At 40.1% G+C, this 56,021-nt stretch overlaps 2 protein-coding genes across 3 annotated transcripts; both read right to left on the reverse strand.

Moving 5' to 3' along the window:
- On the reverse strand, positions 7,929-29,432 carry LOC109829051 (nuclear transcription factor Y subunit C-2-like). Of its 2 annotated transcripts, none has more exons than XM_020396118.1 (6): positions 29,289-29,432; positions 29,048-29,162; positions 11,142-11,209; positions 10,727-10,828; positions 8,458-8,559; positions 7,929-8,221 (listed from the first exon to the last, which is right to left on the reverse strand). In XM_020396118.1, exons 1-6 carry the CDS (start codon positions 29,370-29,372, stop codon positions 8,219-8,221), a joined length of 474 nt encoding a protein of 157 aa, XP_020251707.1. In that variant the 5' UTR covers positions 29,373-29,432; the 3' UTR covers positions 7,929-8,218. The 2 variants fall into 2 exon arrangements, with proteins under 2 accessions (XP_020251707.1, XP_020251706.1); XM_020396117.1 differs by having other exon boundaries at positions 10,727-10,918.
- On the reverse strand, positions 44,891-55,112 carry LOC109829052. The gene is made up of 6 exons (XM_020396120.1): positions 55,004-55,112; positions 54,840-54,915; positions 54,689-54,753; positions 54,463-54,611; positions 51,446-51,653; positions 44,891-45,264 (listed from the first exon to the last, which is right to left on the reverse strand). The coding sequence occupies exons 1-6, from the start codon at positions 55,004-55,006 to the stop codon at positions 45,097-45,099; spliced, it is 669 nt and encodes a 222-aa protein (XP_020251709.1). The 5' UTR covers positions 55,007-55,112; the 3' UTR covers positions 44,891-45,096.

The raw sequence follows: 56,021 nt of genomic DNA on the forward strand, positions 1-56,021 counted from the left end.
ACAAGCCATAAGAGTTATCAGATTGACATTAACTCGTAATATTACATTCAATATTGCGAAGGAGAAGACCATGACGGGTCTTATGGCAACACTACATCCAAATAAATCTAACCTAGCTATATTACCTGGGTACTTCTATTAGGAAGCCGTATCCATACTCGTACTCATACCCATGCATACCCGTACCTGGACCCAAACATCTTGAACACTTCTTACTATATGCATGTGTTTATTTGGATGTAATACTCAATTTTATAATGCATGTTTTAATTTAAAACAATCCTCATACACTTCTTGAATTCTATACACTTCACATCTATTTCTTACATATTGATTTTATGTAAATTATTGGTTTTCATACATATAATATACATAACATGTATATATGTAACCATGTTCCCGTACTACCCTTTATAAATTCGCCATGTCCCGTACCCCCACCCACACCCATGCCAGTAGCCGTAGACATGCAGCCTAGGGTACAATGACCACATTAACTTCTTAGTGAAGATAAAGAGATCACACATTGAGTGCCTACCACTCATAAATTACTTGTTGAGTATTCTGTAACTTCAGACTCATCCGTGAACAACCTACTAAGCTTTTCATTGGCCCATGAGATCAATACCATGAACGGAAAATAAGGTGCTACTCAGCGGTGGTTTTTGTTTCATATTATCAAACCCTAGCTACTCCTCTCTTGCTATATGAAGCCCTAACATGCACACAAATTTTCGTAAAGTAAATGAGAGGAAGAGGGGAAAGGAAGATAAGCTCCCTGAAGTTATAAGAATGGGTAAATGAGAGGAAAGTCGATAAGAAACTCTAATTATGATAGGAGTTAATCACTCTTAAGTAGTTGGTGATAAATAATTAAGAGTTTATATGTATTTTCCTATATATGTCACCCATTCCGATGATTTCCGATTGCTTCTTCCCTTCCCCATCAACCCTTGCATCTTCCCTTCCCCACCAGCCCTGAAGATCTTCTCAACGTGTGGTTCTTCTACTTATTTAAAATTTATCTACTATTATATATTGGTTGGTTTTAAATTTTATGTATCACTCTATTCTTTCCTTTATTTGGCATATGCATGTTTTTTAATATTGACCTCTAATGATATTCTGTCTTGGTTGTTAAGTAATTTGAAGAATTGTAAGTGCTCTTTAATATAAGAATATGGTTACAAGCTCATAGTAAAATGAAAATAAAATTGCATCCTCTTACATTTAACAAACACATATAGAAGCAAACTCTTTGGTATATTCATATCAACAAGGAGTCTTTGTGGATCAAATGGGTTCATGAGAACTATTTAAGAAATATGGATATCTGGGGTGTTGAGATGAAAAAAGGAGACTCATGGATGTGGAAACAGTTGCTTAAAGCCAGAGATAAAATGATAAATTCTTGTGGAGGAGTTGAGAACCTGAAACAAAAGATTAGTTCATGCTACAAAGTGCCTAACGTTCATATATCAGCTATATCATTGCCTATGTCCAGCAACAGATAAAGTGTCGTGGTATGAAACAATCTGGGAGAAGCTAAACTATCCGAAACATTATTTCGTATTGTGGCTTGCAGTTCAAGATAGGTTGCTTACTCTGTTGGGAGGCGTGTGTGGGGGCCACATGGGCTAGGTCTGCGTGAAAAGATGGCATGATATCTCCTTGTAATTGATTGCGTGTGGGGACCATAAGCTTTGAAGAAGGCAGGATATCTCCTTGTAATTGATTGCGTGTGGGGACCACACCCACAAATGTGAGACCAAGATTCAGAAACCGCACCTAGGCTATAAATAGCTATTCCTCTTCTAGGGTTTTTTGTGTGCAAGTACAAAAAGGGGAGAAAAAGCTGCTGTGTGCAGAGTGCAAAAGCAGAGAAAAGGCGACTGTGTTGAGAGAGAAAAGTAGAGCCGAATTTGAGAGGGGTTTTTGCATTCTTTTTAGAGAGTTTTTTTTTATGAGAGGTTTGAGAGATTATTTGTGGGTTTAGATTTGAGAGATTGTAAACCCTATTTGTATTCTCTTTCCCAACCATGTAAAATTGGTTTGTTTGTGTTTGTGGCCATTGTAATAGTTTTTAGGATCCCTCGACGCGCAGTCCTAGAGCTGACGAGAGGAAGAGCTAATATCTCACTTTGATGGGATATTAGGCTTCAGATTCTTGTTCCCTTTGAGAAACAAGAATTCCTATTGATCTTTCTCTCTTATTGTGCACCAGAAACTCTGCCGAAATTTCCGCTGCGCACAACATACTCAAGATAAGCTACAAAGGAGAGGGATAATTTAAATTAACAAATTAATGTTGGTTGTGCTCTGGGGCTGAAACAGAGGATCGTAATCACTTGTTCTTCGGTTGCCAGTATGCGAAGGAAGTCTGGAATGAGATCATGGAATGGCTCAAATTTAATTGGAGGACATGTGAATGGGAGCTACTGGTTAATTGGTTCAGTTACAGGTTGAAGGGAAAAGGTTTTAAACAAAAAACCAAGAGAATGGTGTTTGTTGCAACAGTTTATTGTATTTGGAAATGATAGAATTTTCAATCAAAGGAGCCATAGCACTGTGAGCATAAAAATAGAAGTTCTAACCATCATCCTCAACAGCAACAAGCTGTCGGTTGAGCATAGGGACTGGGTATTATCTCTGTAGAAGGATGTTGTTTTGTGTTTTTGATAGTCATACACAATAGCTATATAGTTTTCTCAAAGTTTTGAGTACTGGGATGTACATTAACTCTACATTGATTTGGTAAATGTGTTGTGCGCCGCGGAAGCCCTAAATTGACAAATCGAAGGCACACACAAGACAATAGTAGACCACAAACCAATGCAAGCCAACCAATCACAGCACAAACACAAGATATACGTGGTTCGGCAATATGCCTACGTCCACGGGGCAAGGAGAGGGAAGCTTTACTATTCAAATCAAAGGGGAGTACAAGTTAGGGTTACAAATCTTACCCAAAACCCTCAAATAAGACCAAAAGATCTCTCAAATAGACTCCAACAATAGAAGCCCTCAAATCTCCCTTTGCTCAGCTCAAAATCGCCCAAACTCTAACCCCATCATGCATTCTGATTCTGACTGAGCCAATCCCACTAATAGGACAAACGTGATCGTTCCCCATGAGCACCACGTCTCCTCTCTTCAACTCCTCAAAGTTGGTAAACCAATCCCTCTTGGGGCAAATAGTTCCTCAACAGGTCCAGGAACAATACTCGAGCTGAAACACGATCTCCCCCAATCTTGATCAACTGATCAAACCGGCTGCATCTAAAGACTGCCTACGTATCCTCTTGCCCAAGGAATCAAGTCGAACGTAGTTCATCCAAATGGCCGCCAACAACCTCAACAACGAAGAATATTCAATAAGCTTAAACAATGACCAAACTTCACACCTGGTACGACTTTGGTCAACATATCAGCAGGATTGTCCTTAGTGTGGACCTTCTCCAACGTGACATCACCATCATCCAATACGTCACGTACAAAATGAAATCTGACATCAATGTGCTTCGTGCGAGCATGGTAGACTTGGTTCTTCGCCAAATAGATAGCTGACATACTATCACAATGTACCTGAATGGTCTCCTGTGCAATCCCCAAATCATCCAACAAGCCATGTAGCCACAAAGCCTCCTTCACTGCTTCAGTCACCGCCATATATTCCGCCTCCGTAGTAGAAAGCGCCACTGTAGACTGAAGAGTGCATCGCCAACACACCGGTGCATTAGCCAATGTAAAAACATAACCTGTAGTGGACCGACGCTTATCAAGATCTCCAGCATAGTCAGAATCCACGTAGCCAACACAATCCTGCCCTGTCTCATCATTCTTCGCAAATATCAACCCAACATCCACGGTACCCTTAATATACCGTAGAATCCACTTCACAGCCTCCCAATGCCCCTTCCCGGGGTTGTGCATGTCCCTAGATACCATGCTCACAGCCTGTGACAAATCTGGCCTCGTACACACCATAGCATACATCAAGCTACCCACTGCGCTGGCGTATGGAACCTTGAACATGTAGTCCCTATCCTCTACTGAAACTGGTGACATCAAAGCTGAAAGCTTAAAGTGGGGAGCTAATGGAGTACTCACCACCTTGGTATTACCCTCAAAGCTGAATTTCTTCAGCATCTTCTGCAAGTAACTCTTCTGTGTAAGCTTCAATCTCCCCTTCACCCTGTCTCGCTCAATCTCCATACCCAATATCTTCTTAGCCTCTCCCAGGTCCTTCATCTCAAATTCAGATGACAGCTCCTTTTTCAATTTCCCAATAGCTGAAGTGTTCCTGGAAGCTATGAGCATATCATCAACATACAATAACAAATAAATGTGCTCACCATCCTGTAGCTTGCGCATATAAACACACGGGTCATAAGGGCTCCTCGTGTATCCTCGGCCAATCATAAAGCTATCAAATCTCTTATACCACTGTCGCGGTGATTGCTTCAGTCCATACAGAGATTTTCTCAATTTGCACACCAAATCTTCTCTTCCTGCAGCTTTAAACCCCATTGGTTGTGTCATGTAGATCTCCTCATCTAAATCTCCATGTAGAAAGGCCGTCTTCACGTCCATTTGGACCAAATCTAAGTCCAGTTGTGCCACCAATGCCAATAGTATCCGAATAGATGAATGCTTCACAACGGGTGAGAACACCTCGTTGTAATCAACACCCTCAAGCTGTGCATATCCCTTGGCAACCAATCTGGCCTTGAACCGAATGTCCCCAATAGAAGATCCCTCCTTCTTAGCATACACCCACTTGCAACCAATAGCTTTCTTACCCTTCGGTAGCTTTGCAAGTTTCCAAGTGTCGTTCTTCTGAAGAGATTGCATCTCCTCCTCCATAGCATTCCTCCACCTAATGGAATCAGGGCTGGACTCTGCCTCCCTGAATGTGGCAGGAATCAAATCATCAACGACCTCCACCGATAAAGCATATGCCACCATGACATCATCATATCTAGCTGGCCGACGAATCTCTCTCCTCGGTCTATCTGCTGCAATGGACCCCTGAGCATGACCCTGCTCCTGAGCCTCACCATCAACTGTATCCTCCAAATGCCCGACTGTCATCTCATCTCCTTCCAGTGCCACCTCTGTAGGAGTCTCAATGGACACAGTGCTGACTGGAGTGGGTGGAGTCACATCATCCTCCACCTGCTGCAATATCCCTCCTGTCTGATCTTCCTCCACCTGCTGAGGAACTCGAGGCTTCATCATGTACACCTCATCGAATGTGACATCTCTGCTAATGATCATCTTCTTATCTTGTGGATCCCATAACTTGAAGCCTTTTACACCTTCTCTAAATCCCACAAAGATAGCCTTCCTCGCTCTCGGATTCAACTTAAACTCGTTAAGAGTTCTCAAACAAACTTGTCACACAAGTTAATTGTTCCAGTGAATCAAGACGGTCGGATCGTCAACGGAGAGCAAGTTCGACACAATCAATCGAAGGAGGCACTCCATCGCTACCAAGAAGAACCCAGTTTTAAACAAAGGGGAGAATCAAATTCATTCTCCTCTCTTTTGTAATCGGAATCCAAATTGTAAATGATTTTGAGAGGAATACAAGTCAATTTTTCTTTCATTGTCTTTTTACTGCAAATTGTCTGAACGAAGAGTCTTCACCTTTCTACCTGTCTGCAGCTCCACTTTCTTCTTCCACTCCACAAATATATCCAGGACCTCATGTTTATGCTTCATGGTATATACCCAATTCCTCCTGGAATAATCATCAATGAAAGTGACGAAATAGTTTGCCCCACCAAGCGATGTGTGCTTAGAAGGGCCCCAAACATCTGTGTGAATGTAGTCTAATATACCTTGGGTGTTGTGAATTGCGGTGCCAAACTTCACTTTAGTCTTCTTCCCAAGTATGCAATGCTCACACATATCCATCTTGCAGGTCTTTGCACCTTTCAATAGCCCCTGTTTTGCCAATGACTGAAGGGACTTTTCACCTGTGTGTCCAAGCCTCATGTGCCATAGTGTGGTAGTGTCCTCCTCTGTGGTAATAGAAGCTGCCAGACCCCCTGTGGGGCAAGGAGAGGGAAGCTTTACTATTCAAATCAAAGGGGAGTACAAGTTAGGGTTACAAATCTTACCCAAAACCCTCAAATAAGACCAAAAGATCTCTCAAATAGACTCCAACAATAGAAGCCCTCAAATCTCCCTTTGCTCAGCTCAAAATCGATTCCCTAGTCACCCCATCATGCATTCTGATTCTGACTGAGCCAATCCCACTAATAGGACAAACGTGATCGTTCCCCATGAACACCACGTCTCCTCTCTTCAACTCCTCAAAGTTGGTAAACCAATCCCTCTTGGGACAAATGTGAAATATGGCTCCCGAATCAAGCATCCACTCCGAAGAGTCGGCATAACAAACTGACGGCAGTACGGGACAAGAATAACCGGAAGAATCTGAATCTGAAATGTCGCCAACAACCTTAGCAACATTAACCTCTGAAGCTTGTACAGCTTTCCCCCTTTGCTTCCCGGCTCTATCCTTCAACTTTGGGCACTCATTCTTCCAATGTCCCTCTTCTTTGCAAAAGGCACATTGATTTCTACCAACACTTTTATGGCCACCCCTATTCTTTGATTTTGAGCGGTTGAACTTCTGACGATTTGGACTACGGCCACGAACTGCTAATGCATCACCCGATGCCTTCTCAGAGGGCTCACCATCATTCTTCCTCAGCTCATTACATTTTTTATTGTTTTTGGATATAAAGAAATGCCGAAGTTTTCAACAAGAAGAACTTCACAACAGATGACCTTGTTGCTTATATTCTTCATTCTCTTCATCTCTGGACGTGCCTCTCTATTAAATAAACATTAGTGAAGCTAAATTTTCTTTTGGATGATCCTCACTTTCCACTCCCCTAGAAGAGGATTGATGGAAATGAGGAGGGAGAGGCAAGCTAGTGGCTCGAGGATGGCGTATAGTAGTCCGATGATACCGAGTACTTAAGTTAGCTTCTATTATTATTATTATCATCTTGATCTCTGTAATTTGTTTGTAATTAATACCTTCTTTTGTTGCCCAGGGGCTGCAGGAGAAGTCTAATTTCTACGTGGTTTTCTATTTAGTGGATTGTCAATTAGGTTGTATTGTGCTTGTGATGAGTGGCGACTATCTACTTTCCTCACCCTCACAGAACTCTTCTTGACGTAAGGTCTTCTATAGGCTTAGAAATTTTGTTCTCCTATCGATTGCTTTGTATGTTTCGAAGTTTAATATACATTGGTGCTTTGCTTTATTTTTACCTCAAAAAATAAAGAAGCTAAATTGACAAATCGAAGGCACACACAAGACAATAGTAGACCACAAACCAATGCAAGCCAACCAATCACAGCACAAACACAAGATATACGTGGTTCGGCAATATGCCTACGTCCACGGGGCAAGGAGAGGGAAGCTTTACTATTCAAATCAAAGGGGAGTACAAGTTAGGGTTACAAATCTTACCCAAAACCCTCAAATAAGACCAAAAGATCTCTCAAATAGACTCCAACAATAGAAGCCCTCAAATCTCCCTTTGCTCAGCTCAAAATCGCCCAAACTCTAACCCTAAAAACGAGTTTAGGGTATTTATACAACTCCCAAGCGAAACGGGTCTGGAAACCTGAACCAACTGAAACCCGCTTCGTCGGTCGACCGGGTCGGTCGACCGCGATCAATTCCGGTCGACCGACCCGGTCGACCGACCACCTCCAGCAGAACCCCGAAAGAATCCAGAGAGCCGTCGGTCGACCGGGCCGGTCGACCGACCTCCTTGTGCACGAATCCGGTCGACCGGACCGGTCGACCGCCACCTGTTTTTCTTGATTCTGCTGCTGATGCTGAAATTCCTTCAAAATGAATATAATTCTTTCATTGACCAAAGAAAAAACATATAGAAGCAAACTGATTATCTCGTATATATTTCATACCAAACCTTAAACATTCTTCTGACACCTCAAGATACATATTGAAACACAAGCATGACTTCTGAAAACCAAAACTAGAATGCACATAATACTACATAAAGCACAAGCATAACTTAACTAAAGCATATAAAGAGACTTTGTTCGATACATGAAAACACAAACATATGACTTGTGAAAACTTATTAGAAAGGTCTAGGCATGACTTTCTCTTCCCATTTCCATCACAATGTGCAGTCATACCCTGCTTCTGAAGCTCTCCTCACTGCAAAAAAAAAAAAAAGTTTAGCTAACCATGAGACTTTCATTTTTAATTTGAGTGCTGGTAAATGTACTGTTAATCTATATTAATTATGATACTGCAACACAAGCATGTGAAAGTACTTCTTAGTGTCTTGCACTATTAAAATAGTACAAAATTTATAATACAATTTACACTATATTAATTTTACATTTTCGAAATGCATGAACCTATATAGCTTAATTAGGTTATAATCTTACCTGCAGAGGGGGTGGAGGAGGAGGCTCGCTTATGATGTAGTCGTCAACATCTGGTTCTTCAGCCATGCCCAACTCTTCAGGGAAGAACATCTTCCACGTGGCCTTCAAATTATATAAAGTGGCAAGTGCATTAATTATCAAAAATTCTTGTATGAAAGATAATCCTCAAGCAAAAGGTTACTCAATTGTTAAAGTTTTAACTCAATTAAAATCTTAAGCTGTTGAATAAGTTCAATCGCTATTGTACACACAATGATTTTCTACATTTGCATAAGTTCGCTATGAGCAAACAATTGGTTCACAACAAAGTAACCTTAAATTAACGTTAAGAAAATAATAGATGTTAAATTAATGTTAAGAAAATAATAGATGTACACCTGTTTTACAAGGTTAGTTAAGATAAATTCAGTCAAATATATATTGATCAATATTTAACTAATGTAAAAAGTGAATATCAGAAATTAACAGTTGAAGTAAGGACGTAGACATTTATACAATATACAATATCACTAGCTAATTAAGCGTCACATTTAACCAAATATAATGTACTATATACTAGCTCAGAGAAAATAGAAGGTAAAAACTGCTACTAAAGTTTATGGACTGCCTCCCTCTCATTAACAAAGTATCAAATCAGTTTCAGAAATGGATGAAATGCAGACCTCCCTCTCATTAACAAAGTATCAAATCAGTTTCAGAAATGGATGAAATGCAGAAATTTATCATATGCTGGAAGAATGGAGGTTATTAAAAGTGTTATACTAGGTGTTCAAATATATTGGACAACTAGTTATATACTTCATGTAAAAGTTTTGCAGAAAATTGATGAATTAAGCAGGAACTTCTTATGGGGTAAAGCAGAGCAAGCTTTTAGAGTTCCACTGGTTTCATGGAGTAAAGTTTGTTTAGGGAAAAAGCAAGGAGGCTTGGGTATTTTTTCAGCTCCAATCTGGAATTTTGCATCTGCTCTTAGAAGTATCTGGTACATTCATATCAACAAGGAGCTGCTGTGGATCAAGTGGATACATGAAAATTACTTAAAAACAGAGATAAATGGCAAGTACAAGCTAGATCAAGTGATTCATGGGCGTGGAAACAGTTGATTAAAGCTAGAGATAAAGCAGTAATTTGCAGTGGTGGTGCTGATAACCTGAAACAAATAATTTCTTCCTATTATGAAAACTCAAAAATCCAGTGTTCTACCCTATATCTTGCACTATCCCCTGCGGCTAGTAAGGTACCATGGCATGATACAATTTGAGAGCGGTTGAATTATCCTAAACACTCTTTGATAAGTTGGTTAACAGTCCAAGATAAACTGCTTACTCAAGACAGATTGCTTCGGAGAGGGATTGTGAATGATAATAGATGTGCTCTGGAGCATAAATGGAGTCAAGAAATTACTTGCTTTTTGAATGTTCATTTTCAAGAGATGTTTGGAATCATATAATGGATTGGCTTCAGTTTAGATGGAGATCTTGTGATTGGAATCTCCTATTGAACTGATATTGTATCAGATTGAGGGGTAAGGGGTTCAGGAAGAAAATCAAAAGAATGACTCTTTCTTCTTCTATATACAAGATTTGGTGCGAGCAAAATTCCAGAATTTTCAAACAGATATGCAAAAGACCTGAGCAGTTGGTTAGAGAAATATGATCATAATTCTTAATAGTTCTTTTTCGGCTGATTACAAAGATTGGATTATCTCTTTGTAAATAGTGAGGTTGTTGTCAGGGCAGTTAACTTCAAATTTTTCAGGAAGTTAACTTCCTAGTTTTTGGGCTCCTTTATTTTTTGTTATCTCATATTGATGAGAAGATTGATGTACTAAACTTTATAGATTGGTGAATGAAAATAAATTCTTCATTGACCAAAAAATTTGCTACTAAAGAGAGAGAAAATTAACTATGTTCATACCAGATTTCCTTCCATGTCTCCATCTAGCTCAACCAATAAATGACAGAAAAATTGTCAGAAAAAATAAAACTATATACAAATTAATTAATTTCTAAATGGTGCTTCAACAAGTGTGCAATATGTATAACACGTCTTTAAAACTCTTGAATTCGAATTTGTTATACATGCATATGATATATAATTATGTTGAAAGAATCAAAGTATTACAATGTGTGGCGGAGTTCATATGTTATGATAATTATGACGAAAGAAAAAAAAACCCACCAAAAGTTTGAATTAATTACGTTTAAATCAATTATCTAGTATTCACATTGAAATTACAGTATCTTTGAGTTTTTTAAAAAAAAATTACCATGGCTTCGGCTGGAACAATATTCTTCAAGAAACTAAGCACCTTCGCACCATGGACGGCGCCAGCAATGTCGCACCTCCTTATCGTCAGCCTCATTTGGTGCTGAGCTTCAAGAAAAGATCGTACAGTAAGCTCCAAAATGAAAAGCTCGCATGCTTTGGCAAACAATGCTGGAGTGTCACAGCTAACCATCTGTCCAAAAATGAAACAATTTTCATGTATACCCTTTGTTGTATTTAATCATGTTGAGTTTTTTATATTTGACCTTCTAGGTGTAGACTCTGACTAATTCAAGAATATTCATCACGTTAAATAACTAGTGCTTAGTTTAATCTTTTAATAGTAAAATTTTTATCTCTATCACTCAAAGACAAGCATGCATTCGTGCGTAATATCATAAATAATATATGCAAACCTTCACTTCTTCATCCAACTTCATGATCCTTTTAATCCTCGCCAGTGGTAGAGAATGTTGCTTCAACTCTGCAAACCATGGGAATTTCTATTAATAAATATAATATGATTACAGAAGTTCACTTCTATTATACTTATGTGATTCTTACATACTGTTAATTGAAGTTCACTACAAAAGAATAGGGAGTAATACTATGAAGAAGAATCGTGGCTATTTGGAAAATAAGTTGTATAGAGAAAAACAAACCCTTCACTATAATATAAATCAGTTAGTTCACTTAGATATTTTAAATTTTACGTTGTAAAATTCATTAAAAAATATTGTGATCATAAATTCAAAAAAAATTAGCATTTTTTAAATTATCAAAAATATTAAAATTAACTTCATGACTATATAAAAATGATGAGTTCTAATTTAAAATGGTAGGAAGGTGAATGTTGGGACAAACTCAGGGTCCAATAGAGCAAGGTCCCAGCGAATAGTAGAGCAAAAGTAATAAAACAAACACACAGATTTACGTGGAAAACCCCCTAAATGAATTTGGGAAAAAAACCACGGGTAAGGATAAAAAAATTCACTATGATAAAAATTTAGGAGTTGCAATCTCTTTTCTCAAGGAGAAACTCTCTCTATTTTTCTCTCTTTCTCTCTTCCTCTCTCTTTCTTTTCACTCTTAATTAGAGATGCTATGATGATCAGAACTTAACGCTAGGGAGAGCTATATTTATGTCAGTTCGTGGTAGGTGCACACTGTTGCTACAGTGTTTGTTGCAGTAACTTTTTATCAATCTTCCACTTGAAGATTAGATTGAATGTCAATCATATCTTCACACTATTATTTCTATCCTGTTATCTTCATGTTGTTCACGTCTTCGATAGATCATAAGATGATCGACACCAAATAAATTTATCAGTATTAACTGCTTTTGTTAAAAAATCTGTTAGGTTATCTTTGGTATAAATTTTCTACATATCTACTATTCCTTCTTTCACTTTCTCACGAACGAAGTGGTACTAAACTCGAATGTGTTTTATCTTTGAATGAAATGATGGATTTCTTACTAAATGTAAAGCACTCTGATTGTCACAAAATAAAGAAATCTTCTTTTGTTCATGCCCGAGTTCCTCCAACATCATCTTTGTTTGCGTCAAAAGTTGACTTTGTCATGGAATTCATTATATCTTCGGTCGATTATAATAAATTCAAAAAAAGAGATAGCTTTTTTATAAGACTCCTTTTACACAACAAAAGGAAAAATTACAACTCTTGAGAAACAAACGCAGAATCGTTGTTTGGATCGCTGCTTGCGTGGGATCTTTGTCTGTGCCGGGAGCGCTTTGACTCGTGGACCACCAAATCGCTGCCGCGCCTTAGCCGCGGTACCTTGGTCTGCCGCGCCTTAGCCGCGGCACCTTGGTCTGCCGCGCCTTAGCCGCGGCACCATGTCCTGCCGCGCCGCCATATGTTGCTTGATGACGTGTATATTGTTCTTCTATATCGTCTTGAGTGGTGTTTGAATGTCTGTAAGCATTTTTTGATGTCTACAGATACCCCCTCCAAAGTATCTCAGACTCATCATTTTTTTAGAGAGGGGTCTGGGACACTTTGGATATGATAAGCTTTCCCTGCAATTTCTCCAGTGCTTTGTTGAGGAAATTGCGTAGAATGGTTTGTGAATGGCTTCAATCCTTGACTTCTTCATCTTTTAGCCTATTCAGTGCTTTGTAGAATAGCTAAAATTCCTCCGGTGCTGCGTTTATCGCGTGGCCGTTGTCGAAGTCTCAAATTAAAACTGCTGTCGAAGAATTTGAGAAATAGTTTATACTCATATACTATATTGGAGTGTTCGGGAAATAGTTTAACCTCATATACCCGTTGGGAGGTAACCAGGTTATTCTTAAGAATATTTTGAGTAATATTCTCCAGAAACTTCCTGTTGAGATTAGGGAAATAGTTTAGACTCGTATACCTATTGGAGTATTCTGGTCTCTTGTTTGTTGGTAGAGATGAACCCGATGATGGAGAGGAAGAATTTTATATTCTATCTCCTGGTCTCTTGTTTGTTGGTAGAGATGAACCCGATGATGGAGAGGAAGAATTTTATATTCTATCTCCTGGTCTCTTGTTTGTTGGTAGAGATGAACCCGATGATGGAGAGGAAGAATTTTATATTCTATCTCCTGGTCTCTTGTTTGTTGGTAGAGATGAACCCGATGATGGAGAGGAAGAATTTTATATTCTATCTCCTGGTCTCTTGTTTGTTGGTAGAGATGAACCCGATGATGGAGAGGAAGAATTTTATATTCTATCTCCTGGTCTCTTGTTTGTTGGTAGAGATGAACCCGATGATGGAGAGGAAGAATTTTATATTCTATCTCCTGGTCTCTTGTTTGTTGGTAGAGATGAACCCGGAATCGGAGAGGAAGAATTTTATATTCTATCTCCTGGTCTCTTGTTTGTTGGTAGAGATGAACCCGATGATGGAGAGGAAGAATTTTATATTCTATCTCCTGGTCTCTTGTTTGTTGGTAGAGATGAACCCGATGATGGAGAGGAAGAATTTTATATTCTATCTCCTGGTCTCTTGTTTGTTGGTAGAGATGAACCCGATGATGGAGAGGAAGAATTTTATATTCTATCTCCTGGTGTAAAGGAAACTCAAAATGGGATCTCCACTTAGAGAATCTGGATTGGTTTGAATAATCCTAACTGTCATAAGGTTTGATTATCCAATTCAAAAGTAGACCTTTCGTTCACAATGTGAATCGAAACGAGATTATGGTTGTGGTCCTAACTGTAGTAAGGTTTGACCAAGTGGGAGTTTGAGACGATCCTAACTGTTTAAAAGTTTGATCGTTCAATTTGTGGACCTCTCGTTCATGGAACAAATCGAGAGGGGATTTTGGTTTTGGTCCTAACTGTTTAAAGGTTTGACCAAGAGGGAATTTGAGACGATCCTAACTATTTAAAGGTTTGATCGTTCAATTTGTGGACCTCTCGTTCATGGAACGAATCGAGAGGGGATTTGGCTTTGGTCCTAACTGTTTAAAGGTTTGACCAAGATGGGAATTTGAGACGATCCTAACTGTTTAAAGGTTTGATCGTTCAATTTGTGAGGGAAGATTGATCCAACGAAGTGATCGAACCTCATCTCAGCAAAAGAGTATTCGAAAATCACTGTGGGGATGTAGTGTTTAACACTTTGTTTGCAATGATCGGGTTATTCCTAAGAAAATTACATATAGTATTCTTTCGGGAACTTTCGTTACATGAACCATCCACCCCCAGCTTTTCTTGCGAAACTAGGTTTATCATTACGTTTAGCTGTATGATCGGGTTATCCTTAAAAGTACCATGCGTGGCATTCTCTAGGAACTTCCCGTGAAAGAAAGGAAATAGTTTAGACTCATATACCTGTTGGAGTATCGAGGAGCAGTTTATACTCGTATACTCTTCGGAGTGAGATGGAGAAGCAGTTTATACTCGTATACTTATCGGAGTCAGGGAAAATAGTTTATACTCGTGTACCCCCATGGAGTATGGGGTCGTCTTTATTTGGCTTGTTTCGCCATTATGACACCGGAGTCAATTAATGCTTGGATCTTATTTTTGAGTCCAAAGCAAATATTGGTGGGATGAAGAATCCTTCTATGGTATGCACAGTAGTTTGGATCTGTAATCATCTTAGCACCCTCCTGATCTTTAATAGGCGGTAGCTCGATTTTATCATTGGCGATGAGGTATTCCAATATGGCTGGAGCTTCGTCATCTTAGAAAGAATACTCCTTTTGGAACCTCGGATCGAGAGTCGTGTTCACAGCAATTGTAGATGTCGTCGGTTGGCTTCTCTCAGCTTTCTTTCTTTTAAGAAAGTGTTCAGCCTGTTCGCCGCGCATTTTCAAATCTTTCCAAGTTTTGGATGGTACGACCCCCAGGGTTTCTAGGACATCGATGGAGAGATTATTGTGGCATGTTTGCAGGATGAACTCCTCTGTAACAGGGTCTCTGCAATTCATTGCCTTGTTACAGAAACGCTTGACAAAATTGTCGACTGACTCCCCGTCTTTTTGTTTTTTATCCAGAAGGGTTCCGATCGACACTTAGGTGTCATCATCGAAGAAATTGCTGAGAAACAAACTTTCTATGTCATCCCAGCAATTGATGCTCCCTGGCTTGAGACATCGGTACCAATCGAAGGCGGGCCCACGAAGGGTGCCAACGAATGACCGGACCATTAAAACCTCATTTCCAGAGATCATGCCCAAATAAGACTTGAAATAAATCAAGTGCTGAGTAGGCGCGCTCTTCCCGTCAAACGGTGTGAAGTTAATCAGATTGAACTTTGTCGGATACGGTATTGAATCCCATTCTCTTGGATAGGGACATGGAATACCCGTCTTTTTCACTTCTTGAGCCGTCATCAAAGCGTTGATTTTGTTTTCAAGCTCTTGTATTTTCTTGTCCTCATCTTCACCTCTTTCTGAGTGATGTTGAGTAGAAATAATTGGGCCACCCCCAATATTATTTAGCGGTGAAATTGAACCACCCCCAATGTTGTTATTGGGAGGATCTGTTGAACCACCCCCAGTGTTATTGTCATTGGGAGGTGTATCAGTTATAATGACTTCATCCACTTCTGGATCACTGTCCTCTACAACATTCTGAGTGTGGCGGCTGGATTCAACTCGCTGACTAGACTCAGGAGGTTGAGGTTGTTGAGTTAGCAATTCTCTCATTCGTTGAATAGCTAACTCCATCTCTGTCTTCATCTCAGCTCTGATTTCTTCACGTTGCTTCGCTAGAGCTTCTTGAAGCATTTGAGCAAATTGATCAGAGGTGATCGTGAGTACTTCTCTGGCTTGTCCCGTGCTAGACATTGTACCATCAGAAGCGATTGCAGAACAAGTATCCGAGAATTCATCCTCCGAGGACATTCCTTCTTGCATTCTTTTGTAATCTCTGCGTCTGATGGCTCCTAATTGGAGTCGAGACATCCTTTGAGCAATCTTGGATTGACTTTTCCTCTCGGGGGAAAAGTCAGGATTTGAGTCACTTGAATGCCGCTTAGACTTTCTTTTATCAGCCACGTTGATGGTGACTTCAGGGAATTCATCATCTTGGGCAGCTGATTTTCTCTCGCGGAAATGTCTCGGCTTAGGCTTCGACGATACAGAGACTCTTCGTGGGATGGCTTCTCGTTTGAAACAGTCACATTCTGATAATACTGCTTTAACGAGTCGCGCACAGGAACAATGAGAGTTTATTTCTCGAATAACTCTCTTTCGAAAATTATTCACCACCCCAACTTGATAATATGATTCATTGGTATGATTGCCAAAAAATCGTATCGTCTGTTGGCATGACCTCCCAGGTATGACGATATCATTTGGTGAATGCGTCTTCTTCTGGGGGTGTAAAACCTTGTTGGCATTCTCAGGACAATTTATTTCTGTCTTTGAGCGATCCAAGGTTATGTCAGGAGTCGCACGTTTAAAACCACCCCCTTGCGGGTATGGAGCCTTAACGGGGTCCGAATGCTGATTTTGCATAAGTCCAGACTTTGGAATCCAAACTTGGCAGAGTTTCGGTGATTCTTTGGTCACCGTTTCCTTCTTCCTTTCTCGTCTTTGTTGTAAGAGAGCACGGGCATGAGTAGCGTTTGCACGACGTTTTTGTATACGTTCTTTGAGGGTCGAACGAGCCCTTTTGACAATAGTCCATTCCTCCGTCGTGAGTTTAGCAGAGACATGAGTGATTGGTCGTTGAAACAACTGAACCACTCGATGCCTCCTCGACTCTAAGTCCACATGATAACGAACTCTGTCGGGTTGTTCCAAGGCCTTAGCCATTTGGCGAGCGCGGCGTTGACGTTGTCTCTGACGAGCTCTTTTTGTCAATGCCGGCGGGCTTTGATTTAATAACTCCTTAATTGGAGAAGAGTCATTATGAGCAGAGAGGTTGCGAGTAGAATCCTCAGCAACAATTAAGCGAGAGTCTTCATCTGTAGTGTTTGACAACTTCAACAAAGATGAAATCTTCCTGCATTTGCAAGGCGAGGAAGACTTTACAGATGAGGATGACAAATACTCCTCAAACTTCGCTTGGTCGAACTCGTACTCGACCGTTGATTCAACCAGGATCTTGATGATTGGCTGCGACACGACGGTCTCGGCAGCGAGACCGTTGGCTCCCACTGTGGTCGCCAGCTTGTTTGCGTCAAAAGTTGGTTTTGTCATGGAATTCATTATATCTTCAGTCGATTACAACAAATTCAAAAGAAATAGCCTTTTTATAAGACTTATTTTACACAACAAAATAAAAATTACAACTCTTGAGAAAACGGAAGGATAGTTGTTGGATCGCTGGCTTGCGTGGGTCTTTGCTTGTGGCGGAGGCGTTTTGACTCGTGGACGCACACAAGCAGCAGATTCTGATTGAATCGTGAGGGGTTTGATGATTCTTCGCTCTCGTTTATCGAAAAGTGAGAATTTTGAAGAAGATATTACAAAGTAAGATATCGTTCTTCCTAGATCAATCAAAGCTCGAATCTCAAAGGGATATGCCAGAAGCTCAAGAACTCTGCTTCGTCTCACTCTGGATTGGCTCTGAAGTGCTCAAATGATGCGCCCTCAAAATAGCTTACGGCAGTGTTTACTGTCTCGCTGGGCGAGACAGTGTTTGCTGTCTCGGCCCGCGAGACAGTAAACACTGTCTCGGAAAAGGAATATTCATGGCAGTTTTCACTGTAACTGCCTTTCCACGTTTCAAACTCCGTTATTTTGGCAGTTATCAACGTGATTCTCGTCCACGACGTTTCTCACGTTCTTGAACAGTTAGTGGCCACGTGTTGGCGGTTATGCAAAATAGTTTTGACCCTCTGAGAGCCGTCTCACGTGCGAGATAGTAAATTCTGTCTCGCACGGCGAGACAGTAAAGACTGTCTCCCGCGTGGGCGAGACAGTAAAAGTCTGTCTCGCCCACGAGACAGTAAAGACTGTCGCGCACGCGAGACGGTCTATACTTGTGTTCTTTTTTGACATTTTGGACGACTTCCTTTTGAGCTGTGTTTGGATATCTCTCAGTATTTTTTGATGCCTACAATCTTCAACTATGTCACCTCTTTACTAGCTTGTGTAGCTGCTACATATTCTACTTCTGTTATTAAAGTAGCCACAACTGACTGTAGTTTTAAAATACAGCTCACGGCTCCGTCAGCAAGTAAAAACACATAGCGTGTGGTAGATTCGCTATTATCATGATCACCTGCATAATCAGACTCAATATATCCATTAATTGGCAAAAAAATATGATCCCTCATAACATAATGCAACATTTGAGGTTCCCTTAATGTGTCTTAGGATCATCTTTACAGCATTCCAATGTCTTTACTAGGATTCTCCATGTATCGACTAACCACTCTTACTGTTTGTACAATGTCTGGTCTTGTACAAATCATAGCAAACATTAGACTTCCCACTGCCGATGCATACGATACTCGAGACATCTTCATCCTCTCTTCTTCATGACTAGGACTCATACTGGAGGATAACTTAAAATTAACAGGAAATTGAATAAAAATTAACTTAGAATCTTGCATGTTAAACCGCCGTAAGATTTTCTTCAAATAATTCTTCTGAGAAAGCCAAATCTTCCTATTAATTCTGTCTCGATAAATTTACATCCCTAGAATCTTATTTGTAGATCCTAAATCCTTCATTTTAAATTTTTTAGCCAACTATGCCTTTAATTCTTTGATACGATCTTTGTTGTGACCTGCAACCAACATGTCATCAACATACAACAATAAGATAACAAAGTTATTTTTACCAAACTTCTTAAATATGCACAAGGGTCTAAATTAAGTTTGTTGTATCCGATGCTCATAACGAATGAATCAAATCTCTTGTACCAACACCTCAACGTCTGCTTTAGACCGTACAAAGATTTGTTCAATCTGCAAACTAAATTCTCTTTTTTTTCTTCAAAACCTTCTGGTTGGAGCATATAAGTTTCTTCTTTAAGATTTTCATGAAGAAATAATGTTTTCACATCTAACTGCTCTAGATGTAAGTCAAATATAACGCTCATAGCCAGGACTATTCGGACTGTTGTAAGTTAAACTACAGTAGAAAAATTTTCATTAAAGTCAATACCTTCTTTTTAGCATATTCTTTTACCATCAATCTAGCACGATATCACTCCACTTGATCATCGCCATTTCACTTGTTCTTATCGACCCATTTATTTTTAATGGTCTTTCTTCCTTGTGGTAGTGACACAAGTACCCAAGTCTTATTCTTATGGAGAGCTTTAATTTCTTCCTGCAGTGCTGACATCCACTGATTCTTATACATCATACTCTGGTGTTGCTTCAGAATAATTTGGATCATTTTTTATCTGAACTGCTACAGTCTCTGAGTCATTCCTTAAACTACTTTCTTTTTCTTTATTTTGCAATTGGTTCTCTACAAAGATAACATCTCTGCTGATGATAACCTTACAGGTAGTTGGATCCTATAAGAGATACCCCTTAACTTTGTCAGTATACCCCAAGAATATGTATTTTCATGATTTTAAATCTAACATTATAATTTCTTGGGTATTGTACATTACGTACATTAGACTTCTAAATATATGGGGTTGGCATAATCAGCCAGCTTTGCCGGTCCACATCTCCATGAATGTCTTTAACTGTATTACAGTTAATGGAGAACGATTCACCACATAACAGGTGGTTTTTACTACTTTCGTCCAAAAGTCTTTATCCAGATTTGCAGTTGTCAACATTGTTCTTGTTCTTTCCAACAGAGTTATGTTCATCCACTCCGCCACTCCATTTTGCTGAGGAGTATAAGCATTACTAAATTGTCTTTTGATGCCTTCTTGCTTACAAAATGCAAGAAATTTACTGTTTGTGTATTCTTTTCCATTATCTGACCTCAAGCACTTGATCTTCTTTTTAGATTCAAGCTCGACTCGCGCTTTGTAGGCTTTAAAGATTGAGAACACATTCACCTTCTTCTTGATAGGATACACCTAACATCTCGTGAAGTAATTATCAATAAAGGACACAAAGTACTTTGCTCCTTCTAAGAATGTAACTGGTGCTTGGCATACATCAGAATGAACTAGTTCCATAATATCATTGCTTCTAGAACTCGATGTGTTAAACTTCAGCCGATGCTACTTATTTGTAACACAATGCTGTAGGCAATAAAAATTGTATTTAATCCTTATCAGAGAAGTTCAGAACAAAACTGCTAAAACCTCGCCCGAAATAGCAGAAAGAGGGGAAAATGCAGATAACTACCAAACCGTAAGGAATTTGGCAAAACGGAGGAAGCGAACCGAATCCTTCGGCTCGGTTCGGATGGCTCCATCTCTTCGAGATAGGCGATTTTCATATATAATTCGTCCAATTCCGACTCGGTTCGGATGGCTCCATCTCTTCGAGATAGGCGATTTTCATATATAATTCGTCCAATTCCGACTTACGGTTTGAAAGTTACGGCCTATTCTTCGATCCATGCTATAGAGCTCGCCTAACGGCTTGAAGATCGCCTGCAGACCCAGGTTCGTTTGCAGTCCTCAGCTTCACCTGTAGTTGCAAATCCGCCTGCAGACCCAAGTCTGCCTGCAGTCCCAAATCCGCCTGCAGACCCAAGTCTGCCTGCGCACCTGAGCTCGCCTGCAAACCCAGTTCGCCTGCTAGCTCGCCTGCAGACCCAAGTCCGCCTGCAGTCCCAAACTCACCTGCAGACCCAGTTCGCCTGCAAGCTCGCCTGCAGACCCAAGTCTGCGTGCTCGCCTGCGGTCCCAGCTCGCCTGCAGTTGAAGCTCGCCTACAGCTCGAAGTTTGCCTGCACGATCAAGCTCGCCCGCAGACCCAAGTCTGCCTGCAGTCCCAAGTTTGCCTGTAGTCCCAAGCTCGCGAGGACAAACCTTCCTTATTTTCCGTGATGTGAGGGTAGGGGGGCACAATACTCCAGGCCCGTCAGATGGCCATCCATAGTACGAATGAGCGGACATGCGCCGAAACAGCCTACACCCTCATAAATTCAGCTTACCTCACTTGTCCAATCAGAAGGGAGGGCCGCCGGCGCTCAGTGAGTTGGCCATATCCACTCGAGTATCTGACAGCCGCTGTCACGCATACGAGGATGGGCTTTCCCATTCCTAAGTGACGTGATGTAAAACATGGCTCCTTGAATGACCGCTCCTGTTGCAGGTGAACAACATGATATCTCTGAACGACATGTGGTCACATCCCATAATTCAAGGAGCAGTCAAGCTGTCTCCCTCACCTCTATTAGTGGTCAAATCCCATGAATCAAGGGATGGCCCATGTCATCCCTTGCCTATTAAAACACATCTTCAGCCAGCATGAAAGGGGGATTGGCTGTTGCATATTCGGCGGGCTAATCTCCCAAAGGTTGAACTTGGACCTTTGCCAAAGGCTTCCTCATTTGAGAACTGAAGCTCCGGCAGTAACTTTGATCGGATCGTCCAAGGGAAGCAGACTCGGCACGAGCACCGAGCGAGGCGTCCTATCGCCACCGAGGAACCCACGTTAAACAAGGAGGGCATTCCCTCCGCTTCTGTTGTAAACATTTGATTATTAGTTTGTAATAAACTGTTATTATCAATACAAACGAAGTTCCCTGTTTTCGGGAGATCAAAATTTACACCATACAGAAGATGGCGACCACAGTGGGAGAATCCGTTCATTCAGATGAATTGATGGTGGCGTAGTTTGATGAAGTTGTTGCAGGGACTACTGTTGAGTCCCTTGTGATCAAATTCGAGGGGTACTTACAATCGTCCTCTTCTGACGGCAGTACATCTCGCGATGGCTGCAGAGTCGTGCGGGTGGCCCAGCCCCAAGGGGCCGAGGCAACCAAGCCTGAGGGATCTGCCTAAGCCGAGGCAGGGGGTTCTTTTCCCCCCAAACTAGTTGAGGTCGAGCCGAGATTCAAGAATGCTGGTCTAGGAGCTGCTGGGTGGGTCGATGAACGATCCTCGCAGACCCCTGTGCAAAAGGAATCAACCATTCGTGTCGACGCAGAATACGCCTCCGCCGTCGACATGAACGCTCCTCGTTCAAAAAGATCCAAACAGCGGTGACAAAAAGCTCTCGCTCGTCTCGAGGCACAATCCCTCATCCCCCACGACAGCCTAAATTATTATTCAGGCTGGAGAGGAATCAACCTCTTGAGCCAGGTTCCCATTTTTGGCGAACCGCTCAAATCGGGCGAGCCTAGCAGTTTAGGCGAGCCCAACCTCTTGAGCCAGGTTCCCATTTTTGACGAACCGCTCAAATCGGGCGAGCCTAGTAGTTTTGCTCAATTTTGGCGAACCAAGGGCACCTGGCGAACTCTGCAGTTTAAGAGGGCTTCGTCAAACAAGCGAACTTCACCAAGCTCGCCTGACGGCCCAAGATCGCCAGAAAGGCGAAGCAACAGCTCGCCAGACAGGCGCAGGCACACTGTGCCAATCTCGCCTGACGGGCGAACCTCGCCAGCATGAACCTCGCCAACACGCTCACGCCCAAATGGGGGTGGCCACCTCGTTTGCCTGCACGGGTCTGACGTCCGTCTCTGACGACGACGACGATTGCTCAGCAGTGGCAATGTCGGAGACTTCAAGCTCAGTTCAGGGCAAGCACACAAATGTGCACATGACTGACATCCCTGAGGAGATGTCTAGGAGGCTCGACGAGCAACAAGCAACCATCGACTCCCTGAAGGAGATGTTGGAGCAGCTCCTGAGCGAGAAGAAGAGGAAGAGAGAGAGGACTTCGCGGGCTTCGCATAAATCCTTGAAGCACAAAGAGCGGGTGCCTACTCCTTCTCACTCCTCATCCGAGTCATCTAGAGGAGCGTCATCTTCGGGCCATAACCCAAGAGACAAGAGGTTTGACGATCTCCAAAGTCAACTCGATGCCTTGAAGCTCCAGAAGCATGTGAACAAGCTAGGGGTTGTCAGACCGTATCCAATTGAATGGGATGCGGTCTCCTACCCGGCAAAGTTCGAACCGCTGGACCTCCTACAGTTCAATGGCAAGGGTTCTCCTACCCAGCACATCTACTACTTCCAGGCACAAACTGGACACATAGTGGGAAACGATCCCATTATGACTCGACTGTTCATTGGTACCCTCAAGGGGGTCGCTTTTGAATGGTTTCGCAGATTGGAGCCTGGGTCCATCACCTGCTGGAAGGACATGGAAAGGCTCTTCGTGGCCAGATTCTTCGATGATGACACAGAAGTATCTATGGCCACCCTGCTAACTGTGAAGCAGAGGAGGACAGAGTCTGTAAGCAACTTTGTCAAGAGATTCAGAAACCGATCGCTGCATTCCCGCGATCGAGTTTCCGAGGCCACGCTCATCGAGATGTGCCGGAACAATCTCTCCATCAGCGTTCTGTCCAATATGGGCGCTGTTGAAGCTCGCTCATGGAAAGACTTACTCCGCCAAGGAGAACAAGTCGAGAGCATGCTCAAGCATATGGGTGACGAAGACCCGCATGAATTTCGAGGAGATGATGACCAAGATGTCTTGGTAGTGGAGACCATTTCCTCATATCCTACGATTTCCCCCGTTGATCCTCTTCAATAGGACGGCGGGCCCACGAAACTATCAAGTTAACTGTTACCTCTGATAGTCATTTCTTCATCAGTCTCATTTAACTTGACGATGGATCTTTTAAAACTATCAAATTAACTATTACCTCTGATAGTCTCCCCCAAATTTCCCCCGTTAGTCATCTTCAATAGGACGGCGGGCCCACGAAGCTATCACGTTAACAATCACCTCTGATAGTTCCCTTACACTCCGAAAAGTACACGGGTATAAACTGCTTCTTCTGATCCTCCAACTGGTATAAGAGGTTAAACTATTCCCTATACTTCCACTTCTTGAGCCAGGTTCCTAGTACGGGCAAACCGCTCAAATCAGGCGAGCCTAATAGTTAGGCGAGCCCCGGTTTCCATTTGTGGCGAACCGCTCAAAACAGGCGAGACTAGCAGTTCAGGTGGGCTGCATCAAACTCCCACTTGGTCAAACCTTCAGATAGTTAGGACCAAAGCCACAATCCCCCGCCAATCCTCTTCAATAGGATGGCGGGACCCCCACTGTCATGTTAACGGTCACCTCTGACAAATCAACTTACCAGTCCTCTTCAATAGGATGGTAGGTCCATAGAGTTGCTCAAATCGCAATAAACTCCCACTGTCATGTTAACACTACACCTCTGACAAAATCAACTTACCAATCCTCTTCAAAAGGATGGTAGGTCCTCAAAGTCGCTCCGATCGCGGCAATTCCTATCATGTTAACGATTACCTCTGATAGCCGACATCGTCATTCCCGCAAATGACGTTGTCCGATCAGTCATCATACTCATACGTCCCTGAACGATTTGATTCTCCCAGCACCGTCTTTCCCATAAAAGGCGTTGTTGTTTGATAGTGGCCTACTATGCGATGTGCTGCTATTTCAGGGTTCTTCTTTGCCCCAAGAGAAGACAAAGCAGGGTTCGTCTTCATCTTTTCCCTAAGAGAAGATAAGCTTCCCCCCTAGACTCCAACGGGTATACGAGTATAAATTGTTCCCTCTACTCCAACTGGTGCATGAGTCTAAACTGCCCCCTTATACTCCGACTGGTGCATGAGTCTAAACTGTTCCTACCCTCCGACTGGTATACGAGGTTAAACTGCTCCCTACGCTCTTAATCCAAACGCCTCGAAAGGCTAAGGATAGAGGAGAAATTTTAGCATTGATCCTAAGAGAAACTCCTCGACAACTTATCATGCTAAGGGCAAGAGCATGGCTAGTCCAACTCAAACGGCAGTTGGTAAAGACAAATCAAGTCCGTTGATAGCTGAGGGTTTGCTTAAAATCCTAGAAGGCGATCATCAGCTACAAGCGAAGAGGTCAACTTCACCGAGCTCGTTGGAGGGCTCCTCACTCCATCTGAGCGGGGATCACTTTACGGGTCTTCATATCCAAAGTGTTCCAGACCCCATGCGGCCCGATTCAGGTCTGAAAACTTTGGAGGGGGTTTTGTAGGCAATAAAAATTGCTTTTAATCCTTATCAGAGAAATTCAGAACAAAACTGCTAAAACCTCGCCCGAAATAGCAGAAAGAGGGGAAAATGCAGATATCTCCCAAACCGTAAGGAATTTGTTAAAATGGAGGAAGCGAACCGAAGCCTTTGGCTTGATTCGGATGGCTCCATCTCGTCGAGATAGGCGATTTTCATATATAATTCGTCCAATTCTGACTTACGGTTTGAAAGTTACGGCCTATTCTTCGATCCATGCTATAGAGCTCGCCTAACGGCTTGAAGATCGCCTGCAGACCCAGGTTCGTTTGCAGTCCCCAGCTTCGCCTGCAGTTACAAATCCGCCTGCAGACCCAAGTCTGCCTACAGTCTCAAATCCGCCTGCTATCCCAAGTCTGCATGCAATCCCCAGCTCTGCCTGCAGTCTCAAATCCGCCTGCAGACCCCAAGTCTGCCTGCAATCCCCAGCTCCGCCTGCAGACCCAAGTATGCCTGCAGTCCCAAGCTCGCCTGTAGACTCAGCTCGCCTGCAAGCTCGCCTGCAGACCCAAGTCTGCCTGCTCGCCTGCGGTCCCAGCTCACCTGCAGTTGAAGCTCGCCTACAGCTCGAAGTTCATCTGCACGATCAAGCTCGCCCGCAGACCCAAGTCTGCCTGCAGACCCAAGTTTGCCTGCAGTCCCAAGCTCGCGAGGACAAACCTTCCTTATTTTCCGTGATGTGAGGGTAGGGGGGGCACAATACTCCAGGCCCGTCAGATGGCCATCCACAGTACGAATGAGCGGACAGGTGCCGAAACAGCCTGCACCCTCATAAATTCAGCTTACCTCACTTGTCCAAGTAGAAGGGAGGGCCGTTGGTGCTCAGTGAGTTGGCCATATCCACTCGAGTATCTGACAGCCGCTGTCACGCATACGAGGAGGGGCTTTCCCATTCCTAAGTGACGTGATGTAAAACATGGCTCCTCGAATGACCGCTCCTGTTGCAGGTGAACAGCAGGATATCTCTGAATGACGTGTGGTCACATCCCATAATTCAAGGAGCAGTCAAGCTGTCTCCCTCACGTGGTCAAATCCCATGAATCAAGGGATGGCCCATGTCATCCCTTGCCTATTAAAACCCATCTTCAGCCAGCATGAAAGGGGGATTGGCTGTTGCATATTCTGCGGGTTAATCTCCCAAAGGTTGAACCTGGACCTTTGCCAAAGGCTCCCTCATTTGAGAACTGAAGCTCCGGCAGCAACTTCGATCGGATCGTCCAAGGGAAGCAGACTCGGCACGAGCACCGAGCGAGGCGTCCTATCGCCACCGAGGAACCCACATTAAACAAGGAGGGCATTCCCTCCGCTTCTGTTATAAACATTTAATTATTAGTTTGTAATAAGCCGTTATTATCAATACAAACGAAGTTCCCTGTTTTCGGAAGATCAAAATTTACACCATACAAATGCTCGTTGAATAGAAGAGCTACCGAATTAAGTCCAGGAAGCAGCTTCTGATCAGAGAGAATCTTCAAGCCTCGTTCTGACATGTGGCCTAGTTTGTGATGCCATATCATGGTTTGTTCTTCTCCATGGCTAAGTTGATGTCACACATGAATCAGGTTCCTGCAGGGTTTCTCCTTGAGCATGTATAGATTTGCAGCTATCTTTTTTCTTTTATCACAATAAGTACCCCTCTAACAATCTTCATGATCCCATTTTCTATATGGGTCTTGCATCCGAGCTCAACCAATTGTCCTAAAGATAATAGATTCTTCTTCAAGCCCTTCACATGTCACACATCTTGAATGGTGAGTATTGTACCATCAAACATTTTAATTTTGATAATGCTAATACCAGAAATCTTCAAGGCATGATCATTACCCATGAATATAGGTCCTCCTAAGATAGGTACATATTTGTGAAACTATTCTCTCCGGGAGGTCATGTGTCAGGAGGTTGCTGAATCTAGAAGCCAGACATCAGCAAACCTCATTTTACCTTCATCAACAGTGATTGCTCTACTGTATAAAATTTCACCATTATTTGATATGCTGACAACGCATCCTTGAGATGTTGATGGCTCTGAAAACTTTTTATCACTACTCTTCTTATTATGCCAACACTCCAATTTCACGTGCCCCTTTTTACCATAGTTATAGCATTTAATATTTTTCTTACTTATTAATTTTGATCTATCATGGGTATGACTCTCACAGGAGTCACATTCTGTTGATCTTCCTCTCGTCATCGATAAGGTCTTTGCTTGTTACGAACTTGCATGTCTGTCTTCCTTGTTCTTGCACCAATTTTCTTTCTCCAGAACAACGAACGTTGTTGAAAACTAAATTGTCCGTAATGACGTTGTTTGTTAGGTTGATGATGAGCAAATCATACGAGTCAACTCTGAAATAGAAGTTATGCATGTTCATTCACACCGATTGTATACCCTAATGTTATGACTTTGGAGAACAGTATATTTAGGATGTTGATGTGATCAGTCATCGATGTAGATATCACCATCCTTAGAGTGTAAAATCTTCTTTTTAAGAAGATTTTGTTATGCACAGATTTAGCCTCATATAACTTTGTTAGAATATCCTAAATCTCATTTGCTGTCTTCTTCTCCTCTATGCTTGACACCACCCTATCTGCTAATGCCAGATGGAGATTTATAATATCATTCTTGTCCATCTTGTTCCACTTCTTATCATCTGTGATGTCATCTGATCTTGCACCAATGGCCGTTAGACAATTATCTTTTCTCAAGATAGTCTTTATCTTCAATTTTCACAGTGAGAAATTATTATCGTTGAATTTTTCGATCTCAAACTTCGTCGCCATTGCTTCTACCACGAATAATAATTTCTTAATATTTCACGTAAATAATAAATGTATTTATAAACAGTAACCGTATCTGTAAATAGTACTATACTTGTGAATAATAGTATTGTATTTATGAACAATATCATACTCGTGAATAGTACATGTCGCCTTTAAAAGGTAAATGATAATCTAACTTACTTTCTGATGTGGTATGGAGGATCCACCTTAGGTGGCAGCCACAGAGCATACGATAAGTAGATACATCCACCCTAAGTCAAGCTCGGATACCAATTGTTGGGACAAACCCAGGGCCCAATAGAGCAAGGTCCTAACGAATAATAGAGCAGATGTAATAAAATGAACATGCAGATTTACGTGAAAAACCCCCTAAATGAATTTAGGGTAAAAACCACATGTAATAATAGAAGAATCCACTATGAGAAAAATTTAGGAGTTACAATCTCTCTTCTCAAGGAAAAACTCTCTCTATTTTCTTCTCTTTCTCTCCCCCTCTCTTTTTCTTTTCACTCTTAATTGGAGACACTGGGATGATCAGAACTTAACGTCAGGGAGAGCTATATATAGGTGAGTTTGTGGTAGGTGAGCATTGCTACTACAGTATTTTCTACAGTATTGCTACAGTGTATTTTCATCAGTGAATGCTTTTAGGTAGATCACCACAACACCTAGGAATTCAACAGAATATATAGTTATCATAGTTCTCATGTTTTCTCTATTTTTCTTTCGATCTGGCATTCAAATATGAGCAATACTATCAGGAGACTTTCTCCTGTAAGAGATCAGAATTAAAACGATTGCATTAGATCTAATATGAACTTTTATAAATTTTCATATCAATCAACTTCAACATTATGAATTTAAGAAAGAAAATGGTACGCAAAATCATCCCTCACAAAATAAACATTCTCATGATAAAGATGAGCGCGCATGCACATCACGAAAGAGATTTATAGCATCGAAAATTATTTAAAGGATTCCTCAAAAGTAAACATAAATTTTATGTAATATATACCTAGAAGATGGCAATGATCCACTTCAAACCTCTCACACCACCAAAAGGCTGTGAGATGATCCTCGAGAATTTTCCTCAATTGTTCTTGAGTTTTAGATTGGGGTAGTTGCTCAACCTGTACACATGCAATAATAACAAACAAAGACATAAAACCCACATTAATAATGTCCAATATGTGATTACAATGAAATCATAATTCTACATAACAAAACCTATATCAAATTAAATAAAAAAATAGTACTCTATTATGCATTTGATTTGCCCAGGGAGGTGGAGTAGTAGGAACTTGCATGAAATTGTACATGAAGGGGGCTGCAGGATCCATTAATTGAGTCCTTCAAGACTTGAAGGACTCAAGCTGCTTACTCTTAAAAAGGAATGCTTGTTTAAGATTGAAGCAAGGCAAGGTTTATATAGAGAAAGGAAAATATATGTTTAAACAAGAAAAAATGTTCAATAAAATTAAGAGGGGACCATCTTTTGCCAACTTGTGTGTTGAGAGTGAACAATGCCAAAATTGGTTGTGGTTCATATGGACGTACTCCATAGGGAAAGCTGTAATCTATTAATTGGGGCCTCTTTTTCTTCCCTCCCTTCAAATAGAGGATTGGAATGAAAAATCTCAGACAAATTTGTCATAAATATCCAGAAAATATCTATATTTATAATTTTAGTTTCCTTCTTTTGTTTAACAAGATTGCATCGTAATCTTGAATCTGAGTCATTTTATGACTACTGGCTTCAGACATTTTTATTGACTTGCTTAAATATTTAATAAAATTATGTAGTTATAATAAAGCTATTATTGTTACTGCATGCTTAAAGTTTCTTATATATATGCATCTCAAAGGGAATAATAAAGAGAGATTTCAAAACTATAAAATAATCACCTTAATTTTGTCCAATTCTTTTATATGTTATCAAAAAATTAACAAGCACAGGTAATTAACAAATTTAAATGTTCTTCATTGTGAGTTTAGTAGTAGAGAGTCTTTTTTTAAAATCCTATTGCATCTAGTATTGTCTATAATGATTATCTTTACTGTATTGCTCATATGCTTAACTTTCTTCCCAGATAAAGTATGATTATCTATTTAAAGAAATTAATATTTGGATGCCGATCGACAATATGCAGTCAAATTAATGCTCCATGATGACTATGTCCGATTGAACTAATCATAGATACCTTTAGTTAATTCCTACTTTAAACGGTGAAGGGTTAGAGCTATTTTATGGGAGATTCTAGTTTAGATCAAGAAACAACATGCAAAACAAAAACAACAAAACTGCAAATAAAAATTATGACTTGATTATTTGTGTAAGAATACCCAAGGCGTCTTAACTCTTAAGGGTTGGTGTTGGTATTTGGTGGATTTCTCGAGGTATTTTTTTGTTTTTTTGCATGTAGTATTTTGTATGGTGGAATTTTGACAAAGCGGTAGTTCAGCACTTGGCTCTTCTTTGACACGTTTTACCAAGTTGATGTGCTTTGAGAGCCGAGACGGGTCTAGTATGCGAGGCGGGTATGGATCCATCATTGTGATCCAATAACCTCTAATCGGGTCAGGTATATGGATCCATATAGAGTATATGAGCAGGTACCGTCTCAAAAGAACAGAATCATATTTCTAGTCAAATCTTGGATATCCTTTCTTTTGTCCGATTTCTTAATGGTCAAATCAATCTACAATCGCTAGTTTTTTCTCCCACAGCAATATATCTATACACTTACGTGTGTAGGTATGTATATACAAAATAATGAATATAATGTGACAACTCATCTAGAGATGAACATGTGGTTCTGAAAGTCAAGTTGTATGGATTGCACTATCGTTTTTATTCTGGTAAAAACTGTTCGTGGTGTCGTGTGTGGTGTGGGGGGGGGGTGGGGCGGGGGGGATTTGGATAGGCCTTATTAGGATCTTAGCTAATGATCAACTTATGTTCTCCAACTATATCCATACAATTTTCGTGTAGCACGTTCAAATGTGTCCTACACAGAGTTTATGCATTGGGCTTTTCCAATGCAGATTCATATTTTTAAGCAATTTTTTTAACGCTAAAATATAGATTTCATTTATAGTAAAAAGTTACATGATACCTTCCCGAAACTTTGGGAGCATGTACATCATGAAGTGAGACATCCCTCACAGTATAAAAATATACATAACGTAAAACTATCACAAAAGGTTTTTGAGCTATACACATGGAGCTCCTAAAGAAACAAAATAAACCAAAAGATCGAAATCAAATCCTCGACACCATGTCCAACCAGCACACATTATCGAACCCTGAAGAAATGGTGACTCATCTTATCGAGCCATAGAAGCTTTTGAATCAGAATGGGTAACTTTTCTAGAGCAAAAAAATACTGAGTTTGGAGAAGGGTGTGACCCAGCTTGGAAAGAGCATCTGCTACAACATTTGATTCCCTTACACAATGACGAACATGGATATCTCTAAGTCGGTGATTCATGGACTTCCATAATCTAGTAAGCTGCCATAGTATGCACTCTTTTCCTGTTCTCATGGCTAGGCTTTTAGAGTCAGTGTACGCAATGGAGGGCTGTAATTGTAACTCTGCAATAAATTCAGCTCCAACATCTAATGCGTGGATTTTCCCTTGAAAGCTAGTACCCGCTCCTTTAGGCCCCGCAAATGCGCAAATGAGCTTCCCTTCATGGTACCAAATCACACCCCCAATGGCCATTTGGTTTTCACGACAAGATCCATCAACATTGAGAGCAAACGAATTGGCCTTTGGGGGGGTCCAGGCACACAAAGAGATTTGTTTATCCTTCGGGGCCTTATGGATGATACCTAAAGCAAACAAGGAGTCGATATCATACTTCGATGAATGCATCATATGTTTGAAAAGTTAGTCCACATGTTGCAAAGCATCAATGACAATGATTTTAGCATGCATATGGCTTTTGATCATACCCCATAGATAGTATTATTCCTGAAACTCCAAATCTGACAGCAGATGGCGATGCAAGTTAGCCTCTCCATAATAGAAAAATGGGACTTTCCTTTACAAGTCCGAAACCACCATTTGATTCTAGTGGCTATGGATTGTGAAGGAAAATAAGGAACTACAAATATAATGATGAAATACCTACATAGGGATTCGGCTAGCTCGCCCTTCACAAATAGATTATTCAGACTTTCGGATTGATGGCTACTGCAGCAAATGCATTTAGAAGCTAGGGATATACCACTCTTTTGTACCCGCTTGTCCACTAGAAGGATGTTAAAGAGGATCCTCCAGCATATCAGCTTGGCCGATGTAGGCTATCTAAAAATTACTGTAGATAACTGATCATCATAAAGCACTAACGGCGGAGGTTATAATCTGACAACCATCACAACAACAGATGAAAGTTACAATTCAACAATTTTCACAATATACGAGAGTTACAAGTTGACAACTCTCATATTTCAAAGAGTCGAATGCAAGGATTACAAGATGGTAATCTTTGCAAAACTTGAGAAAAAGAGATTACAATTGACGATCTCTTCAAGCCCAAACGCGGAGGTCATTCCCGCGTTTCAACAACAAAACGCGAAGGTCACTCTCGTATTTCAATAACAAAACGCAGAGGTCATTCCCGCGTTTTTAAAATCAAATCGTGAAGGTCATTCTCGCGTTTCAACAACAAAATATAGAGGTCATTCCCACGTTTTAACAACAAAACACGGAGATCACATCCCCGCATTTCAACAGCCAAACGCCAGGCTCACCCTTGTGTTTTGAAGCTAGAACGCGGACGTCACGTTTGACCGTTTCAAATCACTTGAAACGATTTTTCATTTAATAGGGACAATTAAACCCCCATTATGGAAAGATTTATGGGGACAGTTATATCCCATAAACCCTTATTAAGGAGTGATTTAAGGGGTCGGTTACACCCATTTAATAGGGCCATTAAGCCCCCATTAGGGAGCAATTTAAGGGAGGCGGTTACACCCATTTATGTTGGCCTTCTTGTTTTGATGATGATTTACAAATAATTTATATCTAATATTGTTTGTCTAATATTTGTGTTTTATATTTATTCTAAGCAAACAATATGTTGGAGGATGGATGGAATAGCGTTTCAACGACGATATCAAATGGAGGTTGGCGGAATTGTGGAGTGAAGCTTATGCAATTCAAGTTCAAGATCCAAGTTCAGCTTTATCCGCATAGTGTACCAAGTCAAAAATATGAAATTACATATTTCATATTTATTATTGTGATTTGGTTTAACTACTTAGATATGAAACAAATATATTTTTATATACATACTCATATGTTTTATTTTCTATTGTATTTTTGAAAATAATATATTCACTATTTATAGACTTCATAACAATAGTTTACATCTTTTTTTCAAGTCTATAAAATCATTTTGTAAAGTTTCAAAACATGGTTTAGCCAAAATATCAAAATTCTTATGTTTACATTTTCATGTTTTGGACTATTCTGCAAAACGATGATTTTTCACAAATGGAAAATGCAATTTGGAAAATTCTTTTTGTAATATGTTCATTTACATGTTTATATACATTTCCCAAAGTTTCCTTTTTGTAATATGTTCATTTACATGTTTATATACATTTCCCAAAGTTTCATTATTTTTGGACTTTATTTGTTATTTTTAACATATTTTCAAAGTTTTAAAAATATGCTTTTAAAACCTGTTTTCCTTAGTATCAGTTCGTGGTCGACCGCCACGGTCGACCGCCATGGTTCAAGACTCAGGTTATGTTTTGTTGGCTCGCGGTCGACCGTGGCGGTCGACCGTAGCAAGTCTAGAGACTTTCGCGGTCAACCGCCGCGGTCGACCGTCGCTTGTCCAGAGCCGTAGTTTGTTCAGTCGACCACAGCGGTCGACCGCCGAACAGTCAAATCTGTTCTAACGGCTAGTTTCCAGAGTCGTTGCTGTATTGGTTTTTTAGTATTTTCTTGGCTTTCTCTTGGCTTTGGGGTTTCATATAAATACCCCCTTATACCTCAGTTCTAATGTGTATCCAATAAATGTTTTAACAAGTTTTAAAAGAGTTTATGTTTGGTTTAAAGCTGTTTTGGTTGGTTCACAAGTGGAGGAGATCATCTACATTGTTTGAGCTTCCTTTTAATCCATCTCTCCATCTTGTTTTTCAGAGAAGAATTCCTAAACTCTATTTCTAGCTATTTATTATTTTATTCATAATTTCTATATGCTAGATTTTATTTGAGTTTAGTTGTTTTATTTATTCTCATTGTTACACACACCCACATGAGCTTTTAGTATTTACATACATAGTATATTAGGGTTGTGAGAAATTATAACAATTGAGTGTGAGCTTTCATTGAGTTCTCATCTATTGTAGAGAACATATTTATTGTTACATTATTAGTGTTGTAAAGTTTTCGGTGAGCTAGAAAACCGAGTGTAAGGAGTATTTGTGAATGTTGGTCGGTGAGCGTTAAAAACCGACATTGTGAGGTGTAAACGTTATTCGAGTGAGCGTAAAAAACCCGGTTGTAATAGTGGATTTCTCCCCGAGAGTGGGGAGCGGGGAGCGGAGACGTAGGACGAAAGGTCCGAACTCCGTGATCATTTGATTGTGTTTGAGTGTGCTTTGGGAGCGGAGACGTAGGACGAAAGGTCCGAACTCCGTGATCATTTGATTGTGTTTGAGTGTGCTTTGGCGTTCATTTATATTTGTGCTCATTGCTCATATCGCCTTTGTCTCATTATCTAGCTTGTCCACTACTTTGTTTACATTTGTTTATGTTACCTTTGTGTTTGCATATCCTTGCATATATCATATAGTATATCTCATTGTTAGGATATATCACCTTGTGTATATTGTATATTCTTGCTCATAAGTAATTGGATATCATCTTATAAGGATAATTTGTTAATTAATTTTAATTGGCATAAAATCGGATTAGATTAGCATAAGACTCTAATCACCCCCCCCTGGGTCTAACAATTTAATGGAGTCATTAAGCCCCCATTAAGGAGCAATTTAAGGGGTCAATTATACCCCTTAAACCCATATAATTAGCGGGTTTTACGGCTGGAAAAAGGGGGCAATCTTGAGGAACCCTTGGAGTATTTTATGAAGGCTTTTTGTTGAAGCTTCGGAGCTTTTCGGCCTTGGCTTTTGAACGGAGTTTCGGTTGAAGAACTGAAGATCAGTTATTCTCTGATTTCGATTAAAATGATTATTTTTCTTTCTGAAATTAACTCTTTTATAGAGTTCTTAAACTCATTCAGAGTTCTTAAGTCATTAAGAGTTTTAAACTTGCCTCGTAAGTTCTTACCGACGTCAAGTCAAGAGGAATAGACCACATTTCACGAAGTAAAGTGCTCAGATCGTCAATGGGATATAAGATTCAAACTCCCATCACTACCAAGAAGAACTCAGTTTTAAACAAATGGAATAATCTCCATCGATTCGTTCTCTCTTTCATAAATCGGGAAATCGTTAAGAAAAAATTATAATTTCTTTTTCTAAGTCAGTTAGAGAGGGATTACATCGAAAGATTGTATTCATTCTTTTTTTTTAAGTTAGTTAAGGATAATTAATAATATTTCCTCTCAATTTTCTCATAAATTTTTCTACAAACAAAAGATGGCGACTCTTCTAGGAACTAACTTTTTCATCAATGAAGAAGTGGTGGCGTAATCCGATATCAACCTCGCTGGAACAATGGTTGAAACTCTTACTGTAGAGTTCGATCAAGCCAAGTATGAGGAGTTACTATCCTCCAGATCCCTTAGCCCTAAGACAATGCGCAAGATCCGCAAAGTCTCCAAAGAGACTAAAGCTCCAATTGTGGCCGACTCACCAAAGGAGGATCTCTCCCTTGGACTAGACTGCTCGGACAGCCCCTCCTCTGAAGGAGAAGATTCAGCTCCAATTCAACTCGTTAATCGAGTTAGAAGCCTTACACCCATGCCCAAACAAAAGGTATATATCGGGTCATAAGAGGCCTATTACCATGACTAACTTGATCACTACAGATAATAATGTTGCTGCAAAAGTCTTAAATCAGGCTAAGAAGGATGCTACTCAATGAAGGAGAAGGTCTCTGCGACGAGCGTAGCTCCGAGAAAGCCGATCATCCATTCAACGCGAACTTCGTGTTCGTGAGCCTCACCGCGACCCTGAGCTCCGTATTTCTGCTTTAGAACACGAGCCTTGTGTTTATGTGCCCAAACACGATCCTCACAAAAACCAGGCTAAACACGACCCTCAATGGCGCATTCCACAGACAAAACAAGGACCTTGAGTCGGCGTTGAACGCGAACCTGAGCTTCACGTTACTCAATCAAAATGCGAACCTCGCGTTCAGAAGGTGGTTGCATGTGACCCTCACGTTCAGTTGCTCAAACGTGACCCTCGCATTCAGTTGCCCAAACGCGACCCTCATGTTCAATTGTCCAAACAATAGATTTGGGCTCAAGTAATAAAACTCAATACAGGACCTAATGTATACCGTGGACCTTCGAGACACTTCCCCAAACCCTACCGGGGGGTCGTCTACTACCCCGGACCCTCCAGCCAGGGACGCACCGCCCCCCGGACCCTAGGCTCGCTAATCGGGCAATGAGACCCATGTACTGGGTTATTCGTAGCGTGGCTAGACTAATATCAGACTTAAGAAATCTACGGATTCAAGGCATCTCAACAAAATCCATGTTTATCAAGAACCAGTCTTGTCCAACCAAAGACATGGGGTTCTAATTCAAATCTCACGTTCAGTGAGTAACTCTTTTCGAGTCTCTACAATGGATTTGAGAAAGTTTATATTGAGAGAAAGACCGATGTAACATATCGTTCTTTCATGCCAATATGAACGACTAATTTCTACGGTCCTCTCAGGATGTCAATGCTGCTCACATGCGGCCAAACCGTCGGTGTTCGACATATTAACGAACATTGCTTTTCCTAACAAACGATGACGTTCACACAGGAAGAAGACTTCAGAGGATGAATACCTTGAAGTTACTTCTAATATGATCGGTAGAGGGAGGTCATCAATCTCTAGCTTCGGAGAGTCTCCTGGTTTGAAAGAGATCCCGAGTGGGTCTAATGGAATCTATCAACACATCGGACTCGAAAGGGAATTATACCGCCTATCGATTATCAAAGATTAGCTAAAGGAATTAACTCTGACGATGAACATTTAGCCATCACATAGTCCCAATCCTCTAGCTCTTTCATTGAACATGAGAGCTTCACTCATATGGTAGGAAACCCTGAAGATCTTATGAAGAGACTTGATGAGCAACAAGTCATGCTTAAAGCACAGCAGAAGGCCATCGATGAACTTCGGGTCTTGATGGTTCAAATTGTTACAGATAGGGCTAAGTCCCTAAAAACAAATTCGTCACCCCAGCGCAAATCTTCCTGAAGAGGAGGATCATCTTCATCCTGACCTGTTACATCAAAGAGGAAGGAAAAGGTGAATGGGAGTGAGACTTTCGATCAAGAATCTCATAACATAGAATCTTCCTCTGAAGAAGGAAGAGATACCGAGAATGAGCAGGATTCTCAGTCGGTTAAAATGCAAGAACTGGAAGCCCGTATCAATGCTATTGCCAATAGACGCGAGGTCCAAGATGAGAGAGTTATCAGGCCTTATCCTGCCGAATGGGATACAGACTTTTATCCTCCAAAGTTAAAAGTCCCGACTCTACAAGCTTTTGACGGCACAGGATCACCGAACCGACAAATCTACTATTTCAAGTCACAGACTGGGAATGTGATAGCAAATGATACCGTGTTGACTCTGTTGTTCATTTGTACTCTCAAGGGGGCTGCATTTGATTGGTTCATGAAATTGCCTACCGGGTGTATCTAGAAGTGGACGGATCTAGAGAGATTCTTCCTATCAAGATTCTTTAAAGACGACACAGAATTATCTGTCACTACCCTTCTTTCCACTAAGTAAAAGGAGAGAGAGACCATCAAAGCCTTCATCAAAAGGTTCCGAAGTATGGCTCTTCGTTGTCCGATAGGTATAATACATGCTACATTGGTGAAAATCTGTCGACATAATTTACAGACTAACCTCCTAGCCCAAATGGGGGTTGCAGAATGTCGTTCTTGGAAGAAGCTTGTCTCCCAAGGTGAAAAGGTTGAAGAAATTATTTCCAGGTTCAAAGCTAAAATCGAGGCAGAGAACAGTGACCATTAACATGGTGTCGGTCCAACTCGAGAGTTCTCCACCAGTTCAAGCTGCAATCGGTGTGATCCTGATCCCTAAAAGGGAGCTACACCTGATAAACATTGACTCACATGCTCAGAGAGATAAAGGGTTGGTACCCCTTGCTACTCCGAAAGGAGAGACAATGTGGGTCCATCCTAATCTACTTGATGACCAGCAATGGACAAGCATGTCAGAGAAAACTAGGGAAAAGAATGTCTAATCTTGATATTCGCCTGAATGCTCATGATGAGACCATTTTCATTGAATTGTCGTCTCACAAAATGGGTCATAGTGTTATCGCAACACGAGATATGATTTATACCTCGAAAGACTGTTAAAGGATAAGCCTTGGTAGATTTCTTAGCTGATCATTCAGCACCAGATTCTCCTAAGACGGAGTGGGGTTGGTTACTTGGAATCCATTGGATTAAGAGTAACGAATCTTTTAAGTTGTCATGTTCAACAAAACACCTTTGTCAACTGAGTAAAATCCTTTCCCAACGAAGTTAATTCCAAATAGGAAGGACCATTCGTAGTAGAGTCAGTCTACTCGAATGAAGAATATTGTTTCATTAATCAAAAAGATGATAAGCTCATGATGTCAATTAACGGGAAAATTTTTAAGAAATATTGCCCAAGAAAATTATGAAGCTCCCTTCTTCCCCTATTAAGTCTTAGTCCAGACTGGGGGTTGATTTCTCGAACAGAATAATGAATTCTCAAAACTGTCAAGTTAACAAAATACCTCTGACAGTATAAGCACTTTAATGTGCACCACAACCAAATCAACTTATCAATCCTCTTCAATAGGATGATAAGTCCACAAAGTTGCTCAAATCGCAACACAACCCTGTCTTAACAAAATACCTCTAACAGTATAAGCACTTCAACATGCACCACAACCTAATCAACTTATCAATCCTCTTCAATAGGATGATAAGTCCACAAAGTTACTCAAATTGCAACACAACCACGTCAAGTTAACAATATACCTCTGACAACCAAATCAACTTATCAATCCTCTTTAATAGAATGAAAAGTCCACAAAGTTGCTCAAATCGCAACATAATCCTGTCAAGATAACAATATACCTCTAACAACCCAATCAACTTATCAATCCTCTTCAATAGGATGATAAGTCCACAAAGTTTCTCAAATCTCAACAAACTTCTATCAAGTTAATATCATACCTCTGACACAATTACTTATCAATCATCTTCAATAGGATGATAAGTCCACAAAGTTGCTCAAATCGCAACAAACTTCTGTCAAGTTAATATCACACCTCTAACACAATCAACTTATCAATCTTCTTCAATAAGATGATAAGTCCACAAAGTTGCTCAAATCGTAACCAACTTCTGTCAAGTTAACATCACACCTCTGATAACCAAATTAACTTATCAATTCTCTTCAATAGGATAATAAGTCCACAAACTTTCTCAAAGCGTAATAAACTTTTGCCAAGTTAATATCACACCTCTGACATAATTAACTTATTAATCCTCTTCAATAGGGTGATAAGTCTTTAAAATTGTTCAAATCATAATAAACTCCTGTCAAGTTAATATTATTTCTCTGACAAAATTAACTTATCGACTCTCTTCAATATAGCGATAGGTCCTCAAAATCTTGTTTAAATCATAAGTACACAATTTCATCAAGTTAATATCACACCTCCGACAAGATTAATTTATCAATCTTCTCTAATAGGATGATAAGCCTCCAAATTATTATTATGTTAACATCACTCCTCTAACATTTAAGCCCCTATGAATTTGTTCTTTTCAACAGAATGATAAGTGTTCATTATCAAAAGCACGAGGGTCATTCCTGCGTTCCAAATTCCAAACGCGAGGGTCATTCATCCTTGCGTTCCAAATTCTAAACACGAGGGTCATCGCCGTGTTCCAAATTCCAAACGCGAGGGTCACTCCCGCGTTCCAATATCAAAACACGAAGATCACCTCTGCGTTTTCAAAGGCAATACGCGAGGCTCACTCCCGCGTTTCACAAGAAAAATGCGAGGCTCACCTCCGCATTTTATAAGACAAATGAGAGGCTCACTTCAGCGTTTCAGGAGCTAAAGCATGGCACTCACCCTCGCACGGGTCTTGTGTGACAAATCCCTCCAACCAAGATGCCTTCGAAGCTGATAAAGGGAACAACTTCTTTACGACAAGGAATCAACAGCTCCAAGATCAAAATCGAGATCCAAAGTATTTCAGAAATTCGTTCTAGTTAACTGTGAACTTTTAAAAACTTTGGAGGAGGTTCTGTAGGCTGTCTAAAAATTATTTTAGATAGTTGATCCCCACAAAACACTGATGATGGAGGTAACAAACTGACAACCATTATAACGACAGATGAAAGTTATAATTCGACAACTTTCACGATATACGAGAGTTACAAGTTGACAACTCTCACATTTCAAAGAGCCGAATGTAAGGATTACAAGATGACGATCTTTACAGAACTTGAGAAAAAAAGATTACAATTGACGAACTCTTCAAGCCCAAACGCGGAGGTCATTCCCGCATTTCAACAACAAAACGTGGAGGTCATTCCAGCATTTCAACAACAAAATGCGGAGGTCATTCCCGTGTTTTTAAAATCAAAACGCGAAGGTCATTCCCTCGTTTCAACAACAAAACATGGAGGTCATTCCCGCGTGTCAACAACAAAACACGGAGGTCATTCTCGCGTTTCAACAACAAAATATCGAGGTCACATCTTTACGTTTCAACAGCCAAATGCCAGGCTCACCATCATGTTTTGAAGCTAGAACGCGGACGTCACGTTTGACCGTTTCAAATCACTTGAAATGGTTTTCTATTTAATGGGGCAATTAAGCCCCCGTTATAGAGAGATTTATAGGGGCGGTTACATCCCATAAACCCTCAGTAAGTAGTGATTTAAGGGGTTGATTACGCCCATTTAATGGGGCCATTAAGCCCCCACTAAGGAGCAATTTAAGAGGGTCGGTTACACTCATTTAATGGGGTCACTAAACCCCCATTAAGGAGCAATTTAAGGGGTCAGTTACACCTCTTAAACCCCTATAAATAGCTGGTTTCACAGCTTGAAAAAAGGGGGCAATCTTGAGGAGCCCTTGGAGTATTTTGTGAAGGCTTTTTGTTGAAGCTTTGGAGCTTTTTAGCCTTTGCTTTTGAACCAAGTTCCGGTTGAAGAACTGAAGATCGGTTATTCTTTAATTTTGATTAAAAGGATTATTTTCCTTTCTAAAATTAACTTTTTTATAAAGTTCTTAAACTCGTTCAAAGTTCTTAACTCGTTAAGAGTTTTAAACTTGTCTCGCAAGTTTTTCCCGACGTCAAGTCAAGAGGAATAGACCATGTTCTATGAAGTGAAGTGCTCGGATCGTCAATGGAATACATGATTCAAACTCTCATCGCTACCAAGAAGAATCCAGATTTAAACAAAGGGAATGATCTTTATCGATTTATTCACTCTTTTGTAAATTGGGAAACTGATAAGAGAAAATTATAATTTTTTTTCCAAGTTAGTTAGAAAGGGTTTACATCGAGAGATTATATTCATTCTTTTCTTAAGTCAGTTAAGGAGAATTAGTAACATTTCCTCTCAATTAACATTTCCTCTTAATTTTCTCGCAAATTTTCCTACAACCAGCCGAGGTAGGCATGGGGGTGGCCCAAATATCCTCTAGAATATGTATATGGGGATGGTGATCACGGATAGAGTTCCATGCAGACTTGTTGGAGAATGGCCCCATAATCTCAGGGCCCAATGATGTTTATCATCATCCTCCGATAGCCTAGGAGCATGAGCATATAGGGAATACACCACTTCATGGCCAAGAGAGGGAAGTAAACCCTTGAATGACTAAGTACCGTTATTGTAGAAGTCCCTAAGTTTCACCTGGATATCCCCATTAGGGTTGAGGAGATCTAGTCGAAACTCAGGGTGCCAACGGTCATATCAGAACGAAACATTGCCTCTGCCAATGATCCATGAACATCGATCAGCAAATTCATGTCTTAGGGCCGGAATTTTTTTCCACTCCACTGAGCATCGTTGAGGGCCTGACCAAGATATGCGTGATGGCTGAATTTTGTACTTATAAATGAAGCCCAAATGGAAGATTGGTTGCATAGTTTCCAGCATTGTTTGAGGATGAAAGCTTTTTGGACATCAAAAAGATTGCGGAAACCCAAGCCCCCTCCATTGACAGGGATGCACAACTTATGTCAGCTGAGCCAATGTTTTTTATTGCTATACTCGGAGGAGGCCCAGAAGAAATTAGCGAGCAAACCCTCAATCATCTTCATAATAGATTTAGGGAATGCTGTAGATAAGAGGATGTAAATGGGCATGCTACTGAGGACATGTTTAATGAGAATGATACGACCCGCACTACTCAATAGTTTGTAATGCCACCCTTGCAGGCGAGCTTTGATTCTATCAATTAGGGGCAAGAAGGAGGCTATCTTACGATGCCCTGGGCCAATGGGAACCCCTAAATAGGTCATTGGGAAAACACCTCTAGGCAACTTGAGAGTAGATTCGACCATCCTAGTGCACGATCGAGAGGATTTAGATTGAATATAGTATCGGCTCTTAGCTAGGCTGAGAAGCTGGACCGAGGATTACATGTAATTGTCCAGAATATCCAAGATGGCTATGAGGGACTGACAAGAAGCATTGGCAAATATGATCAGGTCATCCGCAAATAGAAGTTGGGTGGGGCAAGTGGCCATGGTAGTGGAGAAGTGGGCTGAAGTAGGGATGAAGTGAGCAAAGCCCAAAGATAGGACTTCCTCTGCTATGATAAATAGGCTCGGAGATAATGGATCCCCTTACCTTAGACCTCGAGAACTCTTAAAACAGCCCCTATATGTGCCTTGAAAGACCACTAAATAATGGCAATTGCAAATGCAAGCTTTGATGAGCTCAACCCAGTCCATGGAAAAGCCAAACCAAATGAGGACTTCCCATAAGAAATCTCATTCAAGGCGATCATATGCTTTATGCATGTCTAGGTTGAGGATGACGTTGGGATGCTTTGTTTTTTTGTCAAGATCCTGACAAATCTCTTGGGCTAGACTCACATTGTCAGATATATTCCGGCCTTCCACAAAGGCCCCTTGATTGGGGGAGATGATCATGGGGAGGACCGAGGCAAGTCTCATGCCAATCGTCTTAGCAAAGATTTTGTATAAGGTGGTACATAACATTATGTGAGGGAAGTCATTGAAGCTGAGGACAGATTGCTTTTTGGGAATGAGGACAAGGGATGTGTGAAAGATGGCTTCAAGGAGGCGTTTGTGAGCCAGGAGGTCATTAGCGCTGCAAGGATAGAGGGCCCAATGATTTCCCAAGAGGAAGTAAAAAATGATGACCATAATCCATCAATACCCACAGCATTGTCCACTGGGATAGAGAGGGTTGCATGATGGAGCTTCGAGAGATCAAAAGGTCTCAATAGCATGAGGTTCATATCTGTGGAGATCTTATTGGGGATGAGGTTGAGAAGATCAGTCTTGAGATGGTGGGGTTCAGAGGAGAAAAGCTTGGCAAAGAATGATACGGAAGCTTCATGAATGGCCTCTTGACCTTGGAGATTCTCTCCATCTGGTCCTGAAAGCTTATTAATGATAACTTGCGACAATTTGCTATGGACTATGCCACGGAAGAATTTGGAATTGGAATCCCCTTCTCGAAGCCATTTGATACGGGATTTTTGCTTCCAAAAGATCTCCACTTGGATAGATGCTTCCTTCCATTTGGATTTACAATCTTGAAGCTTCTTATAGGCATCCGAACACCAATGAGACTGAAGGGATGTTTCGAGAGCATCAATCTCGGATTCCAGCTCCTTTTTGTGGGCAAAAATGTTCCCAAATGTGGTAGAGTTCCACTCTTTGAAGTGTTGTCTCAAAAGCTTGAGTTTGATGCAGAGGTTCTTAAGAGGGGGAGGAGTGGTGGTCATAAGCCCACTGTTGTTGGACTACATTGAGGAAGGAGTTGTGCCGAGACCACATGCGTTGGTACCACCAAAACCTCGGACCGGAATGAGAATTGAGACACCATGAAAGGATGATGGAAGAATGATCAGAGAAGGAGCGGTGAAGGGCTTGAGCTAATAGCCGAGGAGGTCCAATGATTGAAGGACTCTATCGAGGACTTTCTAAGTACACCTCAGGCCCTCCTAATTGTTGCACCAGATGAACTTGTTCCCAGTTGTAACAATAGGAGCCATACTAGGCAATAAGCGCATGTTATGAAACTCTACATCCCAAATTTCCTCTTATTCGTGAAACCCCTTGTTCCAGGAATCTCAATAAGCTCGTGGAAATTGTTGAGAGCACGTGAGCAAATGCCAAGACATCAAATGCCAGGTGCGATCTAGTGAGAATCTACCGGATGATTACTGCAATGACCTTGCTGAAGAGCTAAAAGAGCAACCAAATAAATGCGTTGCACTTCTCAAAACACCCAAGTGAATATTAGAGCTCAGATTCATTACAGTAAATTTCACTGAAATAACTTTTATCAGAACCAAAATTTTCCTGCACCGACAAGGAAACCATTCTGTAACGCTGGATCATACGCATTACAAAAGATCCAGAGTACAAATAACAACTAACATGAAAAGACACGACAAATTTAACAGACTAACCAACCTCAAAATAATTATAACCAGCTAGTATAAGAACAACCTATATTTACAACTTGCCAAAACTTATATCACAGGATTGTTATAGATCATTCTATGAGTGACCCGATGAGCTACATATTCATTACAATCACACGAGTAACACGAGCTCAAAACACAAAATAAAATTGATTGTGACATTGATTGCAAGGACCTTTACTTAGATTTGATGTGCACTTCTAACATATCATCATCCTCCAAGCCAAGGCCTTCTGGTGTTGCAGTTGAACTAACTTTATCACCGTCAAATATGAAAACTAAGCTTTCCAACTTAAGATTAGCTTTCTCAGCGTACATTTTGAAAAGTCTTGAGAAATTGTCATCCTATGAAATAAAGAGTGATTAGCAAGATAAAATTATTGCACAAACATAAAGGCCAACGAATTTTTTTTATAAAATCATGACATGGAAGTAATCTAGTAGGGAAAATATATCGAAAGGAACATGAAGGAGAAATCTAGGGGTGGGCAAAAACCGAATTAAACTGGTTCAACCGAAAAAACCGCCCGAAAAAGCGGATCGGTTAACCGAACCGAATTAAATGGATGAGAAGAAGCTTCTAAACCGCCCGAACCGAATTAAACCGGTCTGGATCCGGTTTGACCCCATGAACCGCCCAAAAAAAACCGAACCGATACTATAAATACTTAAAAGTTAAAATCCCTAACCCTACCTCAGATTCCCACAGGCCACAACGCCGCCTCTCCCTTCTCGCCTCTCCCAACGCCGCCTCGCCGCCTCTCCCCTCTCGCCTCTCCCAACGCCGCCTCTCCCTTCTCGCCTCTCCCAACGCCGCCTCTCCCCTCTCGCCTCTCCTTCAATCCTTCTCAAAATACGTTCTCTGCAGACAGTTGGAAATCGAAGTCGAAGCATCCGTTATCCCAAATAGTCGAAGGTAATTCTTCTCCTCTTCTCTTCTCCTTAAAGATTCTTGATGTCAAAGTTGCTGTTTTTTTTTAATTTTTAAAATTTTAAATTTTTTTGGGGGTTTCAATAGGGTTCTGGGTTTGTTAATATTTTATATAGCTTGTTATTTATACAGAGTGGATAAGGACCAGGTCGAGGAAATGGGAGGGTGGTACTGGTTGGGGTTAATGAATTTGGTGTGAAGTTGCCGCTGCCGTTGCTTTGATTTTTGTCTTTGGTTTTTAGAGAGAGGAGGGGGCGGTGGTTTTTGGACTGAAGTTTCGATTTGGTTTATTTGGATTTTGCTCCCGCAAACTTTGCATTTTCTAGGGTTTTTTTCCCCTATAAAGGGCTGTTTGTTAACTTTGTTTGCTTAAAAAAAGAGGGAAAACAAAGATGTATATAAGATTTCTTTCCTCCAACTCCATTTTTCTTCTTAAATTCTCAAATCAACCATTTCTCATGAACCTAATCCATGTTTGATTTGTTTTTAGGTGATGGATTCGGGTCAAACCAATCCGTCCTCAAGCCATGGAACTGGAACAGGATCTGGGACGACTCCTACACATGCTGCCATGGTTCAACACATCACTGAAACTCCCCTTGGTGCTGCTGCGTCAGTTTCGACTGCAACTCTGGGCCAATCTTCCTCTGTTCAATCGAAGAGGAAGAACGGAAGCATTGCTTGGGATCATTTCACATTGATGAAGAATCTCGATGGCACAACTTTGGCCAAGCCGAGAGCAAAGTGCAATTGGTGTCCGCAAACCTATAGTTGTGATTCGAGATTGAACGGAACCAGCAACATGAGGAGCCACCTGCTTTACAATTGCCCGAAGTGTCCACTTAGGGTCCCTAAGAAACAGAAGCACCTGGTAAATTCTATTCTCTCACTTTCTGCATTTGCAAATTCAGATTAACTATTGAGTAGTTGAGTTATTTGATTCAAGATTTTTTTCTTCATTTCAAGGCGCAAGAATCATTCGACAAGGGGGGTAGGTTAGTTGCTTGGTCTTATGATGAGGAGGTATGTAGGTTAGCTCTTGCTAGGATGATAGTTAGGGATGAACTGCCTTTTAGTTTTGTTGACGGACCTGGGTTTAGGGATTTTATAAGTCATGTTCAACCACAGTTTAAGAAGTTTTCACGTAGAACTGTTGCTAGAGATATTTGGGAGTTGTATGAGTCGGAGAGGATTACAATCAAAAATATCTTAGCCACTTATGGACAGAGAGTTTCACTGACCACTGATACTTGGACTTCAATCCAAAATATCAATTACATGGTGCTCACAGCTCACTTTATTGATGATGATTGGATTTTACACAAAAGAATCTTGAACTTTTGTGTGATACCAAACCATATGGGGAAGACTATTGGGCAGCTAGTTGAAACTTGTCTTATTAAGTGGGGAATAGAGAAAATTTTCTGCATTGTTGTTGATAATGCTTCTCCTAATCAAGTGGCTTTAGATTACATGAAAGAGAAGATAGGGAATTGGAATGAACTAGTCCTAAAAGGGGAGTTTCTGCATATGAGGTGTTGCTGTCACATTCTTAACTTAGTGGTTAAGGATGGAATGGCAGAGCTGGACTCCTCGATTGAGTCCATTAGAAATTGTGTGAAGTACATTAGATCAAGTCCTTCTAGGTTGGAGAAGTTTAGAAAGTGTGCAACTCAAGAAAAAGTGGAGCACAAAGGTGGGATAGTGCCTTTGGATGTTTGCACTAGGTGGAACTCTACATACTTAATGTTAGACATAGCCATTAAGTACCGGAAGGCATTTCTTAGGTTGGAGGATGAGGATCCACAATTTGTTGCATACTTCAATGATAGAGCTGGACCTCCAATTGCAGAGGATTGGAACAAATCTGAAAGGCTGGTGAGGTTTTTGAAGATTTCTTATGAGGCAACCCTTGATTTCAGTGGGACACAAGTTGTGACTTCGAATCAGCCAATCCAATGGATGTGTACACTGATTGGAGAGATGAACAAGTGCATCGATGGTAAACTATTAAACTTCATCTCAAATTTACTTTTATGATTTTATCTTCTTTTTTTATGTCTTTAATAATTTAACAATTTTAACTAAATGCCTCTTATGCGTATTTTTGCAAGGTAATGATGTATTGCTTGCCAAAATTGCCAAATCAATGAAGGAGAAATTCGACAAATATTGGGGGAAGGTTGAAAGCATCAACAAAATTCTTCTCATTGCAGTTGTTCTAGATCCAAGGTATTGCACTGTTGTTTACTGATAAATTGAATCACAATCATTTATGATGCTATTTTTGTGGTTAATAGAATGATTGCATGTAGCTCCTTGTCATTTGTAGAGCTTATCAAGTATCAGCTCTCAAAGTTCAGAATCAAGTCGAGATTTTTTTTGGTCAACGATACATAGCATCATAAGAGAACAAACTACTGGGTTATATTTGAACATCAAAGAGTGCCCTTTTATGTAACTTCGGAAATCGCATTATGAATCCAGTACAATTGTGTTTACTAACTACTAGTTCAATTATGAGCTGAAGTATACAATTGTGTTTACTAACAAACCATACCGTATTGAGAGAAGTTAAGCAGTGATTTGGCATTTTTATTGCTTATTGAGCAAATTGGTGGTGTTAGTCCTTTTCCTGCTTTTTTATTTACTCACTTCACTTTCTACGTTGATCCATATGGTGTTATGTTCTAATTTGTAGGACCTTTGAATTCCGTGGAAAATGACTGCCAATATTGACCCACATTGTTATTTCTTGGATTAATTGGATTAATTCAGTCAACAATCATTTAAGAGCTTTGTATCTTCAGCATCAAGAAATGTGGACTATGACTGACTACCTATTTCTAGTACGTGTTCCTATTTTTTTTTTCTGTTTGAGCTTGTTTCCTTTTTTAGAATTCTAAATATTTCTAAGGTTTAATAAACCATTTTCCATATTGAGATCAAAACAAGATGTTACATAATTGACACCCAAATCAGTTTCGTTGTACTCACTGGGGGTTATATACATGACTACAGGAGTGGCTTATCCTTTAAGTTTATTCTCTCTTTTTATTCCTCTGTTCTGTTCAGTTTTGTTACCTACCTTTGCTCAGCACGCACATGTCCTTATATTTCTAGATTATTCTGTTTACATGTTTGAGCTTGTTTACTACTTTTCTTATTGCATATCTGTTGGTAGTGTTATTCTGTTTACATATTTTTATTATGTTTTGTTTTCAGGTACAAGCTTCTGTACTTGGATTTCTTTTTCCCTAAATTGAAGATAGACAAGAAGCTGGCGGAGGTGTTGGTGATTAATGTGAAGAGCACATTGCAGGAGCTCTTCAATGAGTATGCAGCTAATGATCCTGATGCTGCCCTTGCTTCTTATAATTCAACTCAGCCAATGTCAGCCTCAAGTGGAATAGTTGATGAGGAGGACAGCCATTCTGCAACTGTGAATGAGTTTGTAAAGCTTCGGCAGGAGAAAGATGTGGTGGAGATAAAGACTGAGGTTGACAAGTATATGGTGGAGGCATCTGAGGACCCTAGAAACCCTAACTTTCAACTGTTAGGTTGGTGGAAAGAGAATTCAGCTAGGTTCCCAATCTTGTCTCAAATTGCAAGAGATATTTTTGCAGTGCCTGCCTCAACAGTAGCATCTGAAAGTGCTTTTAGCCTTGGATCAAGGATTCTGGATCCATTTCGTGCAAGTCTGACCCCAAAAATGGTTGAGGCTTTGGTATGTACTAGTGACTGGTTGAGAGACACTAGCAAGCCAATGTTTAAGCCAGTGTTTATTGAGCCTATCAAGACTGAAATGGAGCAGTATTCTGAGTTGGAAAAGCTCACATCAGGTAGCTATTTTGTTTTGCTTTTGAATTTATATATCTCTGTTGTTTTGTAAGTATGGTTTTTAAAGGTTATTTCTCTTGTTTTTGTAGAATCTGTCGTCACAGATGCTTCAGCCTCATCATCACAAACCTTGTAGAATTTGCCAATGCGGGGATTTGCTGTTGCTTGTTTAATGTTTATTTTAATTTCAATGTACTGAACTTAAGAACTTAAGTAGGTGTTTTTTAATTATTTCTGGACTATTTGCATTGTTTGTAACTAAGTATTCTTTAATGAGTTTGTAACTAAGTAACTCTTTAATGAGTTTATTATTGTGGTATGATATGTAACTAAACAATTTGGTATGATTTTTGTGAAATGAAGTTAATTCGGTTCAAAACCGAAACCGAACCGAACCGAACCGAATTTCGGTTGGGCCGAATATCGGATGAAGGGGAAAAAAATCTGGATCTGGATGAGAGTTTTGAGAAACCGAAAAATTCGGATTGGATGCGGATTGGGCTTAAAACCGAACCGAACCGAATATGCCCAGCCCTAGAGAAATCTAGAAGGGTTAAAAAAATACATATCAAGGACTGGCAATCTAACCAAAAATCAAGGGTAATACAGATCCAGTAGGCTAATATATCAGTCTATGAAGGAGAAAATAATGGAACACTTCAAAATATAGAATAGGGTTAAGTGGTTAACTGTACATAGACCCCTGCAGGCTCGTTGTTTTGAACTAACTAGCACTATAGGTACATTTTTGCAGATAGACATCCTGGATTAAATTTCTTTGACTCTTTCACCCTAAGTGAAATTTTCCAGAAATATTGGCCCTGGCTGAAATTAGATCCGAGTAAATGAGTTGACAAATTTAACCCAGGGGGTCTATTTGCCGAAATGAAATTTCAAGGGTAGTAAGTTCAAAAAAGAAAATAGTACAGGGTGGTCAATGTGCAATTAACCTAGAATACGATGAGCCACTCGCAAATATGGTAATTATAGAAATTATGGATCTTACTGGCATTTGGCATAAGATAACATTACAAAGAAGCCACAGCTTTTACAGAGTATGGAACACAGCTGAAGAAGACACAAGTAGTTCGACACATTTGAGAAGGAAACTAAGGCATAGAGAAGAATATCTAAATACACATCATTTGACACTCAGTTGGCAGAAATTAAATCCATATTTCACATGAGTCTCTAAGGTTCTGTTTAGATGGGATGAAGGAAGTGCTTTCGATTGATCTAAAGTCTTTTTTTTACCAGAATTTGAATAATATAACTGCTCTATGTTAAAAAGAAATAAAACTGATCACATATAATGTCATTATTTAGCATGTTAGAGATAAAATATTTTAGCAATGTATCACTCATCAATTTATAAAAAAGTGTTATACTTGAGAAAAAGTTGTTACTATTTAGCACTTAATATGTTTTCTAAATTTCACTGCTTAATTCTTAAAAATTTCAAGCTCACATATTTCTGAATAAAATTTTCAATTGCATTCCCTATTATTCGTTTGGAACTTCAGATAGGTTCAAAAAGCTGAAGCTCTGAGCTAGCTCCTTTAGAGCTCATAAAGGCTCGTATAATCACCTGTGCGAACCAAGCTTAAAGTAGAATTCAAGCGTGTTCAAATAATTGAAAGGACGTGAACAGATGAACAAATAATTTGCTCATTACAGTAATTAGCATGACAAGAACAGAAAGACTATTTGTACAAAAATATAGAGTTTGTGCCAACTAAAGTTCAGAAGTGATACCATGTACATGCGAAATTGCTTTTGTCCATCCTTGTCCTGAATTGAGATAACAATCTTTTTCCTATCTACTTTCTTTGATGGAAGCTCCTTGATTGCTTCCAGATCAATTTTTTCAGGGTTACTGATATCCCTTCTGGTAGATGCAGTCACTGTTCTCAGGATATCCTCAGCAGATTGAGCCAATGATGCTAATTCTTGCTTCTTTAACCTGTGTTTTACAAAGATTGACAGTATTAAGATCCAGTTAACTAATAAAGAAACTGGACATTTAATGACAATATTTCCACAAAGTAGAACCATACCGGTTAAATTGAAGTTCACATATTCCATTAGCAACACGGAAAAGCACATAACTACCAAATGATTGCAGCCACACTCTCAGAATGGGAAAACCTAATTTTTATAGTACAATAGTACATACCTGCTGAAATAGTGATATATCAAAATATGCTGACCTTTTGTGAATTAAAAAACCCATACTAATTATAGTCCTAAAGGTAACGTACTAGATTGTATTTACATTCTCCCAGACAGGACACATAAGATATAAAATTCAAATTGTTAAATGGTCTTTTAGACTTAATAGCATCGTCATTTACGGTTTTTAATTTAGTACGTGTTAAATTTAGGTAATCCACACATGTAGAGCGCACTAGCATATAATCATGCAGAACGGGGTTTAAAATGAACCGTAACATGATTTCTAATTTTCTAGTAAATAAAATATAATTTAGGGATTACCAGATGTGATCATTCGTTTAGGCTTGCTACCCTCTCCTTAGTCAACAAACGGAGAGGGACCACTGATTGCACAGACAAATTCCCAATATCACACCACTATTGACCCCTAAATAAGAATTTAAGGGAAGCGAAGGTGGTGACTTTCTTTTTCTCTCTGTATTTGCATTTCTTTGCGCCTCTTTATGACACTAGGGTTCCTAGATCAGCCAACCTTGTGACCAGCTAGGATTAATTTGTTATCCACCCACTCACTTTGAGTGGACACCACAAACCAGAATGACTGATGTCTACTCATCAATCCTACTTTGAAGAATATACAAGGTCTCATACACATCATTAAATACATAGACTACTAATTGCATTCCTATAAAGGATGCTTAGCATTTGCTTCTTCTCTGTTTCAACCTTGGACATTGCCCTAAACTCACGACTCTTAGCGACTATAATCTCAATAGGCTTGCATAGTTCATCAGAAAGTGTTCTATGCCTTCCTCATGTAAGTCTCCTAAGTAAAATCAAAGGTCCTCTTACAATGGTCTATATTACACTAATGATGTTTGCACACGAATTTGGAAGTAAAGAGATTCACAAGAACTTTGATTTGGAAAGTTAATGACTAGATTACTCGAATCAGCTCAAGAAGCTATGGATAATACTTCATTTGTTTGTGTAGGAGTATGTTGGTTGATGATGTCCACCCAAAGCCTAGTTGCACGGAAACGGATGTGTCCAAAAAGTGTATAACAAGTGTTTCAAATTAAAATATATATTACATAATTGAGTACATGACTGAATAAATGTATGCATATATTCGAGGAGTGTCGTTGAAGTTTCAGTATAGGCATAATTGACTACATGACTGAATAAATGACTGGGTTTCGTCTCGTGTAAGGTTACAAATCGTTTTAGGTATTATAAACCTTTTTCTATAATTAAATTTGATGAACACAGTACTGCATGTACCGCCATCATCACCTACCATGATTCTTTCAATTGGCATGAAAGCAATATGCTCTAGTTGGATTTATTCAGGAAAACAAAATTGTACTTTTTGTATGATGTACTGAACATGCGTGTGCATGTCTAGACGTGTATATGTATATGTGCGTCATGCTCCCTATTTCATTGATGACTTGATCGATAAGAACTAGTTTTGCATTGAAATTGCAATTGAGATTGGTGTAATATTGTAGAAGCCATTCGAAAAACCCTCCCTGCCTCTCTCTCTCTCTCTCCCTATTATTGCCAACCAATACAATGGGCAACCACTAAATTGACAAGCCAAGAGCCCTCAAAAGAGCCCAACAACAGTCCTCTGTGCCATCTCTCTTGCTTCTCAAACCCATTTGAGTATTGCTGCACAAAATGTTTTCCATCTCTTTGTTTTGTCACTGACAAGCAAAACAAAACCCACAGTTATGTCATCCCCACTAAAAGCGGCCACCTCAAGCTTGAAACAACCATCATCCAATTTCCTCCTGTTAACTGCCGCCATCATTCTGTTGCGTCATTGTCAATGTAACTGCCAATCTAACTCCGATAGAGGACCTTCCCTTTCCCCTTGATAAGTTCCAGCATAAAACAACTCAACAACCTTTTTTTCTAGACACTACCATCCAGTATTTAAGTTGGCAACACAGTGTTTAGCCCAAGAAGCAACCCCCCACCCCCATCCCAAACACCCACACCCACAAGGGCCACAACCACCATAAGAAAACAAGAAACAAGAAAGATAATCTAATAAGGGGCAAGTTGGATCATACAAAGTCCAATCTCTCTTGTAATTCATAAACAAGTAAGAATGATTTCAGAATATTTAGGACTAATAAGAACTCTTAAAATGTACTGTAAACTACCAGTCCATAATCCTCATGCAAAAACTAACAACAGTGAACTTTGTACATAAGCAAGTATCCATCTGCCTTCATGGACACATGCATATGTATACACACATTTGATTTTATATATGTATGTATTTGTGTTTCATGAACAAAATGTATGCATGTGTGCTTATGTGGGTGTAAAGTTACAAGTCAGCACACAAATAGAACTCCCATGAAACATATTTTCTTCCACATCCACAAAGTGAAACTATAAATTCTGTACCCATCCTTTCCCTTTAAAACTTTACAAAAAAAGAAAATATGAGAATTTAATCTATTTCAAGAAACCTAATCTTACAACAGTTGCCCACTGGCACCCACAATTGAACAATTAATTAAACCCTAAAACACCAAAATATCAGACTTTTCAAATGAAAAGCAAAACAAACATACCGCAATGCTTTGATTGTGCTATCCTCTTCCAAGGCCGACCTATCATTCGTCAACTTGGGCGGAGGAGGAGCCAACCAGTCCTCCTCATCATCCAAAACCACTACTTTCTCTTCTCTCGGCTTCTCCTCTTTCCCAACGTCTCCTTTCCCCTAAAATTAAAGGGAAAAAATCAACAATTTCCACCCCATTTAACCTAAAAACCCCACAAATTCGGGTCAAAAATTACCGCTTTATCGCTCTTCTGCTTCTTCTTCACTGGAACGTAGATTGGGGACGAGTCCAGCTCCTCATCTAAGCATGAACAAGACCCTGGAAGTGATAAGAACCGAATTCTATTGACTGAAAATAGAAGAGAACGACAGAGAAGATGAGACTACCATCCAAAAAGACCAAATCTTTCGGCTGAACGCGGCTGTAATCGAACAAGGGCTCGAATTCTTCTAGAGATTGGTCCTGTGGAGCGGAAAGAGATCAAACCCTAGAAACCCCAGAGAGAGAGAGAGAGAGAGAGAGAGAGAGAGAGAGGAGAGATTCAACTTACCATCGTCAGCAAATTTGGGAATTTCGAATTGAAACGATGGCGGATTAGGGGCTTTTGGTATATTTTTGGGCATTATAGGTTTTTCCTCTTTCTTTTCCCCTTTGTTTTCTTATCAGTCCCTTCAATCTTTCATATTTTTAATTAATCCTCAATTCATTTAGCTTGGGTTTACTATTTGGTCCGCTGATTCTTAAGTTATTCTGAAATAGTCCTTAAATTATTGAATTTGCTGTTTGGACCATCAATTCTAATAAGATATCTCAAATTAATCCCTCGAATTACTACAGACCACTTTCGGATATAATGAAAATTCAAATGATTTGAGGGGATTGCTTTCAAAATAACTAAAAGGCGATTTAATGATTTGAGGGGCTAATTCATAACACGGATAGTTTCCAGGGATACGATCAAAAAATTTGGTGAAGGCTTTTGGCAATGCGAACCGGTTTCGGATCTGGTTTAATACAGGAACGTAGGCCAGCTGAATAAGTTTGAAATTTTGAACTTCCATAAAAAGTTTAAGAACTCTTCAGACACATCACCATTTTTCTCATACCTTTTTTTTTTTTTTTGTTAATGAGGTAAACATTGGTGAAAAAGAAGTAACTGAGTCTTCCAATATTACGGTTTGTTTAGATACTCCTATTCAAGCTCCACATTGTTACTACCATGTCCAAATTTCAGATGCATGTGTGATTGGATATTATTTCAACTTCAAAGAATTGTTATAAAGTGAAAATATCTTTAGCATAAGAAAGCTGTTGCGTACAAATTAATGAGTGCTGCGATAAGAGGCAATTGAAAAAGTTCTATTTGGGAAATAAATTTACTTAAATTGTTTTCTTGCAATTTCTGAACCTTTTTCCAGATATTTAAATAGAAAGAAAAACTAAAACACGACGACCAAGTAACGATTAAGTAGGTAAAAGAAAGAACAAGTGACAATAAGGTTAATTGGAAGGCATTAAGGGAAAAAATAAGCATATAATTATTGAAACGAAAAATAAATTTGGCTCGC

Source organism: Asparagus officinalis, chromosome 1 (genome assembly GCF_001876935.1).
Source record: "Asparagus officinalis chromosome 1, Aspof.V1, whole genome shotgun sequence".
Classification (NCBI taxonomy): domain Eukaryota; kingdom Viridiplantae; phylum Streptophyta; class Magnoliopsida; order Asparagales; family Asparagaceae; genus Asparagus; species Asparagus officinalis.

What these genes read in the sequence shown, in the direction of transcription:
- LOC109829051 (XM_020396117.1), bottom strand. Translation starts at nt 29,372, where the DNA reads ATGGATCCTGCAGCCCCCTTCATGTACAATTTCATGCAAGTTCCTACT. An exon ending in AGTTGGATGAAGAAGTGAAG is followed by an intron (nt 10,919 to 11,141) that starts GTTTGCATATAT and finishes ATTTTTGGACAG; the next exon opens with ATGGTTAGCTGTGACACTCC. An exon ending in TTGTTCCAGCCGAAGCCATG is followed by an intron (nt 8,560 to 10,726) that starts GTAATTTTTTTT and finishes TATAATTTGAAG; the next exon opens with GCCACGTGGAAGATGTTCTT.
- LOC109829052 (XM_020396120.1), bottom strand. An exon ending in AGCAGAAGAGCGATAAAGCG is followed by an intron (nt 54,612 to 54,688) that starts GTAATTTTTGAC and finishes CTTTAATTTTAG; the next exon opens with GGGAAAGGAGACGTTGGGAA. An exon ending in AGCACAATCAAAGCATTGCG is followed by an intron (nt 51,654 to 54,462) that starts GTATGTTTGTTT and finishes TGTAAAACACAG; the next exon opens with GTTAAAGAAGCAAGAATTAG.